Consider the following 71,512-nt stretch of genomic DNA (forward strand, 5'->3'; position numbering starts at 1 on the left):
GCGGTGATGTGCGTTTTGTTGCCCTCCTTAGTCTTTTCTTGATTCCGCGGTATTGTTGGATTGAAGCGGCTTGGACCGACATTACTCGTACGCTTACGAGAGACTGGTTTCATAGTTACGAGTAAACCCCTTTGCTCAAAGATGACTGGCAAGTGACGGTTTCTCCAACTTTAGTTGAATCGGATTTGACCGAGGAGGTCCTTGGATGAGGTTAAATAGCAACTCATATATCTCCGTTGTGGTGTTTGCGTAAGTAAGATGCGATCCTACTAGATACCCTTGGTCACCACGTAAAACATGCAACAACAAAATTAGAGGACGTCTAACTTGTTTTTGCAGGGTATGATTGTGATGTGATATGGCCAACAATGTGATGTGATATATTGGATGTATGAGATGATCATGTTGTAATAGAAATATCGACTTGCACGTCGATGGTACGACAACCGGCAGGAGCCATAGGGTTGTCTTTATACTAACATATGTGCTTGCAGATGCGTTTACTATTTTGCTAGGATGTAGCTTTAGTAGTGATAGCATGAGTAGCACGACAACCCCGATGGCAACACGTTGATGGATGATCATGGTGTGGCGCCGGTGACAAGAAGATCGTGCCGGTGCTTTGGTGATGGAGATCAAGAAGCACGTGATGATGGCCATATCATGTCACTTATGAATTGCATGTGATGTTAATCCTTTTATGCACCTTATTTTGCTTAGAACGACGGTAGCATTATGAGGTGATCTCTCACTCAAATTTCAAGACGAAATTGTGTTCTCCCCGACTGTGCACCGTTGCTACAGTTCGTCGTTTCGAGACACCACGTGATGATCGGGTGTGATAAACTCAACGTTCACATACAACGGGTGCAAAACAGTTGCGCACGCGGAACACTCGGGTTAAGCTTGACGAGCCTAGCATGTGCAGACATGGCCTCGGAACACATGAGACCGAAAGGTCGATCATGAATCATATAGTTGATATGATTAGCATAGGGATGCTTACCACTGAAACTACTCTCGACTCACGTGATGATCGGACTTGGGATAGTGTAAGTGGATCATGAACCACTCAAATGACTAGAGAGATGTACTTTTTGAGTGGGAGTTTAGCATATAATTTGATTAAGTTGAACTCTAATTATCTTGAACATAGTCTAAGTCCACTTTGAATATATTTGTGTTGTAGATCATGGCTCACGCGACAGTCATCCTGAATTTTAATACGTTCCTAGAGAAAGCTAAGTTGAAAGATGATGGAAGCAACTTTGTAGACTGGGCTCGTAATCTTAAGCTAATCTTACAAGCTGGGAAGAAGGATTATGTCCTTAATGCTGCGCTAGGAGATGAACCACCCGCTACGGCTGATCAGGATGTTAAGAACGCTTGGTTAGCACGTAAGGAGGACTACTCAATAGTTCAATGTGCAGTCTTGTATGGCTTAGAACCGGGACTTCAATGTCGCTTTGAGCGTCATGGAGCATTTGAGATGTTCCAGGAGTTGAAGTTCATCTTTCAGAAGAACGCCCGGATCGAGAGGTATGAGACCTCCGATAAATTCTATGCTTGCAAGATGGAGGAAAACTCGTCTGTCAGTGAACATGTGCTCAAAATGTCTGGGTACTCAAACCGTCTAGCTGAATTGGGGATTGAACTCCCGCAAGAAGCTATCACTGACAGAATCCTTCAATCACTGCCGCCAAGCTATAAAGGTTTTGTGTTGAACTACAACATGCAAGGGATGAACAAGTCTCCCGGCGAGTTGTTTGCGATGCTGAAAGTCGCAGAGTCTGAACTCCGTAAAGAGCATCAAGTGTTGATGGTGAGCAAGACCACTAGTTTCAAGAGAAACGGCAAAGGCAAGAAGGGCAATTCGAAGAAGAGCGGCAAGCCTGTTGCCAATCCGCCGAAGAAACCCAAGGCTGGACCTAAGCCTGAAACAGAGTGCTTCTATTGCAAGGGTATGGGTCACTGGAAGCGCAATTGCCCCAAGTATCTGGCAGATAAGAAGGCGGGCAAAGAAAAATCAGGTATATTTGATATACATGTTATTGATGTGTACTTAACCGGCTCTCGTAGTAGTGCCTGGGTATTCGATACCGGTTCTGTTGCTCATATTTGCAACTCGAAGCAGGAACTGCGGAATAGACGGAGGCTGGCGAAAGACGAAGTGACGATACGCGTAGGAAATGGTTCCAAGGTTGATGCAATCGCCGTCGGCACAGTGTCACTTCAGCTACCATCGGGATTAGTGATGAACTTAAATCATTGTTATTTAGTGCCTGCGTTGAGCATGAACATTATATCTGGATCTTGTTTATTGCGAGACGGTTACTCTTTTAAGTCTGAGAATAATGGTTGTTCTATTTCTATGAGTAACATCTTTTATGGTCATGCACCGAATGTGAGAGGATTGTTCATATTGAATCTTGATAGCGATACGCATATACATAACATTGAGACCAAAAGAGTTAGAGTAAACAATGATAGCGCCATATTTTTGTGGCACTGCCGTTTAGGTCATATTGGTGTAAAGCGCATGAAGAAACTCCATGCTGATGGACTTTTGGAGTCACTTGACTTTGATTCACTTGACACGTGCGAACCATGTCTCATGGGCAAGATGACTAAAACTCCGTTCTCCGGAACAATGGAGCGTGCAAGTGACTTGTTGGAAATCATACATACCGATGTGTGTGGACCAATGAGCGTAGAGGCACGCGGTGGATATCGTTATTTTCTCACCTTCACTGACGATTTAAGTAGATATGGTTATGTCTACTTGATGAAGCACAAGTCTGAAACATTTGAAAAGTTCAAGCAATTTCAGAGTGAAGTGGAAAATCATCGTAACAAGAAGATCAAGTTCCTACGGTCTGATCGTGGGGGTGAATATCTGAGTTTCGAGTTTGGTGCTCACTTAAGACAATGTGGAATTGTTTCGCAGTTAACACCGCCAGGAACACCACAGCGTAATGGTGTGTCCGAACGTCGTAATCGTACTTTGTTAGAGATGGTGCGATCTATGATGTCTCTTACTGATTTGCCGTTATCATTTTGGGGTTATGCATTAGAAACAGCTGCATTCACTTTAAATAGGGCACCATCAAAATCCGTTGAGACGACACCATACGAACTGTGGTATGGCAAAAGGCCAAAGTTGTCGTTTCTTAAAGTTTGGGGATGTGATGCTTATGTCAAAAAGCTTCAGCCTGAAAAGCTGGAACCCAAAGCGGAAAGGTGCGTCTTCATAGGTTACCCAAAAGAGATAGTTGGGTACACCTTCTATCTCAAATCCGAGGGCAAAGTGTTTGTTGCTAAAAACGGAGCTTTTCTCGAGAAGGAGTTTCTCTCGAGAGAATTGAGTGGGAGGAAGATAGAACTTGACGAGGTTGTCGAACCTCTCATCCCTCTGGATGGTGGCGCAGGGCAAGGGGAAACCTCTGTCGTTGCGATGCCGGTTGAGGAGGAAGTTAATGATGATGATCATGAAACTCCAGTTCAAGTTTCTGTTGAACCACGCAGGTCAACGAGATCACACGCTGCTCCAGAGTGGTACAGTAATCCCGTCTTATCAATCATGTTGTTAGACAACAATGAACCTGCAAATTATGAAGAAGCAATGGTGGGCCCAGATTCCAAAAAATGGCTAGAAGCCATGAAATCCGAGATAGGATCCATGTATGAGAACAAAGTGTGGACTTTGGAGATACTACCTGAGGGCCGCAAGGCTATTCAGAACAAATGGATCTTTAAGAAGAAGACGGACGTTGACGGTAATGTGACCGTTTATAAAGCTCGACTTGTGGCAAAGGGTTTTTCACAAGTTCAAGGAATTGACTACAATGAGACATTCTCACCCGTAGCGATGCTTAAGTCCGTCAGAATCATGTTAGCAATAGCTGCATTTTTTGATTATGAAATCTGGCAGATGGATGTCAAAACGGCGTTCCTTAACTGTTTCCTTAAGGAAGAGTTGTATATGATGCAACCCGAAGGTTTTGTCGATCCTAAAAATGCTGACAAGGTGTGCAAGCTCCAGCGATCCATTTATGGACTGGTGCAAGCATCTCGGAGTTGGAACAAACGCTTTGATGAGGTGATCAAAGCATTTGGGTTTATACAAGTAGTTGGAGAATCTTGTATTTACAAGAAAATGAGTGGGAGCTCTGTGGCGTTTCTAATATTATATGTGGATGACATATTACTGATTGAAAACAACGTAGAGCTTTTGGAGAGCATAAAAGGTTACTTGAATAAAAGTTTCTCTATGAAGGACCTAGGAGAAGCTGCTTACATTCTAGGCATTAAGATCTATAGAGATAGATCAAAACGCCTGATAGGACTTTCACAAAGCACATACCTTGATAAAGTTTTGAAGAGGTTCAAAATGGAACAGTCCAAGAAAGGGTTCTTGCCAGTGTTACAAGGTACGAGATTGAGTAAGACTCAGTGCCCAGCAACTGATGAAGGTAGAGAGCATATGCGCTCCGTCCCCTATGCTTCAGCCATAGGTTCTATCATGTATGCGATGCTGTGCACTAGACCGGATGTTAGCCTGGCCATAAGTATGGCAGGTAGGTTCCAGAGTAATCCAGGAGTGGATCACTGGACAGCGGTCAAGAATATCCTAAAGTACCTGAAAAGGACTAAGGAGATGTTTTCTTGTGTATGGAGGTGACAAAGAGCTCGCCGTAAAAGGTTACGTCGATGCAAGCTTTGACACAGATCCGGACGACTCTAAGTCGCAAACCGGATACGTATTTATTCTTAATGGGGGTGCAGTAAGCTGGTGCAGTTCCAAGCAGAGCGTCGTAGCAGATTCTACATGTGAAGCAGAGTACATGGCTGCCTCGGAGGCGGCTAAGGAGGGTGTCTGGATGAAGTAGTTCATGACGGATCTTGGAGTGGTGCCAAGTGCACTGGATCCAATAACCTTGTTCTGTGACAACACTGGTGCCATTGCCCTAGAAAAGGAACCAAGGTTTCACAAGAAGACCAGACACATCAAACGACGCTTCAACCTCATCCGCGACTACGTAGAGGAGGAGGACATAAATATATGCAAAGTGGACACGGATCTAAATGTAGCAGACCCGCTGACTAAACCTCTTCCACGGCAAAAACATGATCAACACCAGAACTATATGGGTGTTAGATTTATTACAATGTAATTCACATGGTGATGTGAGGGCTAGATTATTGACTCTAGTGCAAGTGGGAGACTGTTGGAATTATGCCCTAGAGGCAATAATAAATGTATAGTTATTATTATAATTCCTGTATCAAGATAATAGTTTATTATCCATGCTATAATTGTATTGAATGAAGACTCATTTACATGTGTGGATACATAGACAAAACACCATCCCTAGCATGCCTCTAGTTGGCTAGCCAGTTGATCAATGATAGTCAGTGTCTTCTGATTATGAACAAGGTGTTGTTGCTTGATAACTGGATCACGTCATTGGGAGAATCACGTGATGGACTAGACCCAAACTAATAGACGTAGCATGTTGATCGTGTCATTTTGTTGCTACTGTTTTTCTGCGTGTCAAGTATTTATTCCTATGACCATGAGATCATATAACTCACTGACACCGGAGGAATGCTTTGTGTGTATCAAACGTCGCAACGTAACTGGGTGACTATAAAGATGCTCTACAGGTATCTCCGAAGGTGTTAGTTGAGTTAGTATGGATCAAGACTGGGATTTGTCACTCCGTGTGACGGAGAGGTATCTCGGGGCCCACTCGGTAATACAACATCACACACAAGCCTTGCAAGCAATGTAACTTAGTGTAAGTTGCGGGATCTTGTATTACGGAACGAGTAAAGAGACTTGCCGGTAAACGAGATTGAAATAGGTATGCGGATACTGACGATCGAATCTTGGGCAAGTAACATACCGAAGGACAAAGGGAATGACATACGGGATTATACGAATCCTTGGCACTGAGGTTCAAACGATAAGATCTTCGTAGAATATGTAGGATCCAATATGGGCATCCAGGTCCCGCTATTGGATATTGATCGAGGAGTCTCTCGGGTCATGTCTACATAGTTCTCGAACCCGCAGGGTCTGCACACTTAAGGTTCGACGTTGTTTTATGCGTATTTGAGTTATATGGTTGGTTACCGAATGTTGTTCGGAGTCCCGGATGAGATCACGGACGTCACGAGGGTTTCCGGAATGGTCCGGAAACGAAGATTGATATATAGGATGACCTCATTTGATTACCGGAAGGTTTTCGGAGTTACCGGGAATGTACCGGGAATGACGAATGGGTTCCGGGAGTTCACCGGGGGGGCAACCCACCCCGGGGAAGCCCATAGGCATTGGGGGAGCCACACCAGCCCTTAGTGGGCTGGTGGGACAGCCCACAAGTGCCCAGTGCGCCAAGAGAAGAAAAATCAAGAGGAAATAAAAAAAAAGGAAGGAGGTGGGAAGGAAGGGGGACTCCTCCCACCAAACCAAGTCCAACTCGGTTTGGGGGGGGGAGTCCTCCCCCCCTTTGGCTCGGCCGACTCCTTGGGGGTCCTTGGACCCCAAGGCAAGGCCCCCCCTCCCTCCTCCTATATATATGGAGCAATTAGGGCTGATTTGAGACGATTTTCTCACGGCTGCCCGACCACATACCTCCATAGTTTTTCCTCTAGATCGCGTTTCTGCGGAGCTCGGGCGGAGCCCTGCTGAGACAAGATCATCACCAACCTCCGGAGCGCCGTCACGCTGCCGGAGAACTCTTCTACCTCTCCGTCTCTCTTGCTGGATCAAGAAGGCCGAGATCATCGTCGAGCTGTACGTGTGCTGAACGCGGAGGTGCCGTCCGTTCGGTACTAGATCGTGGGATTGATCGCGGGATTGTTCGCGGGGCGGATCGAGGGACGTGAGGACGTTCCACTACATCAACCGCGTTCTCTAACGCTTCTGCTGTACGGTCTACAAGGGTACGTAGATCACTCATCCCTTCTCGTAGATGGACATCACCATGATAGGTCTTCGTGCGCGTAGGAAATTTTTTGTTTCCCATGCGACGTTCCCCAACATGAAACCCCGCCATGATTTCATCCACCCCGACTTTAGCAAAGCTAGCTGGAATCTCATGGTCATGCCAGCGTGCATCAGGGCCAGAAGGTAAAGCTTGTCCGACGGCCACCTTCATGGATATGTTCTTGAATTTCTGATGGAGTTCACATGATGTTGACTCCTTGATTCCATCCACGGGGTAGCCGGGACCGCCCTCTATCATTCTTCATGCATCGTCGGGCGGGGCCTCAGATTCAGCCATGCTGCTTTTCCGCTTAGATGGGGCGCTTGTAATATCGAGTGCAGGATCTTCCTGGCGCGCTACTCCTCTAAGCTCATCAATCTGCTTCTGTTGCTCGTTAATCCTGGAAAGCAACTAGTTGAACTTGTCATTCTCCTCATCCTTCTGTCGCTTCTTTGCTCTCGCTCGGCTTCTGTAAGTGTCTTGGTCTCTGGCAAACCCAAGCCACCACGGGTAAGAAGGACCGAAGCCTCGCGTTCGTCCTCCACGTTCGTCATTGCCGAGGACCAGTGTGAGCAAATCTTTCTCTCTATCTGCAGTGAACTGTCTTTTTCCCTCCTTAATTTCTTTCACTAACTTTTTCCAATTCTCCCTGGGTATCCTAAGACCGTCACTGCAGATGAGGTCCCCTGTTTCTTCGTCGTACGAACCACCATGCGCAAGGAACCAATTTCTTGCTCTCAATTCCCACTCATCACGGAGTGGTTCAGGTATGATGCCTTTAGCTAGCAGATCTTGCTCTTTCTTATCCCACATTGGGATGGCAGTCTCATAGCCCCCTGGCCCCAGCTTGTGGTGATATTTCTTCTTGTCGGCATTATTCTTGTTCTTTTATAATAATGCATGTGCATCTTCTGACTCCTTGTACTCTTGAAATGCCTTCCAGTGATTCGCCTGCTTGGCTAGATACCCCTCGAATACTAGCACTTTCTTTGTCTTCAGATAGTTTTTCCATAGCTTCTTCTTCCAGCTACGGAACAGTTCGGCCATCTTCTTTAGAGTCCACTGCTTGACTTTGGCCCTCAGTTTTTTTGCGGCGTCTTCATTCTCACATTATGGCAGGTTGAAATGTGACATGAGATCATTCCAAAGATTATCTCTGTACCTTTCGGCGACATAGTCACTATCGGCTGCCCCTTTGCGCTTGTTCCACTCCCGAACGATGATCGGGACGTGATCCCTAACGAGAACTCCGCATTGCTTCTTGAATGTATCAGCAGCATTCTTAGGAAGCTTGGGTTCGCCCGTAGGCAATATCACCTCAAAGGTGTAATGCGTCCGTGCATCCAACTTTCTAGTCGGGCCTCGTTTCGTAGCTTTGCTCGATGTGGAGGCCTAAGAGGGAGAAACATTCGTCAAATGAATGTATATGTATACAATATAGAGCTATCTCCAATATTTTTCACATATTACAAGTGATTGTCGAACTTCATATGCATACCTCGCCGGACTTTATTATTTGTCCACCGGCTTCTCCATCAGTGGAGCTATCACCTTCTCCGTCATTGGACCTATCTCCTGCCCCATCGGCTTCATCTTCGTGTCGGTCGACCTCCATTCCATATCCGGAGGGGTTTAGATATGACGACGGAGATTCAGCTGGTTCACCGTCGGGGCCGTCTTTGATTATATCTTCGAGAAGTTCTTCCTCTTCGAGGTTCCTGATATGTGGATCCATAGTTCTGCAAAAAACGGACATTTGATTAACTAATAAACTAACAAACTATACAAGAGGGGTTGGAAACTTCAAAGTGTCGTTTTATATAGGAGGACCTTTAGTTCCGGGTCTTGGCTAGAACCTAAACTCTAAAATATGTCTAACGGATTCTCTTAACCTTTAAGGATTTAACAAAATGGAGACATTCTAGATGTGTAGAAAATGATCCTATTTTTCCTGATCTCATCTACCCTTCTATATGTCACATTATTCTATCAAGAACTCCGTTCCAAAACAACTTTAGTCCCAGGTCGTGGCTCCACCCGGGACTCCTAGATTTCTGCATAGTATTCAAAGTAGGAGTACTTTTCCAATTTGAGCATTCAATAAGCAAAACCAAATCGTAAAATAAAGTAGTATTCGAATTAGCATGCATTCAATTATAAGCAAATACATCATCTCTTTTGTCCGTACATCGTCAAATATTATCACTAATACTCCTCGAATACTATCATACATATAGCATCACTGATACATCTAGAACCGTAGCGCCCGACGGGTATCGTCGCGGGCGGTGGACACCCAAAGAGAAGGAACCATCACAGGATCATAGCTCCAGTGAGATCCCCGAAGAACCTGTCAGGTATGCTCGAACCTGCCCTCCAACGCAACCATGTAGCGACGGACGTGCTCATCCTCCTCGCTGACACGGTGACGTACCACCTCCGCGGTGTCCGAAAGCCTCGGCACCGTCACTGGCCCACGCGACCGCCACCAAACAAGGATCGGGTCAACAACGGGTTGGCTCCTCACCAACCTACGCCCCCCGGAAGGTAGCACCTCCCAATACCAGCCGGGCGGAGCCCAGTCCCGGACAGGGCCCCTCTGATCAAGCAGGTGTCCTCCGCCGAGTCGACGACGAGGATGCGGGATAGGCATCGTAAAATGAACTAAAAAAATAAACTAGTTCTATTAATTTTCTTGCTAAAAATAAACTATTAACACTTAAGCATATACAATAGCAAAATTAAACTATTAACACTTAAGCATATACAATAGCCAAATTAAGCAATAATCTAAGAAACACTATTAACACTTAAGCATATACACTATACAATAGCAAAATTAAGTGACAAAAAAATATATTTCTTCTTCTTGTAACCCTAACCTAATTTTTCCTCTTCTTCTATTTCTCCTCTTCTTCTACTTCTTTTTCTATTTCTACTTCTCCTCTTCTTCTACTACTTCTCCTCTTCTCTTCTTCTACTTCTCCTCTTCTCCTCTTCTAATTTTTTCTCTTCTTCTACTTCTCCTCTTCTTCTATTTTTCCTCTTCTTCTCTTATCCTCCTCTTATTATTCTCCTTTTTCTTCTTTTCTTCTCCTCCTCTTCTTATTTTCCTTTTTCCTAATCTTATTTTCTTATTTTTGTTCATCTTTCTTCTTCTTGTAACCCTAACCTAATTCTAAATATTACTAACCCTAATAATCTAGCACAAACCTAATAACAATAGGAATTAAATGACAAAAAAATCTTTTCTTCTCCTTTTTCTTCTTTTCTTCTCCTTTTTCTTCTTTTCTTCTCCTTTTTCTTCTTTTCTTCTACCGGCCGGAGTGTTGGGGAGGAGGGGGCGGGGGGCTTACCAGCCGGAGTGGGAGGGGAGGGCGTCGACGACGGCGAGGAGGACGGCGGCGGCGAGGACGACGACGGCGACGGCGAGGAGGACGGCAGGCGGCGGCGAGGAGGACGGCGGGCAGCCTGGCGGCGTCGAGTTCGTCAGTGCCGCGCCGGGCAGGAGAGTCCGAGGAAGAAGAACGAAATGGCGATTTGGGTTGGAAATTTCCAACTCCCGCTTACATAGTAGGATCTTTGGTCCCGGTTCGGGGCTCGAACCGGAACTAAAGACACCCTTTAGTCCCGGGTGGAGCCACGACCCGGGACTAAAGGCCCTTTTTCGGCAGACCAAAAGGCGGGAAGCAGGGGCCTTTAGTCCCGGGCCGGGGCTCGAGCCGGGACTAAAGACACCCTTTAGTCCCGGGTGGAGCCACGACCCGGGACTAAAGGCCCGTGCTCGGCAGGCTGCACGCAAGGGGCTTTAGTCCCGGGTCGTGGCTCCACCCGGGACTAAAGCCCCTCCGCTGGCTGCACTATAAGTTTAGTCTCACCTCGCCCAGCGAGGGGGACTAACACTAGTTTATAAGTCCCGTCGCAGCATCTCCGTCGAGCTCTTCTCTAAAGCAGGCTTACGGGCCTAAACTGACTGTAAATTTAAAAATTGAAACTATATTTGAAATTACGGAGAAAATTAAACCTGAATTCAAAGTGAGGTCACTTTGAATTTAGGTTTAATTTTCTCTATAAATTCTCATATATTTTCAATTTTTTTTTTTTCAAAATTAACTATTTTGTTATTTTCAATTAAAAACTATGTTTATTAAAATTCTTTTTGCATATTTGAGAATTTGACAAAACTATGATAATGAAAAGTGTTTGAAATTGAATAAATAATTCAAAACTATTTTCTATTTTCAAAATTAATTATTTTGACTATCCAAACTATTAACTATTTTGTTATTTTCAATTAAAAACTATGTTTATTAAAATTCTTTTTGCATATTCGAGAATTTGACAAAACTATGATAATGAAAAGTGTTTGAAATTGAATAAATAATTCAAAACTATTTTCTATTTTCAAAATTAATTATTTTGACTATCCAAACTATTAACTATTTTGTTATTTTCAATTAAAAACTATGTTTATTAAAATTCTTTTTCCATATTTGAGAATTTGACAAAACTATGATAATGAAAAGTGTTTGAAATTGAATAAATAATTCAAAACTATTTTCTATTTTCAAAATTAATTATTTTGACTATCCAAACTATTAGCTATTTTGTTATTTTCAATTAAAAACTATGTTTATTAAAATTCTATTTGCATATTTGAGAATTTGACAAAACTATGATAATGAAAAGTGTTTGAAATTGAATAAATAATTCAAAACTATTTTCAATTGTCAAAATTAATTATTTTGACTATCCAAACTATTAACTATTTTGTTATTTTCAATTAAAAACTATGTTTATTAAAATTCTTTTTGCATATTTGAGAATTTGACAAAACTATGATAATGAACTCCATACTTTTTGTGTGTTCAAAATGCACCATTCAAAGGCACATGACAAAATTTCAACAATTTCTGACTTCATTTGGTATTCTTCGTGCATTTACTTATTTGTTTTTGAGCTAGTTGACCCTGAAATTGAAAAACACTACAAATGAACTCTGAAAATGTTGAAAGTTGGCATGATCATCATTTCACCCACATAGCATGTGTTAAAAAGTTGAGAGGGCTACGACAAAAACTGGATGCACTTCGTGTACAAAACGGACAATCTCTCTCGAAGTATCAGGGTTTCGAACGAGAACTCATCTCTTACAAAGGGATTTCATTTTTTGAACTTATTTGAACTCCATACTTTTTGTGTGTTCAAAATGCACCATTCAAAGGCAGATCACAAAATTTCAACAATTTCAGACTTCATTTGGTATTCTTCGTGCATTTACTTATTTTTTGAGCTAGTTGACCCTGAAATTGAAAAGCACTACAAATGAACTCTGAAAATGTTGAAAGTTGGCATGCTATCATCATTTCACCCACATAGCATGTGTTAAAAAGTTGAGAGGGCTACGACAAAAACTGGATGCACTTCGTGTACAAAACGGACAATCTCTCTCGAAGTATCAGGGTTTCGAACGAGAACTCATCTCTTACAAAGGGATTTCATTTTTTTGAACTTATTTGAACTCCATACTTTTTGTGTGTTCAAAATGCACCATTCAAAGGCACATCACAAAATTTCAACAATTTCTGACTTCATTTGGTATTCTTCGTGCATTTACTTATTTTTTTTGAGCTAGTTGACCCTGAAATTGAAAAGCACTACAAATGAACTCTGAAAATGTTGAAAGTTGGCATGCTATCATCATTTCACCCACATAGCATGTGTTAAAAAGTTGAGAGGGCTACGACAAAAACGGGATGCACTTCGTGTACAAAACGGACAATCTCTCTCGAAGTATCAGGGTTTCGAACGAGAACTCATCTCTTACAAAGGGATTTCATTTTTTTGAACTTATTTGAACTCCATTCTTTTTGTGTGTTCAAAATGCACCATTCAAAGGCACATCACAAAATTTCAACAATTTCTGACTTCATTTGGTATTCTTCGTGCATTTACTTTTTTTTTAGCTAGTTGACCCTGAAATTGAAAAGCACTACAAATGAACTCTAAAAATGTTGAAAGTTGGCATGCTATCATCATTTCACCCACATAGCATGTGTTAAAAAGTTGAGAGGGCTACGACAAAAACGGGATGCACTTCGTGTACAAAACGGACAATCTCTCTCGAAGTATCAGGGTTTCGAACGAGAACTCATCTCTTACAAAGGGATTTCATTTTTTTGAACTTATTTGAACTCCATACTTTTTGTGTGTTCAAAATGCACCATTTAAAGGCACATGACAAAATTTCAACAATTTCTGACTTCATTTGGTATTCTTCGTGCATTTACTTTTTTTTGAGCTAGTTGACCCTGAAATTGAAAAGCACTACAAATGAACTCTGAAAATGTTGAAAGTTGGCGTGCTATCATAATTTCACCCACACAGCATGTGTTAAAAAGTTGAGAGGGCTACGACAAAAACTGGATGCACTTCGTGTACAAAACGGACAATCTCTCTCGAAGTATCAGGGTTTCGAACGAGCACTCATCTCTTACAAAGGGATTTCATTTTTTTGAACTTATTTGAACTCCATACTTTGTGTGTGTTCAAAATGCACCATTTAAAGGCAGATCACAAAATTTCAACAATTTCAGACTTCATTTGGTATTCTTCGTGCATTTACTTATTTTTTTGAGCTAGTTGACCCTGAAATTGAAAAGCACTACAAGTGAACTCTGAAAATGTTGAAAGTTGGCATGCTATCATCATTTCACCCACATAGCATGTGTTAAAAAGTTGAGAGGGCTACGACAAAAACTGGATGCACTTCGTGTACAAAACGGACAATCTCTCTCGAAGTATCAGGGTTTCGAACGAGAACTCATCTCTTACAAAGGGATTTCATTTTTTTGAACTTATTTGAACTCCATACTTTTTGTGTGTTCAAAATGCACCATTCAAAGGCACATCACAAAATTTCAACAATTTCTGACTTCATTTGGTATTCTTCGTGCATTTACTTATTTTTTTTGAGCTAGTTGACCCTGAAATTGAAAAGCACTACAAATGAACTCTGAAAATGTTGAAAGTTGGCATGCTATCATCATTTCACCCACATAGCATGTGTTAAAAAGTTGAGAGGGCTACGACAAAAACGGGATGCACTTCGTGTACAAAACGGACAATCTCTCTCGAAGTATCAGGGTTTCGAACGAGAACTCATCTCTTACAAAGGGATTTCATTTTTTTTGAACTTATTTGAACTCCATTCTTTTTGTGTGTTCAAAATGCACCATTCAAAGGCACATCACAAAATTTCAACAATTTCTGACTTCATTTGGTATTCTTCGTGCATTTACTTGTTTTTTAGCTAGTTGACCCTGAAATTGAAAAGCACTACAAATGAACTCTAAAAATGTTGAAAGTTGGCATGCTATCATCATTTCACCCACATAGCATGTGTTAAAAAGTTGAGAGGGCTACGACAAAAACGGGATGCACTTCGTGTACAAAACGGACAATCTCTCTCGAAGTATCAGGGTTTCGAACGAGAACTCATCTCTTACAAAGGGATTTCATTTTTTTGAACTTATTTGAACTCCATACTTTTTGTGTGTTCAAAATGCACCATTTAAAGGCACATGACAAAATTTCAACAATTTCTGACTTCATTTGGTATTCTTCGTGCATTTACTTTTTTTTGAGCTAGTTGACCCTGAAATTGAAAAGCACTACAAATGAACTCTGAAAATGTTGAAAGTTGGCGTGCTATCATAATTTCACCCACACAGCATGTGTTAAAAAGTTGAGAGGGCTACGACAAAAACTGGATGCACTTCGTGTACAAAACGGACAATCTCTCTCGAAGTATCAGGGTTTCGAACGAGCACTCATCTCTTACAAAGGGATTTCATTTTTTTGAACTTATTTGAACTCCATACTTTGTGTGTGTTCAAAATGCACCATTTAAAGGCACATCACAAAATTTCAACAATTTCTGACTTCATTTGGTATTCTTCGTGCATTTACTTATTTTTTTTGAGCTAGTTGACCCTGAAATTGAAAAGCACTACAAATGAACTCTGAAAATGTTGAAAGTTGGCATGCTATCATAATTTCACCCACATAGCATGTGTTAAAAAGTTGAGAGGGCTACGACATTATTACATTATTGCACCAATATTCCTATCTATTATTTCTGTTTTCTTCTGGGTCGTAGCCATGGAGAATCTTCATCATTCAGTAGGATGCTTGGGTCAGTTTTCACTTTGAAGGGCGGAATTTCATGAAACTTATTATAATCTACTGACATGTCTGTCTTGTCATCTACTCCCACGATGTTTCTTTTCCCTGAAAGAACTATGTGGCGTTTTGGCTCATCGGACGATATCTTCTTTTGCTGATTTCTTTTTCTCGTTTTTGTAGACATGTCCTTCACATAGAAAACCTGAGCGACATCATTGGCTAGGACAAATGGTTCGTCCATGTATGCAAGATTGTTGAGATCCACTATTGTCATGCCGTACTTTTGGTCTACAACTACCCCACCTCCTGTCAGCTTCACCCATTTGCACCGAAACAAAGGGATCTTAAAAGTAGGTCCATATTCAAGTTCCCATATCTCCTCTATGTACCCGTAATATGTTTCCAAACAGTGCCCATTCTCGTCTGTTGCATCAAAGCGGACACCACTATTTTGGTTGGTGCTCTTTTTATATTGGGCAACCGTGTAAAATGTATTCCCATTTATCTCATACCCTTGGAAAGTACATATAGTCGAAGATGGTGGCCTGGCCAAACAGTACAGCTGATCTCCAACGGTGTCGTCATTCATGAGATGTGTCTGCAACCAACTGCCGAAAGTCTTCTCGTGTTCCCCTTTAATCCAAGAGTCAGCCTTCCCCGGGTTTTCGGAGCGTAGAATATTCTTGTGTCTCACGATATACGGAGCCACCATGGTGGAATTGTGTAGAACTGTGTAGTGTGCTTGAGAGAAAGAATGCCCGTCCATACATACTTTTGCTTTCCTTCCTAGTGTGCCTTTTCCTGTCAGCCTACCCTCATACCGAGATTCAGGAACACCAATCGGCTTAAGGTCAGGAAGAAAGTCCACACAAAACTCAATGACCTCCTCTGTTCCATAGCCCTTGGAGATGCTTCCTTCTGGCCTAGCACGGTTACGAACATATTTCTTTAAGACTCCCATGAACCTCTCGAAGGGGAACATATTGTGTAGAAACACAGGACCAAGAATTCTAATCTCTTCGACTAGGTGAACTAGGAGGTGTGTCATTATATTGAAGAAGGATGGCGGGAACAACAACTCAAAGCTGACCAGACATTGGACCACATCAATCTGTAACCCTGATTGACTTTCTCGATCGATTACCTTCTGAGAAATTGCATTGAGGAATGCACATACCTTCACAATTGCCAGGCGAACATTTTCCGGTAGAATTCCCCTCAATGCAACCGGAAGCAATTGCGTCATAAGCACGTGGCAGTCATGAGACTTTAGGTTTTGAAATTTTTTGTCTTTCATATTTACGATTCCCTTTATATTCGACGAGAAGCCAGTCGGGACCTTGATACTGAAAAGGACTTCAAAGAAGATTTCCTTCTCTTCCTTAGTAAGAGCGTAGCTGGCACGCCCTTGAAACTGCCCTCGATGCATGCCATCTCTTCCTTTATGGCGTTCCTGGTCCTCCCGTGCTTCCGGTGTATCTTTTGACTTCCCATACAAGCCCAGGAAGCCTAGAATATTCACGCAGAGATTCTTCGTCAGGTGCATCACGTCGATTACCGAGCGGACCTCATGGACTTCCCAGTAGGGTAGCTCCCAAAATATAGATTTCTTCTTCCACATGGGTACGCGCTTATCAGGGCCGTTAGGAACAGGTTGGCTGCCAGGACCCTTTCCAAAGATTACTTTTAAATCTTTGACCATATCAAATACTTCAGCACCAGTACGGATGACAGGCTTCCCCCGGGGTTCTGTCTTGCCATTGAAATGCTTGCCTTTTTTCTTTAAGGGATGCTTGGGCGGAAGAAAACGACGATTGTACGGGTACACATTCTTCCTACATTTGTCCAGATATATACTTTCTGTCTGATCCAAACAGTGCGTGCATGCATTGTATCCCTTGTTTGACTGTCCTGAAATGTTACTAAGAGCAGGCCAATCATTGATGGTTACGAAAAGCAACGCTCGAAGGTCAAATTTCTCTTGTTTGTGCTCGTCCCACACACGTATACCTGGTTCGGCCCACAGCTGTAAAAGTTCATCAACTAATGGCCTTAGGTACACATCAATATCGTTGTCGGGTTGCTTTGGACCTTGGATAAGCACTGGCATCATAATGAACTTCCGCTTCATGCACAACCAAGGAGGAAGGTTGTAGATACATAGAGTAACGGGCCAGGTGCTGTGACTGCAACTCTGCTCCCCAAAAGGATTCATGCCATCTGTACTCAGACCTAACCATAAGTTCCTTGCGTCAGCTGCAAATCTCGGGAACTCTCTCTCGATTTTTCTCCACTGCCGACCATCAGCGGTGTGCCTCAACTTATCGTCTTTCATACGATCTTCCATGTGTCATCGCAACAACTTCGCATGATCTTTATTTTTGAACAGACGTTTCAACCGTGGTATTATAGGAGCATACCACATCACCTTGGCAGGAACCCTCTTCCTGGGTGGCTCGCCCTCAATATCACCAGGGTCATCTTTTCTGATCTTATACCGCAATGCAGTGCATACCGGGCATTTATCCATATTCTCGTACTTCTCACCGCGGTAGAGGATGCAGTCATTAGGGCATGCATGTATCTTCTGCACGTCTAATCCTAGAGGGCAGACAAGCTTCTTTGCTTCGTACGTGCTCGCGGGCAATTCGTTCTTTCTTGAAAGCATCTTCTTCATCAGTACCAGCAACTTTTCGAATGACGAGTCAGTCACACTGGTCTCTGCCTTCCACTTCAGCAATTCCAGTGTGCTACCCAGCTTCTTCTGGCCATCTTCACAAGTTGGGTACAACAATTTGTTGTGGTCCTGTAACATCTGCTTGAACTGCAACCTCTCCTTTTCTGTGTCGCAACCTCGCCGTGCATCAGAAATGACCCGACCAAGATCATCAGCGGGCTCATCTGGTTCCCGTTCTTCATCCTGATCTTTTTCTTCATTGTCTTCCATTACGGTATCAGCATACTCAGGGAACATAGATCGGTAGTTGTCATCATCGTTCTCTTCTTCTTCATCGTCGTCTTCCATCATAACCCCTCTTTCTCCGTGCTTGGTCCAAACATTATAGCCCGACATAAAACCGGACCAAAGCAGGTGGCTCTGAATGACTCTTGAGGAAGTGTAATCCTTCTCATTCCGACATTCAACACATGGACAAAACATATAGCCACCACCATGCTTGTTCGCATCGGCTGCATCTCGAAAAGAATGCACGCCTTCTCTGTAAGCGGCTGTGCGTCGATCACCGTACATCCATGGATGGCTCATCTGCGTTATACGACAGTATATCAAATACAATCACGATCCTAAAAATTAGTACCGCACGGTCTAAACGAGGAAATATAGTTGCTAACCTTTTAGAATAAGTAGAAATAAAGAGGAAGAGGTTTAAGCGTGACTCGGTCATCTCATATCGTAGTTGTGTTCGGTGAACTGAAGCGGCATCGCTCTAACACACATTTCAACAAACACCTCTAGTGCATAAAAAAATGGAGAGCTAGCACACACTCACACTCTTCCATCCAAAAAAATGCAAGGAAGAGGGGAGAGGGGGGTTGTGCTATATATATGCAGAGGACTTTAGTCCCGGTTTGAGACACAAACCGGTACTTAAGGTGGCACACATGCAGGCTGCACACCGCGTAGCCCTTTAGTCTCGGTTTGAGACAAAAACCGGGACTAAAGGCTCCTTACGGGTCGGGACCAAAGCCTCGTGGACGGTATTGCGATTTGGGACGACGTGGCCGGGACTAAAGGGTCCAGGCCAAAGGCCCGTTTTCCACTAGTGACATCCAAACACTCTGCGTGCGACACTGCAAAACGGTACAGTTAGAGCGTTGCTAACTATACTAGTTAATATCTATGTCAACTAAAGCATACATTTATTGCAAGGCAAGATGAATACTCACAGTGACATAGAGCTTTCACAAACAGGGGAACCACCTGAGGACGTCAAGAACTGCATTTCAACCGATAACTATAACACCCGACAGCCAAAGCCTTCACGGTGGATATCGAGTTTGCGGGGCTGACCGTGCCCATTCCCTGAAGAAAAAACAACAACCAGCATCAAAATAACTAATCTGTTTGTAAGAATGCTGGATGATGGTTGTTGCTGGCTTGCTGCTACCTGAAAGACGGGGAGTTCGCACAAGTCCGGCGAGAAAGGCCCGAATATCTCCAGTTTGGGCGCCCTAATAACCCGGATAGTCGCACAATCATTCAGGTGACTATACGGCAACAACAACCTTTCAAGGCGAGGAGCGTCGTCAATGAGCAGCTCTGCTTTTTCACCGGAGCCATCACGGAAGCCAATGCTCCTGAGAGTCGGCGAGCTAACACGGAGGTAACCTGCAGCAGCGTGAACCTCGAGCATGGCCAAGCTCTCCAAGGCACGGCTGCCGGAGATCAAGCCGTGGAACACTTCCCCCGAGATCGAAACGCATGCAGTCCAGGGATACCTGCTTGAGGAGGAGGAAGTTCATGGACCGTGAGATTTTCACCCTAGAGTTAACGCCCCTAAAGATCTAGCGCCCCCGCGTCGCCCCCTGCTAGGCGGCTCGGATGGAAACCCTAAACCGCGCCGCCGGGCACCTCCATCCCCTTCCTCCCCTCCGTCGCCGCTGGAGGAAGCCGTCGGGCAAAGCCCTGGACGGCTGACGGCGGCGGAGGAGGATCTTTTCTCTCCCACGTCGGATCGGGTGAGGCGGGTCACCCCATGGCGTCGGGGCGCTTCTTCCCGATCTGCGTCGCGGCGGCGCGACGGATCGCCTTCGACGAGGCGCAAGGTTGCGGCGTGGGGCTCGGCGGAGGCGGTGGAGTTGCAGAGCTTCGGGAAAGATCGGGTGGTGCTCGCTGCTCGGCGAGTTCGCGTGGCCGCGGCGGCCTTGGTCGTGGTGGTCGGCGACTCAACGGGTCGGCGGCGGCGGAACATGGCCGGTGGCAGCGGCGATGTTCGGCTTGGATCCCGGGGCGGCGGCCCTGGAAGGTGGCGGCATGTGAAGCTCGGGCTTGCCACGGCGACATGGCGTGGTGCAGTCCCTGTCCAAGGCGGATCTGCACCGGCGATCTTGTGGTTTTTTCTACGGATTGATTCGGGTCAGAGACGGTGACGAGCGCGCGGGATCCATCTTGGCACCTTTCGCGGTTTGGCAACGAGGAGTGGAAGCCCTTCCCCCAGGCTCGAGTGGAGGCACACTCAGGCAGTGGTCGGTGCGCCAGGGCTCCTACGATGGCAGTGTTGTCGTGGACGGTCACCGGATCTAGGCGGCTAGATCTGGGCTTTGAAGGCGGTTGGGACGGTGCACAGGTTGTCGGGTGAATTTCTTTGGGATGGATCCGGGTGAAAACCTGGTCTTCGGCCGGTGGCCGGAGCCGATGATGACGGCGTCCATATCGTCATTTCCTTCATGAAGGCATCATCGAGGTGAAGCTCCCAACTCCATCCAATACCTCCGGGGGAAACCCTAGATCAGCAGATCGGATGACGGCGACACTCTTGTGTCGTTTCCTCCTTGGGGCGTCATTCTTGGAGGTGTACGCGGGCTCGAGAGACAAGTGGATGGCATCTTTGATGGAGCGGTGCTTCATCCTGCATATCCATGGCAGTGGATCTCGACAGCGTGGAGCAGTGGAGGCTCGGCGTCCGATATGTGGCGATGGACTCACGCAGGAGGACGGCGTTGTCTGGCGTCGTGGTGGCGTCGATGGCAGAGAGGCCTGGCAAGGCCAATGCGTTAGTAGCTGCTTTGAGGATTGATCGATGGAAGACGGTGATGGCGGCCCTTGCAGCGTGTACGTTGGTGCCCACTCAGAGTGCGCTGGACCGGTGTGTCACCCAGTCCCGGCGTTGTGGCTTGGATGGGGCATCAGGCTTTAAATGTTAGGTTTTGGTGCGATGTCTGTTTGGTATTTGATCCGGACATTCGGCATCCCTTCATCAAGGGGATAGGATTAACGGCATGTGTTGCCAAGATGGTGGCCTCAGACATGTATTACTTTGTAAGGTCTTGTTGAATAATTAATAAAATGGTTGCATGCATCGTCCAGATGCAGAGGCCGGGGGTACATACTCCTTTTCTAAAAAAAATGGACTGTGAGATCTCGTCCAGGAAATTGCAATCTTTGATCTTGGCAGCGAGGAGGGTGGACGCGGAGCGGAACGCGGACTGCGGTAACGGGTGGCTGGTGCTTGCAGAGGGGCACTCGTAGCCGATGTCGAGCTCCTGGAGGTTGCTCAGGGCTCGGGAGTCGAACCAGCGCTCCGTTCGGGCGTAGAGCGCGAGGTCGCCGACGCGGCGGCAAGGAGAAGCGACGGGCGGGGCCAGGGTGCTATGAGATTATGGTGGGGACGGCGGAGGGCGGGACCGAGGAGGGGTGATGGGGGTGGATGGGGAGCGGACCTCGAGGTTGAGGTGGCGCCATCGCTGGGAGAGCGCTTGAGTGTGGCCGCCGTCCTTGGTGGGGAGGAGCGAGACAACGGTGCCCAGGACGTCGTCGGGGAGCCAGCTGATGAGATCGTCGTCGTTCCTTCCATGGGATTCTCACAACCAGGGGCGGAGCTGGAGCCAAAGTCACCCTGATGCACCATTTCAAAAATTTCAGCACTAAATATAAGTGTGCTTCATAACATCTGCCATAAACTATCTTATATTTTATATTTACTAATTGAAGGCATCATACGAGACACCATGTTAATCTTTAGAATTACAGAATTTTGACCGTTGGATTAATATATAATGTATGTAGAGCCATCAGATAAAACATAAGATATGTTGTCTCATACTACCACGTACGGGGAGTCTTGCTATCTTGGGACTCTCTCTCCATTTCCTAGAAAAAGGAATTTGACCGTTTGATTAATATATATTGTATTTGTAGCCGTCAGATAAAAATAAGACATGTTATCTCATTCTACCACGTACAGGGAGTCTTGATCCCATGGGACTCTCTCCGTTTCCTAGAAAAAGGAACTCTTTCTTTAAAAAAAAAAATCTGAACGTCCATATCCATCAGATGAAACGTAATATATCAGTCCTTCGCTACCATGTATGGGAGCCTTCTAAGTAAAAAAGAAATCTTACTTAAAAATTCCATAAACCAAAAATATTATTGCATGAAATCACTTAAAGGTAATATAAGTGTTGCTTAAAAATACTTAAGGACAGTATAAGTTAAAAATATAAATTAATTTTCATGCACCAAAACATCACAATTAATCATAAACCTATTATATTTAAATTTCATTGATCAATATTAGTTAGGCGGCCATGTCATATAAAATTTTAATGCAAAAACAACATGTACGGAAAGTTCAAATAATGATTAAACCCACATCGACATAAAATAGTCATGGACGCCCAAGTTCAAGTCCGAAATAAAAAAAAGTCCATTTGCCTTCTCCATTCAGAAAAAAAGATATGTTATTAAAAAAAACATACACACAAATGAAACATCCATATACCCCATGCTAGAAAAAGAGTCCATGTCCCAAATATCGCCAAAATAAAAACTACGTGTATGTTCGCTTGAGAAAACAATTAAAGTCACGCACAAATAAGTGCTCTACAAAGCCTATGCTTATAAAAAAAATTATGGCTGAATGATTTTCAGCCACTTGCATGTTCACATGAGAAAAGTGACATGAAAAAGACATGTACAAATAAATTGCTCCTAAAAGCATTACATTTAGAAAAAATAGTATATTCATGAATGTTTTTTCTCATTCCTTTTGTAAGAAAAGAAATATTACCAAGATAAAATAAATTTAAAATGAAAAAAATTCTCACCCTAACAACTTCTAAATTTTAGTTGAGTTATAATTTTTGTATGCTTTGACCAGGCATATTTACCAATTACAGGAAAACTCCATGGTAGCTCATCAACTTAAGAAATCATATAATTTTTTTGGAGGTATGATGACAATTATATAAAGATGTTAAACCTTCATACTTATACAGTCTAGGTTAAAATAAGACAATGATTTAAAACTACAATATTAATGTTAGTTACTGTCTCATGAAAACTATGTTTTATCTTTACACTAAAAAGAATAAAAGGACCAGCAAAATTGTAGAAGAATTTTTTATGTTCTCAATCTAATTATGTGAATAAGGAAATTGGCTTAGCTTAATAGTATACATCCTACGTGTACATGATGATGATTGTCATGGTTAATATTCTTTAATTATCTCATTACAATTGGTTATTATAAATTTCAATTTACATTTAGTCTAATATTAGAAATATTGCCCATTGGCAATTGGCATTTTACTTATCATGACATGAACACTTTTCTGTGGTGACCTTTCAGCAAAAAGTGTTGGAACCAATCTTGAACCTATTTGCTTCAATTTCGTTTTACCACATTTTATCTTCATATTTCTAGAAAATAATCACTCATACGGTGAGTATTGAAAGGTCATCTTACAAAAATGTCTTGCCCTTGATGTTGATCCAAGAGTGGTCATTACTTTATTATTTTGACACAAGAAAGGTTCAACCAATATAAACATATCAGGATATCTCTACACTTCTATTCATCTATTATAGGACACATGATATGGTTTGTCACAACTCAAGGGCAGAGGAATTTGCGCATCTGTTGAAGCTCTTATTCAAAAAAAAATGTGAGAAATGAATTTACACAAAAATGTTAAGACAGAGGAATTCCTAGCCCGTGCAGCCGCACGGGTTGATGACTAGTTAAATATAATAGTAGAAGATAATATGAAAAATACAAAAAAGGATGGCAATTAAAAATGGACACCGAGTTTTGGCTCCGAGGTACGCGTGCACTTGATGAATGTAAGATCGGAAAAAAAAATAAGAAGTTCAAAACTTTCTGAATTTCTTTTATGACAAACATTACTAGTGTTTCACCAGTTTGCAAAGTTTTGTGGTGTTATAGGGGGAAAAAGCAGTAATTTTGAAAAAAACTATCTTTGAAAGCATTTTGGAGCATTAAAATTTCTTTTCCCCATGCCTTCATGAATGGCATCCCATCACGAAACTGTGCAAGTGGTTAAAAAAACTAAGGAATGTTTGCTATGAAAAAATACGAAATTTGAAAAAAAATGGCTTCATTAATTTTTGGATGTTACTCTTCATCCTTGGTTGATGTATACCCAGGATCGGAATGACACATTCACAATTAAAATGCGTACTATAGCGATCAAACAAAACACAAAATTACATGGTAAATATGCCTCACATTTTCAAATCTGAACTGACTTTTTAACAAAATCAGAGAACTTCGAAGAATAGTTTTAACACTAATAATAGAATTAAGAATTATATATGTTACTTTGTAGTGTTCCATCGTAGCTTCTATGGCGTGCTGCCAACAGGGTCCATGGGCACTCTGCCCTAAAAACCTACACGCTACAGCTTGTCCTAGACGACGAAATAGCCTTTCACCTCGCTTTATAAATAAAGCAACAAATCTACACCAAAGGTACCAACATAAAATTCACTGGCTGTCGGGGCCACAGCACAAGCAGCTTGTCCTAGACCCCTAGAAAAAAAATCTTCCGAATCAAAATTGTTGTTCGCGCGCTGCTTCATTTTATTTGGACCCTGATGCACATCAATCATCGAACCTGGTGTATATGCATGTTGTACAAACTAAGCGCTACTGAAAGAAAGAATCGACCCTGATGCATGTGCATCACGGTGCCTCCATTCAGCTTCACCCCTGCTCACAACCGGGATCGGGTCCGGCCGCCGCCGCCCCGGCCTCTTTCCTCTCCATGGCCGCCGCCGCAGGAGAGAGGGTTTGGTGGGCCGAAGTCTTGGGCTTGGGCTTGGGCTTTGGGATTGAAATTTCAGCTAAATAAAATCGAATGTGAGAAAGAAAAAAAAAGATATCGCCTTCGAAAATGCTGGCGCTCACTTCCTTATCCCCGCGGCCTTCCCCGTCTCCGGCCACGCCTCCTCACCGCCGGCCGCCGCCGCCCCGCGGCCGTATCCGGCCCACATCCGCCGTCGCAACGGCCGCATCCGACGGCGGCGGCGCGGGCGACGACTACCACTCGACCATCCGCTCACTCAACTCGCACGGCCGCCGCCACGTCCCCCGCAAATCCCTCGGTCAGGTCCGTCCGTCCAGCCACCCTCTCCTTCCCCGGTCGCGGAACCCCCAGCCCGCTAGTTCCTTACCGTTGGGCTGCGCTCACTGTGCTGCAGAACTACATGCTGAACGCGAGGGTGAACGAGGAGCTGGTGGCGGCGGCGGGGGTAGAGGTAGGGGACGTCGTGCTCGAGATAGGACCCGGGACGGGCTCGCTCACCGCCGCTCTGCTCGCCGCCGGCGCCACCGTCGTCGCCGTCGAGAAGGTTCGCCTATTTCAGTTTGCTAGTCTAGTACCATTGCTCGACCAGTGAGTGACCCTGTAGTTGATCTCTGCTAACTGATGAATTCATCCATAATCTGCAATACCACATTTTTATTATGTGTTTGTTTGGTGACAGGATAAGCATATGGCTACACTTGTGAGAGATAGGTTTGGATCCACAGAGCAATTGAAGGTACCGTCTTGTTCTCAAATGAACACATTGGATTGTTTCATCCCTGTGTTTGGCTATTGATTCATGTTGCTTGAATGGTAGTAAAAGGCAACCCCATGGCTTGTACCTTCATTCCTTTAAATTTGTAATAAGCTCGGTCCGGCAGCAGGGTTATTCTTTTACATGAAAGCATTTTTTACATTGTGTAGCTACTAAAACAAATGCTACATTACGGACGGTAGTAAATACCTCCAATTGAATGATGTATCTCGGTATCGGTTCTCTGTTCTTATTCATACTGGTTCGGTAGTGAACTGCATTCTAACTTAACCTGCTTTATGTTGAAAAAAAATGGCAGCTTTTTACATGAAAAGTAAGATTCAGATATCATGAATTCTTCTTAACTTTGGACAGAGTAAACTTATATGGATATGTTAGTCCATGAACACTTTTGTTGGCTGTAAACTTTTTGCAGGTACTCCCTCCGTCCGTAATTAGTTGACGCTCAAATGGATGTATCTAGCACTGAAATAGGACTAGATACAACCGTTTGAGCGTGTCAACTAATTCCGGATGGAGGGAGTATATGTTGTGACAGATGGTTGTTAACACGAAATGCCTAAGTGCTAGGCTCAAAAGTTATCACTTAGCTACAGTGTGTGATGGCCACTGTGATAACTTTTAATACTTTGCTCTTTGTAGTGTATGCTAACCATCCCTGTGTTTTTTAACAAAGACTATTGCACTGACCATTCTCTTGTTGCCCTTCTGGATATCTAAGATAACAAATCTTACTGTCCAATAGGTTGCCCTTCTGGATATTTTGTTACATATTTAACAAATCTAGAAATTCTAATTGGATGTTAAGATCAAACATACTCCCATTTTATTACAAAACTAAGGTGTAATGTTTAACTGGAGTAGTTCACCTGGAATAGTTCTAACTGGAGTAGTTCTAAATCAAAGATGGATAACAATTCTAACTGGAGTAGTTCTCATCCGATGTGTAATGAGTTTGAAATTTAATGCAGGTCATTGAAGAAGATATTACAAAATTTCACGTTCACTCCCATTTTCTCCCTATCCTGGACGAGAAATCCCGTGGCACGAAAAAATATGCCAAGGTTAGCATTGATGTTTGGCATTATTTGTATTTCATTGAACTTCTTGCAGAATTAGTTAACTATTGGTCATGATGAAGGCGGTCTTGTGTCCACCTCAAACTTTGTATTTTGCAGGTTGTAGCAAACTTACCATTCAATGTCAGCACTGAAGTTGTCAAACAAATTCTCCCAATGGGAGATGTTTTCTCTGTCATGGTGCTCATGCTTCAGGTTTGCATCACATCTTTTTTTGCATAAAGTGGGTACATTTTTTCTTGCACGTTCCAGTTAATTATAACCCAGTGTTAGTTCATAAGATGACTGAACTTTGTTTGTTTGCTGCAGTATAAACTGCTTGTACAATTTGTATGTTCAAAGTACTGCTCATTTCTGTGTATCTATTAATGTCAAACATAATGGTGTTTGTATGTGTCTTCTATTTTCCTCTACTATCACTTCTGCCAAATTTTATGTTAGATTTTCGGATTTTTTTCCAGTGATTTTTTGTCGTTGTTATGTTGGAGGTTCTTCTAGTCTTCATTATTTATTGTGATTCATTTCACCTTTAGTAAGAAAAGGTACATCTTATTAATTCTTCTGTTCTTCATTTCAGGATGAAGCAGCGCTACGCCTTGCAAATGCTTCAATACAAACACCAGAGTACCGACCTATCAATGTGTTTGTGAATTTCTACTCTGGTAAGAGGTCTTCCTTTAGTTTTACCCGTTTGATACCTTCGTGACACTGGAATACTCTGTATCTGCATTCCATCGTCCAGGCTTGAAAATAGGTTTACTCTTTTGTTCTTTTCGTTTTTGCAAGTAATCATGCTTTTATCCGAGGAAAACGGTAAGTTGACTCTCATAATGGGTATATTGTTTTGGGCTTTATACAAGGGATTGTTTTTCTCCATCGTTTCGATTTCGACATGCAGATGCTCTGATGTACATTAGCTAGTATTCTTGAGTAGTTAAATGATCAAAAGTATCGTCATTGCCCGCATCTGATGGGAGCGCAGTGGCGTCTCCTTGCCTACCTGGGTTCAATCCCTGTGTGGGCAGATTATATCTCTTTTGTACTCTAGTAACTGCTACTGTCTACTGTGTAGCTATGCAATTCATGCCTTGATAGTCACCAAATCATCTGAACTGTTTTTCAGTGTCTTAACAATTCGCTTAGTATGCCTAGGTACATATATCACAGTTAATGAAATGCATACGTTATCTTTGTTTTTTTAGAACCCGAATACAAGTTCAAGGTAGAGAGGGCCAACTTTTTCCCTCAACCGACGGTAAGCAAGTTCTTATTTCAGATGTCCTTGTGCGTAGAATGCTATAACAATGCTTGGGGTTTCATAAATGTGGCATGTAAGGACTTATCATAGATACCATGCAGGTTGACGGTGGTGTTATAAGGTTTAAAATAAAGGATGCTGGGGAGTATCCGCCTGTTAGTTCTAACAAAAGTTTTTTTTCAATGGTGAGTCAGACTGCATGCATGAGTTTCCTCCTTGTTTTTCCATTAACCGTCAGTTGTTGGTGCTAGCCATTAAGACTTCCCCGTGCCCTTTCATTCCAGGTGAACTCCGCGTTCAATGGGAAGCGCAAGATGCTTCGGAAATCACTTCAACACCTATATTCTTCTGTTGAAATCGAGGCCGCTCTTACCAATATCGGTCTTCCGCCTACAGTAAGCTCTCCCTCCATCCATCCATCCTTGCTCGTGCACTAAATTCATTATTGCTGCAGGCTAGACCGTCGGAACTGATGATGGATGATTTCGTGAGGTTGCACAATCACCTGGGAAAAGTATGACCACCCCTGCATTCAAAATGCGTATGGAATCATCTTATTGGTTTGCTCGCTGGACTATGCATGCCTCTGAAGTGATTTTGTTCCCAGCTAGAGGGCACTGCAACTTGCAGGTAAATCACATACATAAAAGATGGCAAGTGGATTGGCTCAAGATATTGTTCTTTAACCTGATACAACAGATAATTCTCCAAATCATTTCAGATCATCCTTGCTGACAGTGACCGCCTAGTATTCTTCAGCAGTCCCACAGCCTTCACCGCAACATAATTGGTGGCACAGCTTCAGCCCACGGTGTCCTTGCATGGATGATCATAGTGATTGTGCTATAAGTTCAAAACCAATGATAATGCGCAGGGCATGATTTGCTCGCACAAGAATTGCAGTTCTTTTCCTTATCGCAGATAGCATCCCTGCAAGAGGGAAGATACGCGGGCGTTGCATGTGTATAATTTACTGCAACTATCTATCCTCTTGTACTAATCTTCGCAGGTTGGAGGCAGAAATGTAGGGATCAAATGTCTGTCAGAACAATCTGAAGACCAGGCAAAGATGCTAGCTGCTCATAGTAAATTGCCAATAGCGTTTTTATGTGTGGACATAGATGGTAGATAGAGGTACAGCCATTGCATTTTGAGCTTAAGTTTTGGCTATAAACTGCAACAAAAAGGTGCAAATGCTCAGTGTTTGAGTGAGCGATATTCTGCTGTTTTTTTACCTGGCAGCGTGTCGCTACGATGCAACATATAGTTAGTGGCAGTTCTTTTCCTGGCAAATACTTCCTCCGTCTAGAATTACTTGTCGCATAAATGAATAAAAATGAATGTACCTAGAACTAAAATACATCTAGCTACATCCATTATTATGACAAGTATTTTCATACGAAGGGAATATCTGTTAACAAGCTGTGTTGTTATTTTATTGGTAAACACTACTATTCATCTAATCGATTTTATTTGCTATGTCCGCCACCTCCTGGTTGCGCCACATCCCCCCCCCCTCTCCCCCACACCGCTTGCCTCTTGTGACGCCAGGCAACGGCGACCACATGTGTGGGGCGACGATGTTGCAGAAACAAAAATCAATCGCTCAATCCCAACTCCTCGTTGCAGAAACAAAAATCAATCGCTCAATCCCAACTCCTCATTTTCTCGCCTTCGATCCACTCGGTCTGTCTCTCTCCCCCATGATGCTCAAGCACTTCCTTCAATCTTCTTGCGAAATCATCCACGGGCAAGCTCCAGCCATGGCGGACAGCAGTGTCAATCTACTTTCCAAATCTCCGCAGTGTCAATCTACTTTGCAAATCTCCGCAGTGTCAATCTACTTTCCAAATCTCCGCAGTGTCAATCTACTTTCCAAATCATATCCGGCCCAAGCTCCAACCATGATGAACAGTGGTGTCGATCTGCTTCCCAAAAGACGCCACACAAAAGGGTCAGCCGAGTGAATTTTTTCGAACGCGGTTCAGTTTGTGAAATACTTTCGTCCACGGGTCAAATTCGTCAAATTTGACGAGAGGATGCTCCATGCATGCAGCAATTGGTAATTCAACCGTCGAGGCCACCGCCATCATGTCCGAAGAGAAGCCAAGGAGACCAAATGATGAGAGGGCGCTCAAGGTGGCCACATTCGCTTCCGCAACCTAGGTCGTCATTTGTGAGGAGCTAGATTCCCATAGGAAGGGTGTCGCTGCGAAGCCACATATGGGTGGAGTAGGAGGCCTACAAGAGGGGTGTCGTCGAGGCCATTGTCTAGGTTGAGCCGGAGTCCAAAAGGAAAGGTGCAAAGGAGACCGCGACCGCCTTGTTGGAGATATCTTCATACTCCTCTAACGACGACAATCAGGAGCCATGCATTATCGCTAGATTATGTAGACGTCGTAGTTGCATTTGGACCTTCATTATCTAATGTTTGTTTTTGTTAAATTTGGAACTTATTTATCTCTTAGAACGAGAACATAGTGGTCTGAAAAAGCGAGCATCACGCGTTCAACACGGATCGATGGGCCCCACTTGCAAGTAAAAATAATACTCCCGCCGTTCCTTTATGTAAGGCGTATAATTTTCAGCACGGTGATGAAGGCACATAATTATAGAGGTGTTAGGACAAAATTACCCTTAACAAATGTATTGGTTAGTGGCAAGTAAATCAATGAATCTAGAAAAGTAAGAGATACAAGCAATCAAGAAAGAGAGATTGTATCTTTCTTTTGATACAATTAGAAGTACCTGCAATCATGAGATAGATACTTTCCTCTTTGTGGATGGCTAAGTAAGGAAACTACAAGGAATTACAAGAAAAGCACCTTACATTATGAAATTTTATCAAAAAACAAATACACTTTATATAATGAATGTAGGGACCATGTAAAAGCATAATGAAGATTGAAGAATCGTAGTTGCGGGGACCTTGACCAAGAGCTTGTTTGAAATTGCTCTACTTCAAAAAATTCAGTTCCGCTCTAAAAAACGTATACCAAACAGAATACCTCCACGATACGTCGCTCTGCAAAAAAAATAGAATCCAGGGTCTAACTCCATTTTTTTTGTGAAGCTCTCTAGGAGGTGCTCCATAAAGTTGTAGAAGCTGGAGTTCGAAGAAAGTTACCCATCACCGTTACTAGTAAGTGAATACCCCTTTGTTTTTTCCCCTCTCATCCAATCAAATGGATTCTTTCCGCTAAAATTTCCATTCGTGAAGCTGGAGCTAGATGAAAGCCAGACATCCTCTTTAAAATATTTGTAAGTTTTGTATGAAACTGCTCTAAAGTAGATTTGATAAAGCGGAACTGATTTTGATGCGGTCTCAAACAGGGACTAAGCTGACTTTACACACCAACTTTGGAATATTTTTGAAAAAAAACGCCACGCCGACAGGTGGGCCCCACCCCCGCAGCCCCTCGTTTCCCCCTCGCGTATAAACCCCTCCCTCCCCCCCTGCTCACGGGCCACGGACCTGCCCCTGTCTGTCTCCGTCCTCCCCCCGCTCCCCTCGCCGCCGGGTCCGAACCAGCCGCGCCCCCCGTCGAAAACCTAGGGTTCCGCCCTCCCCCGCCCCCTCCGAAGGTAACGCCGCGCACCCCCACCACGCCTCTCGCATGGCTGCCACGATCTCCTCCCCGCAGCACGGCGCCCGTCCTGCGCCCCGCCCCCTGGATCTGGCGCTCGCTCGGCCGCCTCGGCTGCAGGGAGCTCAGATCTGGCGATTTTTTCATATTTTTTTCTTCAATAGGACTCTAGCTCGCCTTTTGCTCTGCGTCGCTCCGTCTGAGCGGGCGCGCTGGCGGGTTCTGGGCATGCACGGGAGAGTTAGGTTCAGCTGCGCCGGACGTGGAAATCTGGCAACGGGGCCTGCCACCGAGAGAATCCGTGTGCTGTTTAAGCTGTGATGAAAATTCGCTCGTGGTTGTCAGGTGCCTGCTACCGCGGCGTTGCGGTCCACCGGGATGTTCTGTTACGGTTTATCATGTAGTATGCGCTTGTTAGGTATTGCGGGATTCAGCCGTTTTGGGTTGTTGGCATATGGGCACTGTATCCGTTCCAAAATATAGTGTGCGCGTGTGTAGATTTAATTCCGAAGTCGAAAAACTTTGTAGAGTTTGACAAAGTTCATAGGAGAAAAGCATCAACATCTGGATGCACTATAGTTTGGATTAGAGGGAGTATCATGGATGCTGCTCCACTCCCCTGTGCTCCCGTTTGAACTAATATTGTATTGTCATCCTAGAGATTTTCATTCGCATGCTGGCTGATAAATAAACTGGAAGGACACCATTTATTTTGCTGGTCAGCTGATCAGTTGTGCTGGACACCAAGGTGTTTGAGCTATAGATACGCAGTTTGCATGCCGTTTGGGTAAATGAATCTAGCTAGCATATGTGAAGCTCCTCATAAGTACCTCAAATGTGCTGAGCTTTTGCAAATCTGCTACTGATGTTTATGTCTGTAGTTTCTGTGTAAAATGTCTGGAATAATGACTGCATGAATCTGCTATCATCTATTGAGCATGTGTATCATAACCGCCCACGATTAACAGTTTCTCTGACTTGTATCTTCGAATAGGTTTGGGGAAGATCTGTTTATACAGCAACACCAACATGAGGCCAATTTTCTGCGGGAACCTTGACTATGATGCCCGCCAATCTGAAGTCGAGCGTCTTTTTGGCAAATATGGAAGAGTGGAGCGAGTTGACATGAAGACAGGTATGAACTCTTTGTGTCCATTCTCTAGATTTAAGTTGTCCTTTTTACCATCTGATTTTATGTTGCACCTATTTGGTGGTGTCGGTCATTAAGGCAACAAACTCTTCTAAGAAATAAACTTACAAGTGTAATGCTTGAGTAAACTGCTATTTACTCAAAAGGGATATTAATGTGCACAAATACATTAGCTCCATACAAGTCTTCCAAGGGAATGGAGTGAATGGTGTGCTCAGTTAGCTTTAACAAGATTGGGTGGGTGCCAAGTGGAAACAGCCGTCCTCGTTGCTGCAAAGACTGCCATCGCTTCTTCAACCATCCCTGGTGCAGTATGATGCGGTCTGTTATAAGATATGATTGGACAAAGTGTATCAGGCCAGAGACTGTTCAGCAGAATCAGATTATGTTTATTGTTATTTTGTCAAAGTCATTGGACAAGTCCAAACCAGGATATAAATTTAGAAAAAGAAGTTATTTCTTAAAGTTTAGGTCCAGTACTCAATTGTTTCTTTGCCGCAGGAATATCATGAAGCATCTGTGCTCTTCCTGGTTGATGGACTGGGCTCTACCTTTCCTGCCTGAGCCCCTGCCTCATGCCCTGTCCATTTCCAGGAGTTCACAGTCCACCATGACATCTGTCACTTGGAAACGACCACCTTGTGACTGATGTCTTACTTTTACATCAATGTTGCACCCTCCTCCCCCGCCCGGTTACACTCTCCCACGTCGACCAAACCATGCCAATCTCATGGCCGGCTGGAGAAGAGTAGAGGTTCCACCGGCAGCACCACCACCTCTTTTGGTGTACCACGAACGTTTGGATTATCGTACTCTGACATCATTTAGTGCAACATGCAAAAGGTCTGTTCTTATTTGTGCTGACATATCAATTTGTAGCTTCCTGAGGTGATCTTGAAGTTTTTTTTCTCTTGCAAAGATTTTGATCGCCATACAAGCCATTATCTGTTTACCCTAAGGGTTAGTAAAATGTGCGAGCTACTTTAAATAACTAGTCATCTTTCCATGTTCAACATTGAAGGATTTGCGTTCGTCTACATGGAAGATGAACGTGATGCTGAAGATGCTATCCGTAGACTTGATAGAACTGACTTTGGTAGAACAGGGAGGAGACTGAGAGTCGAATGGACAAAGGTGCGCAGTTGTAAACTAATAATAAAAGTCATCTCTCAGTAGCCTTATTTTTCTTAATATCCGTCGTCTATTATTTGTGTAGGAGGATCGCAGTGGTGGTCGGAAAGGAAATGGAAAGAGATCTCCAAGCAGCGTGAAACCAACCAAAACCTTGTTTGTGATCAACTTTGATCCAATCAACACAAGGACAAGAGATCTGGAGAAGCACTTTGATCTGTATGGCAAGATTGCAAATATCAGAATCAGAAGGAACTTTGCATTTGTCCAGTATGAAACACAGGAGGATGCTACTAAAGCTCTGGACGGTACTAATGGAAGGTACTAACACTTGTTTCTTGATGACAGTACTTACACTGTCATGAATAGTTCTTTTGCTATATGGCTTACAGTAATAGCTTGATTATAACTGAATTCATTCTTTTGGCAGCACTGTGATGGACAGGGTGATTTCTGTTGAGTATGCGCTTCGTGACGATGATGAAAAAAGGAACGGGTACAGTCCAGACAGGAGAGGAGGCCGTGATAGGTCTCCTGACAGAAGGGACAATCGTGGTAGGTCGGCAAGTCCTTATGGCAGAGGGCGGGAAAGGGGCAGCCCAGACTATGGCAGGGGCAGGGAGAGGGGCAGCCCGGACTATGGCAAGGGCGGTGCCAGAGATAGTCCTGACTATGTCCGTGGTGGAAGCCCGTACGGCGGCAAAGGGGATGACAGGGCTAGCCCCAAGTATGACCGTGAACGCCGTGAAGCCAGTCCTGCCTATGACAGGCGCCGCAGGTTCGTATGCTGAAAACGCTTCATTATGCTTGCTAAATCGTGTTGAAGCACCACACTGAACATGTTCTCCGCTGTTGTGCAGCCGCTCGCCTGCAAGGGAAGATAGGGACTGAAGCTGTACCATGGATGGCTGCGCTCAATCCTGGGTGCTTCGGACCAAATGGATGCACCGTCCTAGTGCGATGTTCGCTCAAGTTGGTTATGTTAGGCAGCCAGGAACTTCTGTAATATCTCTCTATTAGCTAGCTCTAGCTGAATGCTTTGTCGATTTAGTTTGAACTGTGATTGTTAGCTTGAACTTTGTGCAAAGGGATTCTTCCGGTGAGACCATTTGCGGAGCGATGAGATGTACCGTGTATCGACCGACAGCAGTATTCTAGCTTTGCACTTTGGTTATTCTTCCATATGTTCCTATTCTTCACTATTGTTTCTGCTTGTGTGCTGGTCGACATGGTTGAGGATGGTGACCTTTGAGGAAGATAGAGGCTAATGTTGTGGTGGTGACGTCCATGGCTTCGGCAACATACTTCTTCTGTACCTAAATAACTATAGTTCTTTTGTACCTAAATAGTTATAGTTGGGGAGAACTAGGTACTTCTGAAGTAGGAGAGAGGAGGGGTGGATGATGTGGTGGGAGCTTGGTTTTTATTTATTTATTTTTTGTCAAAGAAATGATAGAAAAAATATATTTGATTTAGTTATGTTGATTGATTTTGGTAAATGACAAGTTATGATTTGATATTTTTGGCCCTATGATTTGATTCCTTTAGGCGGGTTTTCAGAGTATTAACCCTGCGCGGCCCAGAAACCTCCCTAAGCCTCGACGACCCATTTGTTTCGTGTGTTTTGCACAGTCCAATCCATTTCATCCCCCTTGGATCCCCTCCTATCCACACGTCTTTCAAGCCTCGAGGGCACACACACAGGGAACACAGGGAAAGAAGGAAAAAAGACAGGAAAAGCAACGCCCTCGCCGCCCCCGGGGTGTAAATGTTCTCCTCCGCCGGTTCTCCCCGAGATGATTCCTCCCCTCTCCTTCACTTCTCCATCCCCTCCCCTAACCCTAGGGCCGGCTCTTCTTGCTCCTCATCCGATACCCAATGGACATGGCTCTGTTGTGGAGTTTGTCTGTATGTCTCTTCTAATTGCAGAACACGACATATAGGTTCGGTAGCCTTTAAATATTGGTTGAAATTTAGGTGGCTATTTAGTTGTTTTTTATCAACATGTAGTGGATTGTATGGATACTCATCTTGGTTTTTTTTCACCCATACACACTCCAGGATAGTACTGGGATCTTTGCTCGAGGTATAGTATTCTCTGAAAGCTTGTGAAACGAATCTTAGTTGCAATTTTGTGTAGCGAGGTAACTGCAAGGTTCAACCACTGCACTTTTGTGTGAAAGCATGATTTTACGCAATACAGATTTTTTTTTCCATGATCAAAGAGGATACAGAGTGTTAGTGTAAAGCAAAACATATCTGCACTTTATTCAGTATTCAGGGAGAGCACTGAAGAAGCACTTGCTATTTGTACCAAAAGTAATGCAAACCAATATTAGAAATGTGAATTCGCACATCTCTGGGAACACTGTGAACTGAATGTTCAGTTTAGTGTTAGTGCTTCGGTTCAGTGTACTGAATTTTCAGTGTTAGTGCTTCAGTTCAATGTACTAAATTTTCAGTGTTAGTGCTTCAGTTCAGTGTTCAAACCATTGTACTGGTGTTGCGTGTTAACTGAATTTTCAGCTGAGATATGTGTGCTCACTTGTATTCTTGACTTCATTGTTGGCAGAGGGTAGTTATATCTGATATCTAGCGTATATGTCTCTAGTTGAATTGGTTCTAGTTTAATTTATGGCAGCATTGGTTCTCCATTCTCACATTATATGTGTCATCTATTCTATTCTGCTAGTACTATCTTCCATACTCAAAAGCATTATCCCGTGTTGCATTATCTTTGTTGGACATTCAAAAGTTGGAAAACTGATCGTGAGCAATTGCACAAGTACTTTGTGTTGCTGGATACAAATATTTTGTGGCTGTGTAAAATGTTGTTGTTGTGAAAGATCACACATGGCATGTTGATTCCGAGTAATGATGTTACAAGAATTTATATTGTTGTTGCGATATACTCCATGCATGTGATGAGATACCGATTCAAATTCATGCAAATTTATGTTGTTGCTACAAAATTATTCCCCTGTAGCAGATCATATTTTTATTTGGACACCTTTACAATTTTGTAGCAAGCTCTTCTTGATAAAAAGATTGCATTTTTGAACGCTTGCACAATATTTGCATTCCCTGCCTACCAAACATTTGTTTCATATGAAGAGGATTGTGATTAGAGGGGTTTGAGGGGTTTCAAGTGGATTTGAGGGGATTGGGTGGAAGAGGGGAATTCACCAAATCCCCTGAAATCCCCTCGTTCCCAAACCTCTCAATTCCAGTTCTGTCAAACAAGGCCTTATGTGGAAGCGACCGAATCTCTGTGATATTGATTCATCTGGAAATTGGATAAACCAGGAGTAAAAACCGATGGGAGGAGACGTCTGTGGAGGAAAGGGATTAACTGAAGTGGAGGCGACAGAACCAATTCCCCTTAACAGTAGAGATACGTAGAATCAACTCCACTTCAATAGTAGAGATACTAAATATCAATATTTGTGCTTATCACGCAATTGATATCCTCCTTAATATAAACATGCAATTGATGTGTAATTGATATCCTCCTAAATATAAACATGCAATTAATACCTAATATAGATTTGTAAATTTTTTTAAAACATGATACAAACGTAGATACTCACATACAATCAATCATATGAACGTGCACACACCGTATTCCTATGAGCACCTCAAAAATATTAAGCCGGCACAACGTTTTGAGGTCGACGAAGTCGTCACAAACTCCTTCATAGTCGCCGAGAATGTCTCCTTCCACGGAACGGACATCATCGGAAGGCCTGAAATGAAAATCTGGGACTTGAATCCTGGTGTGTTGGATTCACCACAAGGAACCTAACCATCCGCTCAGTTCGCACATGCATTTAATTTTCTTTCTAATATTACTCCCTCCGTTCCTAAATATAAGTCTTTCTAAGAGTTTCATTAATGGACTACATACGGATGTATATAGACATATTTTAGGGTATAGATTCACTCATTTTGTTCCGTATGTAGACACCTAGTGAAATATCTTAAAAGACTTATATTTAGGTACGGAGGGAGTAACATGTTTTAAACGTGTGCATTTATCAGTACTAGTGTACACATTTACTAGTACAAAGTAAACGTGTATCTACAACACACATGGATATTGGAAAGAAAATTAATGGTAAGTTGATATTAGATAGAATATCAATTATGCATTAATTATGTGATTATCACATATGTTGGTATTTGCCATGATATTAATTACGAGTTAAATATGTTGAGCACTCACCATTGGTATAGATATAAACAGGGATAGGTAAGTAGGAGTTGGACTATTGTAAGGAGATCCATCGTTACCTAGACACTCCACACTCAACCAACCACACACACAATGGCAATAGCACTTCCGACGATGCTATTCGTGGCCATCGCGCTGACCACCACTATGTCGACGGCCAACGCCATCGACATCATGGATAAGGACTTGGCATCGGAGGAATCCTTGTGGGCGTTGTATGAGCGTTGGTGCGAGAATCACGTGGTGGAACGTGAAATCGACGACAAGGCTCGACGCTTCAATGTGTTCAAGGAGAATGCACGCATGATCCATGAGTTCAACCAACATGACATGCCCTACAAGCTAAGCCTCAACCTCTTCGGCGACATGACTGATGAAGAGGTCAACCACACTTACGGTCGCTGCTCCAACATCATGTCCAGCGGCCGGAAGCGCCAAAGCCAGGATCGTGTCATGCAGGGCGCCATCGCTGCCCGTGAAGGCCTTCCAACTGATGTGGACTGGCGCATGATGGGATACAACACCCGTCCATCGGCGGTGACGAACGTGAAGCGTCAGGGAACTTGCGGGGGCTGCTGGGCCTTTGCGGCCATAGCGGCAGTGGAGGGCATCAACTCCATCAGGACTCGGAACCTGACATCATTATCCGTGCAACAACTTCTAGACTGCGACAAGGGGAATGAAGGTTGTCGTGGCGGCAACGCAGAAGGGGCCTTCAAGTACATGATCCACAACGGCGGCATCGAAACGGAGGCTGAGTACCCATATGTTGGCCATGAGCAAGGCCACTGCTCGGTGCCCAAGAAGAACCGGAACCCCGTCGTCACCATCAATGGCTACAAACAGGTGCCGCCGAATGAGGTGGCGTTGATGCAGGCAGTGGCGGCCCAACCGGTCGTCGTGGCACTCGACGCTAACTCCATGGCTTTCCGGCGCTATGGGGGAGGCGTATTCGTGGGACCTTGTGGGACAGACCTGAGCCATGAAATGACAGTGGTGGGCTATGGCACTACTGGTGAGCAGGGTTCGGAAAAACATATAGATTACTGGATCGTGAAGAACTCGCTGGGGCCAGAATGGGGTGAAAATGGCTACATACGCATAGCACGCAACGTCAGCGGCCATGATGAGGAGGGGTTGTGTGGCATCCTCATAGATGCGTCATATCCGGTGAAGTTCACAAGGGAAGGTGTGAATGATATCATGAAGACAAAATAGCAGTTGCATTTAAAGTTTGACAGTCCTTTCAACATGCATGTTTCGGACATACATATGGACCGTTCGTTTCTATTGTACAACTAATGTTACCTATATCTTTGGGATGTAAAATGATGCATGTCTATGATAGTATAAAGCGATTGTACCGACTAAAATGATGCATGTTTCTATTGTACAACTATTGTAAAAACATTTCACGTTCTACAAAAAGATTGCCATCCGTTCGATTGTGACCACACGGCTTTGAGGGCATTCGCCAGGAGGCCCTAATATTCCGACGTTTACTAGTTACCATTCATGTATACTTAACAAGGAAAATAATATCCTTATTAAGACACAACACCAACTAAAGAAATACTAGTACATAGCAATGTGCAATTAATGCTATCTCTATCTTCCAAATTTGGTTGTGTATAATAACTTTTACTATTAAAACATACAATATAAGGCCCAGGGTGAAGAATAAAGTAATTCCTCACCTGAGTCGAACGACCGAGCTAGAACCACCAAATTATCTTTGCTTTTTAAGAGGAAGGCTTGAGCCTTCTTTCAAAAAGGTTATTGAAACTTTACCCTATATGGTTACTATGTTTGTATTCTTGCTTTTACCAATCTGTAACTGCATTTTCTTAGGAACACTCCCAATCCATAACTTCAGATAACTATATGGAGATTGAATTTGCTATATTCCACTCTGGAGCATACTTCTTTCCATGTGCGTATAGGCTTTATGGGAAATCACTCTATCACAAGTTCTTATAGTATTTGGATGAATCTTCTAAGATAACCCGAGTTAAGGAAATATCAACAATCCACCTAATCGGAGCAGATTTATATTTAATTCTATCAAATGTTAAATCTAGTTGCCTTAATCTACTATCTTTTTATAGTAACATTCTGACCTATATCTGAGATTTTTTTTAGCTCCTTCAACGGCAACGATTCAGTAATCCCCTATATATCTTACCACATGGCCCATTTTATTCAACACATTTAGATATAATAACACCCCTATTCACCAAGCTCCTAGCACCCTTAGTGTTTGTAGATCAAACTATTCTTCTGCAAAAAAATGAACAGTTGTTCTGAACCCGAAATTGTTTTGAAAGAAACTGAATTGTACTACCTGCTCATTGTCTACTACACTACTACAGTAGGTGGGACATGCCAGATAACATATTGTATATAACAAATTTCAGCGTGGGGCATTATCCTGCTGTTCTTTCGAATCACGTGTTGTTATTTTTGTCCATAGCATTCATGATTTGAGTTTATGTGAAGGCATCTAAAAGAGAACATATTTTTGATAAATGAATGTGCGATACACCCTTTTGCGCACCTAACATATAGATGCCAGAAGAGTTGCACGCTTGCTTCCTACTAATCAGTTTTTACACTGTAGGAAGCTCATCTATAAGTACCCTGATAACAGTGGGCTGATATAATACTTTTGAAAATCTGGAAAAACATAAGGACCTTTGACAACACAGAGTTATGCTAAGAGGATGTTTGAGTCTATCCATTATGAGTTTCAATCCAGGAGAGCTGCAAGCGGGTTATCTTGTTTCTGGATCCTGTTTTAGTTGCTTTCTCCCTGGTCGAAGTGTATTAGAGTTCTCTCTGGAGGGTTGTGTAATCAGCATGTCTGAGATCATGAGTAGAGTTCCAGTTCTGTTTTCTGAAGAGCTGACCCTGTAAATACTAGCTCCATGTTTCTTAGAGATAATCTATAAATTATTCCCTCTATTTCAATAAAGTTTGGGGTTAGGCCCTTCGAACACTACTCCATGTATTGAAGAAGTCAATGTGACATTATAGTTGGAAATTTTAGTTACCATTCGAGGAATAAACTTTTGAATAATTGAGATGCAATTCCATAAATGGTACCCCCTCCGTAAATAAATGTAAGTGATCTTTTATTTTTTTATAGAGGAAGTACCTCCGTATAAAGTTCCAAATGAGATTTTACTACATCAAATCCATGGCGCCTAATGAACAAGTCAAGATAAAAATATAGGCGAGAAGGAGAGGTAGTATGCATCACTACCTCATTGTTTTTCTCGGGGCAGAAAATAAGATCTTCTAAAAGAAAAAAAACGATCAGATGCAGATAGGAATGGTCTTGCGATGCATGCAGCTTGTGCAGACGGAAGTACTTAGGCCCTGTTTGGAACCATAATAGATTATGATAATCTGGATTATGAAGATAAATCATATAATCTGGTTTATAAAAATAATCTAGGTGAACATGTTTGGAGGCCAGATTATATAAACTGTAATCCAGGTTTTACATTGCATAATGACCTATCTACCCTCTGTTTTTTTTTTAAGATGAGGGTAGCGGTGGTAGAAATGTTATTATCTCCAACTTTACAAGGGTAATGGGTCATTAGCAATCCATAATCTGATTTTAGCTGGTATAGAGTAGATTATGAGTTTTTAATAATCTATCCATCTAGTTTTTATAATCTACACTATAAGTTGTCTTGTTTGGAAACATAATAGATTATAAAAACTGGATTATATAATCTGGGTGGTTCCAAACAGGGCCTTAGTCCGTGATGTAAGGCCCTGTTTGGAACCACCCAGATTATATAATCTGGTTTTTATAATCTATTATGTTTCCAAACAGGACAATTTATATTGTAGATTTTAAAAACTAGATGACCAGATTATTAAAAACTCATAATCTACTCTACCCCAGCTAAAATCAGATTATGGATTACTAATGACCTATTACCCTTGTAAACTTGAAGATAATTACCTACTGCCACCGCCACCGTCTTATTTTGATACAGGACAGACATGTCATTGTACAATGTAAAACCTGAATTACAGTTTATATAATCTGGCCTTCAAACATACCCACCTGGATTATTTTTATAAACCAGATTATATAATCTATCTTCATAATCCAGATTATTATAATCTATTGTAGTTCTAAACAGGGCCTAAATTTACCTTGCAAACCTATTGTTTCTTTCGTTCTAGTGTCCGAATATTGCATGCGCCGTAACTTTGCATGCGTGAGAAAAATTTACCTGACTAGCCGTGTTTCTTACGGCAGCTCCATAGTATACATTTCCTTCCTTCCTATTGTAATCTTACCTCGGGTGTTTTTGAGGGTGTTTGGTTGAGATTTTTAACAGCTTCCCCAGCTTTGAAGCCAGCAGCCCAACCAAACAGCCAGCTTCTGGGAGAAGTTTGACTGCAGCTGCAGCTTTTTTACATGCAAAAGGAGAAGCTGGTCCCGAGCAGCTTCCACAGCTTCCTCCCCCGGTGAATCACTCCCACGCCCATCCTACCCCTGCCACTTCGTTAGAATTACAGCAAAAATGCCCTTCCCATATAAACGTGCAAATCCCCCATTCAGTTTTTTTCCTTAGCCATTTTTTCCCCGCAGCACACAGCCACACGGGATGGAGCAAGGGCGGCGCTAGGTTTTCCCGTGGCCAGCCTCGTCCGCCGGCCGGGACTGCGCCGCCGGCGCCGGCCGGCGCCCGCCCTCGCCTCGCTGTACACCAGAGCCCGCCCTCCGGCGCCCGCCCTCGGTCGCCCGCCCTCGCCCGCCCTTCGGCGCCCGCCCTCGTCGGGGACTGCGCCGCCGGCGCCGGCCGGCGCCCGCCCTCCGGCGCCCTCGCCCGTGTTCGTCTGCGCCGGAGACCGCCTCCCAGCGCCTCGCCGACCTCCTCCCAACGCACCTCCCCCTCGTTCTCAAGATCTGCAGGATTTTTCAAGGTAGCTCTCTGTTCTTCTTTTTTATTTCCCTGTGTACATATATGTTTGTGTATGATTCTATTGGCAGAAAATTACATGCCTTCGTTTTTGATTCTATTAGCAAAAAATACATGTATATATGTTTGAATATATGAGCAGAATAAAATAGATGCTTTCATATGTATGGATGCCAATAGGCCATATATATACATGTTTTGAGGAGAATGTTTAACTTTGAATGCAATAGATGGACAAAGCAAATTGGGATGCATATCATACTAAAATATTTTGTGAGATATGCAAAGAAGAGACGGAGAAGCACAATAGGCCGGGTGGTTATTTGAGTCCCAAAGGTTACAACAATCTCGAGGAGAAATTTTTTGAACTAACTAAGAAAAGACGCACAAGAAGGCAATTCAAAAACAAATGGGACCAATTGAAGAAAGAATATGCTCGGTTTATGGAGTTAAAGAATTCTGCAACTGGACTTGGTTGGAATGATAAGATGGGAACAATTGAAGCTGATGATAGTTGGTGGGACATTCATCTTAAGGTGAGGATGGTCATATATTTATGATTAAGATTTCCAATTGTTTATGTCATTGTGTTAATGTGTATGCTATTTTCAGAAATACCTAGGACATGCAAAGTGGCGGTACATGGGCCCTCCCAACTTGAAGGAGATGGATGTTATGTTTGAGAATGCTCATGTCACCGGGGAAACAGCCTCCATTCCAGGAGAGATATCCAGTAGCTCGGATGATGATGCCATTGCGGAGGTAAAAGAGAGTGAAGATTTGGGAACTCCTTTGAAATCTTTCAAGAAGAAAGGAGGGCAAGGTAAAACATTAGGTAAACGCAAATCTAAGTCTCATGTAGAAGATGAAGAGGACAAGAACCCATTTCTTCGTGCGTATAAGCAAACCTTGGGAAAAATAAACTCAAGAGTGAGTGAAGGATCAGCTAACCATGTTCCCAAAGTTACTGCTCCAACCATGGGAGAAGTACTTAATTTGATGGTGGAGTGTGGGGCCGAGGAAGGGACTTCTTTGTTCCACACCGCGACCAAGATTGTGATGAAGCCAGAGTATCGTGAGTTGTTTATGTTGATTAAAACCAAGGAGGGCAGGTTTGACTGGCTTACGAGGGAGCACGAAGCAATGAGCAAGTAGCAAGTTGTATTAAAACCATGTTCCCAAATGTTGTTTATGGGACCTGTTTCAGTTTGAATGTGTGTTGATGTAGTGAACTATTTATGAGATCTGTTGCTATCGTGTAATGAAAAATGTTGACTCATTTGTTTGCTGCCATTTTTGGGCTGATGTGCATCTCATATGTGATCTTTGCTGCCATTTTTTGGGCTGATGTGCATCTCATATGTTTTATATATCATATGTGATGTTTGCTGCCATTTTTTGGGCTGCAATGTACGTATACATTTGCTGCCATTTTTTGGGCTGCCATTTACTTATATGTTTGCTGCTCTATTTTGTAGATGGATGAAAGTGTTGAGATGGTTGATGACGAGGCTGAGAGGACTTTTCTTCTTCAAATGACACACATTTCATATGAAGTTGCTATGCTGGGTGAAATAGGTAACAAGTATAGTCAGACTTATTTGAACAAAGCACCATATCGAATTCCTCAACAAACTGGTTATGAATGGGTCATGGAGAATCTTGATAATAGAAAGATGTGCTACAAAATGTTTAGGATGTACCCAGATGTTTTTATTTCATTGCATGATCTTCTAGTTGATGATTATGGATTGCAATCAAGTAGAGGCATGACATCGTTGGAATCATTAGCTATGTTCTTATGGATGGTTGGAGCCCCACAATCTTTCTCTCAAGTTGAAAATCGTTTTGCAAGATCAACTGAAACAATTCATCGAAAGTTCAAAGAAGTGTTGGATTGTCTGTGCAAGTTATCATCCAACAACATAAAACCCACTGATTATTCTTTCTCAACTCCTCATGAAAGAATTAAAGATGATCGATTTTGGCCACATTTTGAGGGTGCTATTGGAGCAATAGATGGATGTCACATACCAGTTTCAGTTCCAGCATTAGATGTCATTACCCACACCGGGCGACATGGATTTACTTCTCAAAATGTGATGGCTGTTTGTGACTTTGACATGAGGTTTACTTTCGTCGTTGTTGGGTGGCCGGGCTCGGCACATGACACAAGGATTTTGAATCATACCGTGGAGAAGTATGCACATAAGTTCCCTCTTCCTCCACATGGTACTACAAAACAATACTCATATTCAAAGCAATTTAGTTTCAAGTTTTCTTTTTGTAATGCTAACTTTGTTGTAATTTTTAGGCAAATACTACCTTGTCGATTCAGGCTATCCAAACCGAAGTGGATACCTTGCTCCATACAAAGGCCAAACCTATCATATACCGGAGTTTCGCAATAGGCGAAGAGAACCGACGGGGAAGTATGAGGTATACAATCATGCTCACTCTTCACTTCGCAATGTGGTAGAACGCACATTTGGTGTGCTTAAGGAAAAGTGGCGCATCTTGAAAAAGGTGCCAAAATTCAAGCCTAGAAGACAAAAGAAGATTATTGTTGCTTGTATGGCACTTCACAATTATATTCGGGACACCAAGTTACGTGACAAAGAGTTCGATAAGTGTGACGCGGATGAGGACTACATGCCACATGTTTTGCGACAAACTGTACCACTACAAGGCGATAGTACCTCATCTTTACTTGATGCGGTAAACATGAATGATCTTCGTGAGAACATTGCTGACTCTTTGTTTGCCGCGAGAGGAGGATAACTATCTTATGGGAGAGCCAAATGATGTCTTTTGGTATAGATATTTGACCGATGATGTATGAACAAGTAATGTCTTTTGGTGTAGATGTAGGAAATAGGAAGTATATTTTGGTATAAATATGTGGACAGTGGTATATGAACAATGTTCATGATGATGTATGAACAACTAATGTTATATATGAACAATGTTAGCAATTATCAAATTTTAATTACCTCCAAAATACATGCATCAACTAAAAATTAGTGAAACATGTCAAAAAATAGATTATTATCATAATATCAGTACATATACACCGTCTCAGCATCTCAGGGATATTCCAGACATTTACTCGAAACCCACAGTTCAGACAGCCAGTTTACCAAACGACAACACTGCTCACAGCAGCTATCCTGACACAGCAGCTTTTCCACAGCCCACAGCTCACAGCTGCTTCTCCACAGCCCATAGCCTAACCAAACACAGCCTTTATCTCTTACGTTTTGAAGTTCTGGTCGTGGGGTGGCTGGGGTGAGGAATAAATTTCCTTCCTTCGTGTTGTAATCTTACCTCGGGTGTTTTTATCATTCTGGCCGTGGGGTGGCTGGGGTAAGGAATAAGAATTCCTCACCCAGGGTAACGAATAGTCGATCCCTATATATATATATATATATGCTAGTAATACAATGAAGATTCTTAGTTATACAAAATCACACGAAATTTATGTTATGAAAGCACTTAAAGTAACTTAGACCCTAAAAGACATGACACTAAAATTTATGTTATGAAAGCACTTAAAGTAACTTAGACCCTAAAAGACATGACACTAATACACAAATAAGATTTCACATGTCGCTATTGGAATGGATGTGTACGCCGAGTGTATTGTCACTATTAGAATGAAGATCATTTTTTTCCTGGATTTTGATTTTCGAAAGAGCCCACGGGAACGCGTCTTCGGAGTTCAGACCCTTCTCATCCCAAAGGCCCAAGCCCAAGCCCAAACCCAAACCCGCGTTCTCTCCTCCTCCATCTCGCGCCATCCCTCAAAGATTCAAGATTTCCAGCACTAAAAAAGGTGGCAGAGAGCGCGCGCGTCTTCGATCCTCCCACCCATCCCAGGCGCCTCCAAGATCCTCCCAAACCCTAGCCGCCATCTCTCCGCCAGCTTCGATGACCCATGGCCTCCTCATCCTCCCCCCTTCCCATGGGCTGCAGGTTCAGCCCGTCCGACGCCGACCTCATCTGCGCCTACCTCCGCCCCATGATCACTTGCGAGCCCCTCCCTGAGCCCGCTGCCAGGTTCCTGCACACCGCCGACGCATACGCCGCCGACCCGGCCGCGCTCGTCCCGGGCTTCCTGCCCGCGGTCCTGCTGGCGCCCAGGACCAGCGAGGAGAGGCGATGCTGGTACTTCTTTGGCTCCGCCAAGGCCCTGTCCCGGCACGACAGGCGCAGGTCCCGGGCCGTCGGCGGCGGCGAGGGCACCTGGCACGCCAAGAAGGGAAGGGAGGCCGTGCTCGACGGCGGCGGAGTCGTCGGGTACAAGCCCAGCCATGCCGACGGATCCGTGGAGGCCGTGTGGCTCATGGTCGAGTTCCGTCTGGCTCATGATCATGGAAATGTTGAGACCGGCGAATCAGTTCCGGTTCTTTGCAAGGTCTACTAGAGCCCGCGTAAACCCCGGTCTGCGTCCGTCTCGGCGCGAATATGTTTATGCCTAACCGGTTATGCGCGTAACCCCAATCCATGCCGTTGCTGCTTCATGGGGATGCGTGTTTCTTGCATGTGCTTCTCTCTCTTCATGTGCACTCTGACGCATGCATGCTTATTTTATCTACCCTGCCTCCTCTAAATCCATCACTTTTCATTTTCTTGAAACAATTTAGATGGCTCATATGTTTAAGACCAAAATTCCGTTTTTGAAACTTTTTACATATTTGAACTACTCACGCCGAGCTCTTTAGAACAAAATTAATCTTGGATACATTTGAAACACATTTATTTTTGAAACAGTAAAGAACTTTCTGAATATTAGGTGTATATTTTGTTAGAAATATGAAAGAACTTTGCCATAATTTTTTTCTGGAACCGAAGAACTTTGTTAATATGGTGTTCGAACTTTGTCATAAGAATTATAAGAACTTTGTATACACAGTCGTGATGAATGTGACAACTCCTGACAAACAATATAAAATACTGTACCATAGGTTGCATGGCTGACAGAATGGTGGGCCATATGGATTGGACATCATGTATGATGAGCGGCACGGATTCGCGTTGCGCGCGCAAAGCGTTAGGAAAAATCCATGTCCGTCTCGGCGTCGCCTGCGTACAGGAGGGAGAGGAAGAGGAAGGCCAGAGACAACGACTCAACTCCTGTAACGGCTGTCAAGCGGCGGCTGTTTGTGCCTCCGATTCTGCCGCCGGCCGTCGAGCCGCAGCCAGACTTGAACAGCTGCTCGGATGGCGTCTCACTGGACCAGCTTCTTGACGATCTCTTGATGTCCGGCCTCACGCCTGATCAAGTCCTGGGTGACTTCGTGATGCCTGTCCCTGAATCAGATGATCTCAATTCCAGCTTCTCAATGGCCAACCACGCCGATGCCGGTTCCGAGGTGAGCAACTACTGTGACATGGTACTCCGGGACGAAGGTGGTGCTGGAGCACGCATGCCTTTTCATCAGAATTTTGATCAAATCCTCCTGGGTGACTTGTTGAGGCATGTCGCTGAATCAGAGGTCAGTTACAGCGTCTCCATGTCCGACCATGCCGGTTCCATGGCGAGAAACTACCACAACATCGTCCATGGTGGTTCAGTCACGCCCCTTTTCCCTTTTGATAATTCTGATCAATTTGACTTGTCGATGACTGTCATCGAACCACTGCCCACTGACTTGCAGAGCCAGACAGCAATGCTAAATTTCAGCTTCCTGCCGTGTGCCCCGTATGCTGGAATTTGTGATTCTTGGACAGGAGGCGACACCACGGACGATGAAGCGGCGTCGGTCAGCTGGTATGGCTCTGCTCCAAGCTCACCGGCGGTTCCAACCGAGTGGATGATTTAGTCACCATTTGCCACCCCATATCAATATCAATTCTGAAGCTGACCGGCTTCTTATTGTGTTTTTTTTTCTGCTACCCCGTCTTAGGATACATGTTTTCGTTGCTTGTACCAACAACGTTCAAGACCTTGATGAGTTGGCTGATGATCGATACAGTTTCGTCTTATAATGATCTGGTTATGTATGTTAGCATACATTAATAAGTAATGTCTATTAGATCATGATGTCTATGCGATCTTTAACTGAATTTAGATGTTTATTCAATCTGAATTTAGGTGTTTTATTCAGCATGTGCCTGATTATGATTTCCTGTGTTGGAAACTGTAATTCACCTTTAGCTGCTGTCTTTGATCCTACAGCTGCCTCATGCACTTGGGGTCCGTTGCTGTATGATAACTAATGAGTGTACTAGACTTGAGAGCGGGATTCCTTGTTCTATCATTCTCGAACAAATTATCGGTGTTAGAAATAGTTTATCTCTGTATTGCTCACACATCATTGCCATCTCATTTCGGTGAATTTTGTGGCAGGCCTATGTGGCGGAGCACTCGTACAGTTTCTGCATCTGGTAGGATCTTTATCAGCAATCAGCGTGCTTCTTGTTCTGCTTCTAACTATTAAAATAGTTTTCAATTTTTCCTTGCTCCTTGAACAGGCAAAGGTCCTTATGGGCAAAAGGTTCATGTCAGCCCGACAGAAAAGGTAGCCTATTTTTCTAGTACACAACCGTACAAGAACGATATGTGCACACCTGCCATGAAAATCTTCCAGTGACCATTGACCCAATGTATTGGTTCATTTAAGTATTTCAGGATGCAGTCATAATTCATGTAATTCAGATAGTTCATTCAGCAGATATGAGCAAATATAAATATGTTCAAGGAATTCGCTGACCCTAGCATGGTAAGTGAATCTTCCCCTGATTAAAATGATATCACCATGGGTTCAGTAACAAGGAAAACACCATGCACCCACTTTCATCCTTTATGTTGTTTCATTTATCCTTCTTCTTTGAAAAGTACTACTCCCTCTGTTCATTAATATAAGACGTCTTTTCAGACTTGTGGTAAGTCTAAAAAACGTCTTACATTAATGGACAGAGTCAGTATCTTTTAGGGAGTATGAAGGCTAGGCTCTGTTGCTGCTGATATGTCCCACAGAAGCATATTCGGAATAACGGCTTAAGCAATGGAACAATCTCTTCTGGTAACTGGGTTTGGATATGTCCCATGATCCTTTTTACCCCATGGAATTAGATTTGTTAAATAGACTGGCTTATTTGCTTATTTTCAAACCTTACCTCATTTTTATCCAAGTAATATTTTTTCATGTTTATGACAGTTCTTATATTTCTGTTTTCTCATAATTTGGTTCGAATGAGAAGATATGCAATTGTGTGTATTCACGAAAAAAATTGGTTTGAAAATTATATAGCGGTAGTCGTAAAGGTATCATTGAGCAGTTTTGAACTAATTTCTGAAAGCACTCGGTTTCATTTTCTGTAATCAAACGTAGAATTTGCATAGTAAAAGGTATCAAAGTGATGCAAATATTCTGAATAGAATTTGCATCGTTTTAGCTTAAGTTAAATATTCTGAACAGAATAGATTATGAGTAAGATGGCTATTTTCTATGGGGTTCATGCTCTAGGGTTACCTTGTGGCTATTGGGGTTTGTCAGTATAATTACTTGATGAACTTGGTTATTTTTCAAAATATAACTGAAGAAGCTGGCGGGGTTTTGTCATGCATGGATGGTGGATAGTATAGTCTTCAGTCGTTCTGTTCCTGTTTCCAATGGTGCTGTTCATGAGTAGTTTGTTCTCTTATTTGGTAGAAATCACCACCGCCAATGGTATTTTTGCAATACTAATAATATCTCAAGCATTGTAAGGCAAGTCTAACCGTGAACGCCGCGAAGGCAATCCTGCCTATGACAGGCGTCGCAGATAGGCAAGTATGCTGAAAATTACTCCCTTGTGTTTGCTAAAGCTTTGCTGATGTCGCACACCGGGCTTGTTTTCAATTGTGCAGCCGATTCGCCTGCGACGGAAGACCATGCTTGAACTGGACCTCGCCTGCTTCGACCAAATGGCTGCACCGTTGTAGCCATGCTCACCAAGTAGGTTGTGTTAGGCAGCCTGAAGCTTCTGTACTATTTCTTTTAGCTAGCTCCAGCTGAATGTATTGTCGATTTGGTTTGAACTGCAGTTGTTTGCTTAAACTTTATGCAACATTGGGGAACGATTAGATGTACCATGTATTGACCGACAGTATCCTAGCTTGCGTTATTAGTGAACTTTGCTTGTTCTGCTATACTTTCCTATTCTCTCTTATTGTTCATGTTTAGTGCTGATCAACACTGTCAAGATTGCTTCGCGACCAGCTCTAGGTCATGTTTTGTGGTATTCCTCCTGGTGTTGCAAGGAAGTGTTGCCGTGCTGGATTTCTGCACACTTTTCAAACTGCCGGCGATCAATTCTTGTCGATGGAATTTTGCATGAATCTGTTCGATTCTTGCACTCCGAAGATGAACTGGCGTCACATCATCTGCCTAAATGCGTAGCTTTGCGATCTTTGTCTCAAGATGAGATGGTGTATGTTTTTTTTGTGTGTGGAGAGATGGTGTATCATTATGTGCATATCATGCTTCTGGAATGCGAATGGTCTTTATTTTGCACGTAAGCAAACTTGAATGCTTGCACGGCATTTAGATTGCAAGAATATTTGTAAAATTGTGGATGGCTAATCTGCTGAATTTTACTTAGCTGGAGGTAAACATTCACTTTGCTCTTGTCCCTAGTGTGAATGTAGTGCTAATTTTCACTGTAATCACGGTCGAACCATTTGACCCATCTACTAAATGTAAAAGAAACGAGTCCAGAGCTATTTTACACTTTGCACTATTCACAATTGAGAAAAAAATTGCTTTCCATAAACTGTTCCAAAAATGCCATTACAAACCCAGCTACAATTTTATAAATATTCTTGCCATCATCATTTCAATCACACCTAAGATTCATCAGACTAAAAAGACCCCTTACACACACACCCTGGCCCCTGGCCGCATCACAAAGTGACGTTTTGGGTATGGCATTCGTTGCACTTTTACAACTTTTGATTATTAATCATTTAATTATTCCTTTTGGCCAAAGTTACTTGTGATATGCAAGGAGTAGCACAATTTCAACTGAAACTGAATGTTCCAATCCAAATTTGTCAAAATAACCAAATATTACCTGTACCTTAAAACAAGAACATTGACAAGAGCAACCACACCAGGCACAGACATGAACAGAACAATCCCTTTTGACATTTGTATTCCTTGAATAGCATTCCACTGGATATACAATTCTTTAAGGAATGGATACACAGTTTTGAACAAAACAATTTCCCCATTCACCGTTCAAGGTTTAAAATCCAAATCTACCAACTAATTAGTTGACTCTACTGTGTTGATTTTTTGGGGAATACATCAGCACAATCATTTTCCTATGATTACAGATAAAATGGATATGCAGGCTAAACATCAGCTCATGTGTCATACAAAATGGTGAGTTGGGTACTCGTGCTCGTCGCCGTTGTAATCGTAGTACAGCCTCTCCCCCTTGGAGATGTCCCTGTCGGCCACCAGGAGACAATGGCACTCGCCGTCGATGGAGAACCGCACACACTTGAGGTTCTGCTTCTTCCTGCCTTCCCTGCAATGATCATCATTACGGAAATTTTTCAGGCATGGTTCTGATCAAAATGCATAAAATGCACGGTGATCGGAGGAAGAGGATGCTTACGGCGTGTGGTTGTTGATCCCGTTGATGAACCGCGCGATGTTGCTCCGCTTGTCTGGGCAGATGACGAGGCTCTTGGACGGCGGCGCGGCGGAGAGCAGGGTCATGATGCTGTCGCCGTCGTCGTGCTCGCGGTTTCGAAGGTAGTCCACGTCACCGACGTACTCGGTGATGATGGTCAGGTCCTTGATGTGCCTGTCTGCCTCCACCGTGAATCTGTCCAAGAAATTGCACACAATCATCATCAGTGCCCAAAGGATTCTGAAGAACAAGTTCAGAAATGAGGAGTGAGTTGTGTCGATAACACTAACCCTTCCACCGGATCGAAGACGACGAGGAGAGGTGGCCATTCCCCTTGCTCCATCATCCTCTTGCACTGGCTCAATGTCTCGGCATCCTCCCTCGGCAGCACCTGACATGAGATGGCATCCAAGATTCAGCAACGCAGAAATGGGGCAGTCGAGATCGGGTGGTGGAATTGGAGGCCGCGTCTGACCTGCATCCCTCCGGCCTCGAGGGCGGATCGGTTGGCGGAGCGGGGCGCCATGCCGGGCACGTAGGTGAGGTCGTTGCTGAAGACGGCGCCGGTGGCCGTGAGCGCGGTGGCGAGCGAGGCCATCTGCGTGAGGCGACGGACGGGGTCCTCGCTGGGGGTGAAGGGCAGCAGCTTCCTCCTCTTCTTCTTGGACACCACCAGCGCGCCGGCGGCCTTCCGCTTCCTCCTCTTCCCCTCCGGCGGCTCGATCGCCGGGCGCCGCTGGATCTTGAAGAAATCGACGATCTTGGTCTGGATCAGCGGGAACTCTGCGGACGGAACACGAGATCCGAATCAGCGAACGAGCAGATCCAATCCAGAAATGGTCAACGGGAGAGGATTATCTTTTCTAATCCACTTACGCTTGGGCATCTTGGTCTGGACGGCGGCGGCGGATTTGGCCGGACGGGCGGTGGCGGCGGAGGAGCAGGAGGGGCAGAACCAGTCGCCGGCGGGCACGCGGGGGAGGATGGGGCGGAGGCAGAAGATGTGGAGGCCGCGGTCGCAGCCGTCGCAGAGCAGCAGCTCGTCCGCGTGGCGGCCGGACCCGCACGCCTCGCACCGGACGCCGCCGTCCTCGTCGCCGTCGTTGGCCCTGGGCCGCCCCGCGCGGGTCCGGTGGCGCTGCTGCGTGGCGGGGGCCATCTGCGGCGCGCGTCGGATGGGAGCCGGAGCGCGGGGAGAGACGGAAGGGGGGGGGGGGGGGGGGGGAGGAGAGGGCGGCTCCGATGGGTGGCCGTCACGTCTGTGGATGGGGGAGAAGTAGTCGGGGGAACGGCGGGAGAAAGGGGCGGGTTTTGGCGCCAACGGGGCTCCTCGGCTTCGGCTTCGCGGGAAGCCGCGTTTCGCCACGCGGGTTCGGGTTTTGGCGCGAATCGGCGGGCCTGGCTGGGGAGTGGCTGGGTCTTTATGGGCCGTCAGGGCCTGGGAGCTGTTACCGACCAACTCTACTCGTTCTCGTAAAAGCATATATTCACGAGAGCAACTAGTTAGGCCAAGTATAATGGTGCCATTTATTTCTCATTCGCTTGTAAACGATATGTCCATTATGTGAGGAATAAAGTCTGTTGTTTTAAAAAAAAGGTATAATGATGCTGTTTTAAGAGAGCCACGTAAAATAAATAATGAGATAAAAGGGAGAAAAATTATAAAGAAAGGTTGTCGTCTCTTATATAAGAGAAGACAAGAAATGATCTTTTTAGATCCGTACGTCTCACAATATTTTTAAGAATAATTAGATATTGAGGATAAAACTAAGAAATGATTTATTGTAAGAAAAAAAAATTATGAACATTAAATTACATGCAAAACTTAAGGTAAGACTATCTTATCGACCATTGTACATGTCTTTAGCGAGCGCTTCGTCGGAAGCCTCCCAGCGAGCAATCCCACGCACCGTCATTTGACGTGTTCTCAGCCGCCGTCACGTGTCGCGTTCTGAACGCTTCCTTTGAATTTTACTTTTTTTCCCGCAAGCATTTTTTTGCCTTTTAGATTGATTTTTTTATGTTTTGGTTTTTCATCGGTCTTTCTTAGTTTCTTGATAAAAAAAATTCCTTCAAAATATTCTTTTTACACGAAAAAACATGTTTTCTGGTTTTTTATAGTCATGGTTTTTTTCTTCCGCGAGAGGCACAGTTTTGCCTCCGCGTGAGGCCCTCTCAAAAAACGAAACAAACATGTTTTCTGTTTTTTTTGCTAGAAGCACGATTTTGACTTCGCGAGAGGCACGATTTGGCCTTCGTAAGAGACAAGACCGTGCCTCTGGGAAAGGGGGAAAGCAATTTTTTCCCATGATAAGCATGATTTTACTTTCGCGAGAGGCACGGTTTGCCTTCGTGAGGGGCACACCCGTGCCTCTAATAAACAAAAATATGCATATTTTCCCGTGATAGACACATTTTTGCCTTCGTGAGAGGCACGGTTGTGCCTCTCATAAAGGAAAAAAACACGAAAAACATGTTTTCTGTGTTTTCTATCATAAGAGGCATGGTTTTTTTTGTCTTTTCTTCGTGAAAAAAGTTTGTTAAAACCTATCAATACGGGATGTAGTTTTGAAGATCTCAACGCGAGAAACCTAACGGTGAGAACGATTCGAGATTTGGACGCACGATTTAGGAGATAAAACGTTTTAAATATAAGGATCTACGAAAAAATAAAACTCTCAAGTTGCGACAAATGCTACGCATGCAATGCGCCACTTACCACAATTGGGAAGGTGTGAGTGATATTTGAAAGTGTACTCCTTAATTAATGATTTCATATATTGGCTTCTCGTAAAAACATATATTTGATCTTCATAGTTTTTTCCCTGTTAAAAATAAAAAATAAGGAACTGCTAAATCTCAGTCGATTGAGATTTAGCGAGGTCTTAGTCAACTTGTTGTCCACTAGCGCCGAATAGGCGCGGCGCACGCCGCGCCCGTGGAAGGTTGTGTGTTCCGTGCCCGTGTTGGCTTTGTTAATTGGAAACATGGAGAGTTTGATTGATGCGACTTATATGTTTTGGTGCGGTGCATGTGCCGGATTTTTTATTTTATGTCAAAGGTTAAATATGTGTTTGTGAAGATAATATTTTTTTTCAGTTGTTATTCCTCTATATCGTGTTGGAATCGGGGAATTAAATAGACAAAGGTTAGTTAAGTAGAACAGAAGGAACATACTGGTAGACTATCAGCACAGGAGATACAGTGGGATGTCCTGAGTTTTTATTTTTATATTACAAGTGAGGAAACTTTAGCAAAATGTAGAACAGAGACACAAGTTTGGCGGAGCGGCGGACGTTCACGATGCTTCGGCTTTAGATGTGTCCTTGTTGTCATGTGTAGCATCAGTGTTTCCGGTAGGGAATAGCTCTTTCATCTACTGTTGAGATAAAAGGAAAAACAGTGTCATGTTAGTGAGTGTGAAGATTTTATTTTGTAATTGTTTTGAGGGTAAATTGTGCTTACCTTTTTTTGCTTTTGTTTGTGGATGAGTGTTCATCGTTGCGGAATCTTTTTTTGTTCTCTGGGTTCTCGACGGTAGGTGAGACCTGGGGGTATTTAACAAAACGTAAATTTAGAAGTTAGAGTTAGTAACCATAAGATGTATTAGAATGCGAGTGTTTGTACCTCATGTTCTTCTAATAAGGCCTTCTTGTATCCTTTCTGGGCAAGTTGTGAAGATGGTAGTGTCGCAAGTATCTGATAAGTTTCAATCAAGAAGTAAAATAGGAAAGTTAACATTTTATAGATTATTTTATGTAATAAGTTGCAAGAATACACCGTGGTTGTTTGTACCTCATGTTCTCTTGATTGTAGCTTTTGTTGTTCTTCTGGAGTTGTCTCTGTTGGTGGTTTGCTGATGTTGGATCGATGTACTGAGTATTGTTTACTGGTAAGGGAGCCAGTAGTTTTGGATCACTCATGTACTCAGTTTGTTTCACTTGGAAACAATAATGGTTTTTGTTCATTGTGTTGTCGTCCAAGATCACTGTAACGATGAATTTCTTGTCCGCGAGATTTAGTAATTCTGTTGGTGTGTCTTCGTTGCGTAGTCTTGTTTCTTCTAAGAGATAATCTGCTTCCTTTCCAATAAGGATGTTACCTTGCTGTCCAAATAAGATAAATTCTGCATATGTAGTATTTTCTTCTTCGGGTGCATTTACATCTATGCCAAACAGACAAATCTTGTACCTGTTGCACTTGATGTTAGTTTTTTGGTTGTTCAATTGTTGATGCAATAACTAATAATTTTTGGCTGAATTATATAATACCTTGGAGCAGGCTTTGGCTGAGTACAATTGCATCTGTCGTCTTTTAGCCCCTTCCAGCATTGCTTGCATGCCATGTACCACCAATTATCGTTTTTTATGACTACTTCAATTATCTTTATTTCTAGTCTATAGTACTGTCCCTTCAAGTTACATAAGGTGGTATTTTCAGAAAGGAGTTAAATATTGATGTTTGGGGAATAAAAGTAGTGGGTGCACTGTTAAAATACTGTAATTTTATCAGGGTGAATGGCTGATAATTTGGTGTTTGTTGCGGGCGTTGCTTGACCATGATTCTGTGAGTTTGTGCGTATCTCAATCTGATGGCATCTTGAAGTTCTGAAACATTATGAAATTTCTTAGCAGTTATAATACATGCAGGATTATTAATAATTAGTTGTCAATATAGGTTGTTTCTATTGTTTCTATTGTGGTTACCTTGTAGAATATCTTCTGCTTCAGGAATAGTTGGATTTAGGTACCATCGCATTGCCTGAGTTGACTTAAAGGCCACATTTCCTGTAGAAAAAATATGACAGGTAATTTTACTTTCCTATTTAAATCATATACAATTGATATAGGTGGAAGATAAATATTTAGCATTAAATTCATCTACTGACATGCAACAAAGAGTATTATAATAGGTTCTTGCGCAGACCACCGTTGTAGCTTGTTTTCATCAAGGTCGTCTGCTAGTTTTCCCCAAAGTGTTACAACTGCAGGTGTTCTGGAAAAAAGAACCAATGTTTCAGTAGAGGAATGGTAATACAGAATTGAGGATTAATGGAAGTTAGCACATACTGTCCGTCCGTGATATAGATTTGTCGTCTATGGTCTGTTGATCTACCACTTGGCATAAGTATTCCTGTCATGCTAGTGACTAATCCAACTACATCTGTATGCATAAGTCGGGATGAATTTTAAATGGGTTGTAAGAAGTTTGACAATGATGGATTAAAAACAAAACTTAAAATTGGCTGACCTGATAGCAAATCGATTTGTTTAGTACGGCTTTGATATTGTGATATGGGGAAGGAGGTGTTAGAGCATATATCTCCATATGTGGTTTTGGTAATTGATGACAATTCCTATGGACTAATGGTTGCCTTAAGTTATATCTATAGGATTTGTCCATAGGCACTTCTTGAAGTCCATCTGTTGGGTTCAAGGAGTTTATATGATGACCAAGGTGGTATTCAAGGTATTATCCAAAGAATGATCATAGAGACACATGGTTGATCAAGATCTCAGACAAAGAGCAAATCAAGATGATCAACACACAAAGCGTACAAGATGTACCGAGAGGGATCAAGTGATCCCATGGTATGGTAAACATTGTCCATTACGTGTTTGTGTACTAACCCATGGTCTTCGTGAGAGTTCTATGTGGGGGTTAGGTGTGTTTCCATGGGCTTGTGTCAAAGGGAAGATCTCATACAACCCATGAAGTATGACGTCAAGTTGTGATCGTCATCAAGATTGCGATGTGCAAGTTCAAGTGGATCAGCACGAAGATATCATGCTTGAAGCTTGCCGTCCATTGTGGTGGCAATGGACTTGTGAAGATATGCTGAAGAGTGGCTCACCCATAGTGAGTATGGGGGAGCAATCAACTAGTCTTCATCAAGCCAACGCAATCAAGAAAGGTAGTCCATCTTGAGGAAGCCAAGATCATCATCATCTAGCTCAAGAGGACGAGGTGCAAGGTATAGGTTTGCCCTTCATAGGTTTTCTGTTTAGGATAGATTGCTGTACTATCAAGGGGGGCTCTCAAGTGAGTAGCTTGATCGTATCGTTCGTTGAGAGCTCAAACCATTTGCATCCTTGCGTCATACTTCTTGGTTCTTGTTTGGTGTTTCTCTTTGTGAGTTTTAGAGCTTATGGTCATCTTTGTGACAAGCTCGAGTTCATCGAAAACGGAGTCCATATGCATCTACTATGATGTTTTCGATGTTGGAGTTTTTGCCGGTTCTTCATTCATAGATGACTCACATCTCTATATCATTGGCATCTTCATATCTGCATGGTCTTAGCTGTTTGGATAGCTCTTGTCGTCCTGAATCCAACAAGCTTGGGTTTGCTCGATTCGGAGCTCGTATGCGAAAGTTATGGATGTTTCAGTGGCGAGCGGTAGTACCGCTGGACCTAGCGGTAGTACCACTAGAGCTGGCGGTAGTACCGCTGTCCAGCGGTAGTACCGCCCCTGGCCAGTGGTGGTACCGCTCCAAGTTTTTAGTACCATCATCTTTGCGGTTGTACTGCGTCGGACCTTTTTGCGAAGACTTTCTTGGCGGTGGTAGTGCCTTTGCACTACCAGGGGCCCAACAGTAGTACCGCTGCAGCCAGCGGTAGTACCGCTAGCTGGCGGTAGTACCGCCCCTGGTGAGCGGTAGTACCGCTGGGCTCGGGCTGTAAGTGGGGGTAACTCTGATTCCTTCCCCCACTATATAAAGGGGGTCTTCTTCCCCCTTGGCCTTATCCATTCGTTGAGCTCTTGTTCTACCTCCATTGTTGACATTCTTAGAGCTTGCTTACTCTCAATCCCTCCAATGATTCTTGCTTGTTCTTGAGGGAAAAGAGAGAGGAGATTTGAGTGAGGGGAACCCCTTGGATCTTGATCTTGGAGTTCTTTGTGAGCTCCTTGTTCTTCCTCTCATATTTCTCCATAGCTTTCGTTGTTGTGGAGGGATTTGAGTGTGAGGGACTTGACCACTTCGTGTGTTCTTGCCATTGCATTGGTTGCATCTGTTTGAGTTCTCCACGGTGATACGTGGAAGTGAAGTTTGAGAAGCTTATTACCTTTGGTACTTAGTACCCTAGATATTGTTCTTCGTGGATGCTTTGGCGTCCTAGAAGCTTGGTGGTGTCTCGGAGCTCAATCATTGTGGTGTGAGGCTCCGGGAAAGTGTCGGGGTCTCCAATTAGGTTGTGAAGATTGCTCCGAGCAATTTGTACGGGTACCGGTAACCGCCCTCAAGGGTTGCCACGTGTACGGGTTCGGTAACCGCCCCCAAGGTTTGCCATTTGTACGGGTTCGGTGACCGCCCTCAAGGGTCCCTTAGTGGAATCACGGCATCTTGCATTGTGCAAGGGCGTGAGGAGATTACGGTGGCCTTAGTGGCATCTTGGGGAGCATTGTGCCTCCACACCGCTCCAACGGAGATTAGCATCCGCAAGGGTGTGAACTTCGGGATACATCATCGTCTCCACGTACCTCGGTTATCTCTTACCCGAACCCTTTACTTATGCACTTTACTTTGTGATAGCCATATTGTCTCTTGTCATATGTCTTGCTATCACTTAGTTGTTTATCTTGCTTAGCATAAGTTGTTGGTGCACATAGGTGAGCCTAGTTGTTTGAGGTTTTGTGCTTGACATATTAAACGTTAGTTTTATTCCGCATTTGTTCAAGCCTAAACCTTAAATTATTTTAAAGCGCCTATTCACCCCCCCTCTAGGCGACATCCACGTCCTTTCAGGAGGTGTATCCATACTTGGGAAAATTCATCGGTTGAGGCACAATTGGCTCAACAATTGTTCTGTGTGCAAATTGTACTCTTCATGGATGCTCTACTGTTTTGTATTTCTGCCTAGGATATATGACTTGATAGCCGCTAAGCTTATAAACGGTTCCTTCAGAGATTTTATTTTCAAACATTTGTATTTTGTCTTTTGGAATTGTACCTTCCATCGTTCCACCCTGAAAAGGAAGTAAATATGTTAAATCTTGTTATGTGTGACAAATGAATGATGAAAGGAGTTAATGGTAGATCAAGTACAACCTCAGAATCTAGCATGACAAAGTTTTTTCCGAAGAATTCACTCTGGTCAGGCTTCCAATGTTCCCATATTCTTATAATGCGGACAGTAAGGATGCCTCTACGGGAATACTTTGAAAGGTCTTTGAGCAACAGTTCTTCCATCTAAGGAATTTAAAAATAATGATGTGCATTAGAAAATTTGGTCAGAACATCAATAATGTTACAGTATTTGAGATAGTACGAAAGTAGTTGCAAAGATTGTGTATGTGTAAATGAATATATCTTCAATGTATGTTTTTTTAGAACAAAGTGTTAAAACTGTATATATTTCTGGCAGGTATCATAAGTTTTAATTAAGCAAGACTGATATAGATTGAAGTGGGAATAAAAAATTACAACTACGTGAATTACTTGTGCAAAGGCAGATGGATTTTTTCATTCTCATGGACATGGGTGTTGCATATGATGAATGTAAGGAGGCTAGCGGCAGCGACAGAGCAAGAAGAGGTTGGTGGTAGTATAGCAAAAAGAAGGAAATATGTGCGAAAATCTTCATACAGGAGCAGCGATGCGAAAAGTTTAGAGAGTTGGTTTACCTCCATGGATGAATGTGTGAGTGTTTGATGAGCAGATCAATCTTAGCTCTGGAGTAAACTGTCTAGCTGTGGTAAATAGGAAAGGGGATTTAAGTAGCGCAAGAGGAACAAGTGAGGAGGGAGTACAAAGGAAATAATCAGGCGGTGGTACAGGTAAACTTTAGCATGCAAGCCGGCGCGTGTACTTATTCTGGAAGACGCGTATGTATGTGTAAAAAAGTTCAAAAAAACAGAGAAAACCACGACCGACTGTATACATACATGTGTGAGAGCAGACTCATGTTTGTGAACAGGACCACGGTAAAAAAAAGTTAAGAAAAACAGAGAAACCAAATGCTAGTCGGTTTAGTATTGTTACTTACTTATTGAATTGTTTGTCTGCTTAAAGATTAGCGCGCTGCCTGCTTTTCCTTGAAATCGGCCTGTGTAGGGAGGAACATGGATTGGGTGTCTCTATCTTCGTACGTCCCTGTCGGGCTGGGATTTGCTTGCGTGATGGGTTGTCCAAGAGTTCGAGCCCTTTTTGTTGCCAGTTAGTTGTTATTCGTTTTTACCTAGGCTGCCATATTTATTTTTGATATTTTTACTTTTTTATTTATTTATTTGTATAGCTTTGATTTTCTTTCATATTTTTGTTTACTGTCATGTATTTTGTGATTTTCTCATTTTTTTTGTTATATATCTTTTCCTCTTTTTGATATTTTTTAATTCTAGATATATATATTCTATTTGCACGTGTCACAACACGTCTGTAACTGCAAGGGGGTACATCGCCATTGCAACTAGAGGGGAAGGATGTTGGCAAGTTGTATGTCCACTATTTGAGTTTGCATGTGTTGCATCCCGTCCGTGACTGCGAGGCGTACAACTTGGCTGCAACTGGAGGATGAAGGATGTTGCCCAGTTGCATGTCCACCACTAGAATTGCAACGGCACGTGTCGCAACTCTTCTACAACTGCAGTGGGTTCAACGCGCCTGCAACTGCAAGGGGGGGGGGGATGTAGTTGCATATCTACCACTAAAGTTGTAACTGCATGTGTCGCAACCCGCCTGCAACTGCAAGGGTACACCGCGATTGCAACTGGTGAGGAGGGATGTTTGCGAGTTGCATGTCCACCACTAGAGTTGCAACTGGACGTGTGGCAACCCGCTGGCAACTGCAAGGGGTGCAACACGACTGCAGCTGGAGTTGGAGTGGGGCGAGCTGCATGTCCACCACTAGAGTTGCAACTGCATGTGTCGCAACCCGTCCGTAACCGCAAGGGGTACATCACGATGACAAATGAAGGGGGGGTGACGTTGACCAGTTACATGTCCATTACTAGAATTGCAATTGCATTTGTCACATTCCGCCTGCAACTGCAAGGGGTACACCACAACCTCAACCGGAGAAGGATGTTGATCAGTTGCATGTTCATCATTTGTGTTACAACTGGACGTATCTTATTACCATCAACTGCAAAGGGGTGCAATGCAGATGCAACTATGCGGTTTATTTTTATTTTTAAAAATATATCAAAACATGTGGAAAAGATATGAAAATTGGCAGGAAGTTTTTCTTAAAAAATATGGACCGGAAACGAAGATATAGAACTTGCTATGCTGATGGAGTAAAGAAAGACAAACAGTCCGATTCCTAGCCTATGAGTGAGTGCACGTGAGGGCCTAGCACGAAAAAGAAAACTCCGATTCCTAGCCCATGAGAGCATGGTTAATAGTACAGCCAACTGCTGGTTATATGATGTTGCCACGTCATCTATAATTAAGCTTATAGCCCGCAAGTATAATAGGTAGATGTAAATAAATACTACTTTATTGATACAATGCCCATCATCCTCTCTCACAAAGTGTCTAGGAGCACGTGTTACAGTCAGTTGTTAGTTTGTAGTCCGCTTCTCTTCTCTCTCTTCCAACTCATCACAAATATATTATTTTAAGACTTACAGCCCGCCTACATCATCCTATTATACTTGTTGTGAGTGACCGGACCTAGCATCAAAAGAAAACTACCGATTCCTAGCCCATGACAAGTCAGGAACCAGCGAAGGGAGAGCATACAGCGCCCGCTCGTACGCACACATGCATGACGTCTGTCGACTCAGACTGCGAAGTCTCAGTCGACTGAGATATAGTCAGACCATAAATAATAAGCGCACCGTGTATCTGAAACTCCAAACCTGTTACTGTTGATCGACGCAACTAACCACAGGGGACACAACATGCGTTGTGTTCGCTAGCTACCTTTTCCTTCTTTACTCCTATTTTTAGGTTCCTTTTTATATTTTCCTTTTTACTTAAGTTCGTGATTTTATTTCAAATCAATGAACATTTTTACAAATTTTCCTATTGTTTTCAAATCCTGTAAAAAAATTGAATGCTCGAATTATTTTAAACTATATAAAGCTGGTGGACATCTTAGTAGGAAATAGCAAACTAAAAAAAGAACCATGTGAACTAGATTTTGAAAAGGAAAAAATCTAGAATTTTGGAAAAAGGGTTCATGAAAATAGAAAATTCAACTATTTTGAAAATAATTTCATGGATTTTCAAAAGATAAGTCTGCGGATTTGGGAAAATAATAATTGGAAAAAGAGTTTCTAGATTTTAAAAAGTTCACAGATTCAAAAACATCCACGAGTTTGAAAAAAGGATCACGATTTTTTTTTTTAAACAAGATGAAAAATGTTTCACCCATTAGACAAAAAAATTGTATAAGAAGATTTCATGCACAAAATAAAGAAGAAAAAGGAATATAGAAATCACAATAGGTGGGGTGATCTGTTTGGTTAGTTCAGTTTGCACCAAAAGAGGAGGTCATGAGTGCGAAACATCTTGTATGCCCCTTTTTTCTTAGTAGACAAAAAATTGAGCAGACAAAAAAAGCCAAATGGGCTGGCGCGTCCATCATTTTTTAGCAATGTAACAGAAATAAAATTGAGCTGAGAAAAAAAAATAATGGGCTTCCTGTAAAAATGAGTGATATTGAGATTCGGCCAGGCGACCTATAAGAGAAATTTTAGTGTTGCAAACAGTCCGCCACCCCAAAGCTATATGTTTGAAACGAATTTTTTATTTCCTTTATTCGTTGCTTTCCCTTTTTATGTCTTAGTCATTTTTCTCTTTTCCTTTTCATCCAGATTCGTTGATTTCTTTTTGGAAATATGTGTATTTTATTTTAAATCGATTATTTTGGAAATTCGATGGAATCTTTTTTAAAATTTGTGAACTTGTTTTCAAATTGATGAACTATTTTTCGAAATTGGTGAACATTTTTGAAAATCCTTGAACATAGTTTAAAATTCGTGAACTTTTTCCTAAATCGATGATTTAAAAAAAAATGAGTGAACTTTTTTTCAAAATCAGTGAACATATTTTAAAATTCGTGAACTTTTTCAAAATCAATGAACTAATTTTTAAAAATTCTTGAACTTTTTTTGAAATCTGTGAACTTTTTATGAAAATCGGTGAACATATTTTTAAATTCGTGAACTTTTTTAAAAATCAATAAAATATTCTTAAAAATTGATGAACTTTTGTTTTCAAAATCGATGATTTTTTTTCAATTTGTTTTTAAAAAATCCATGAACATATTCTAAAAATCAGTGATTTGTTTTTGCATAATGATTAACCTTTTGAAAAATCTGATTAGTTACTTTTTAGTTCGAAGAAATTTTAATGTACATTTTCGAATTCACGTTTTAAAAAATTAAGGAAATTTTTTCAGGGCCTGCAGGGAGCGTCAGGAGATGTTTCGTGGACCGGCCCAGCAGCGGCGTTGCAGGCGTGAGAAGCGTGAACCGGCGCCTGCAGCGCCGTATAGGAGCTCCGGCATTTTTATGCCTCAAACGATGCCAGTGTTCTATTTTCACTACCCTCCACATACACTCAAGATTCTCACTCTACAAACGCGGATATTTGTTACTCTCACCCATTTAGAGTCCTTTATTTAAGAGATCTAAAAATAGACACACATATAAGAATACAAATTGCATGTGTGCTCAAATTATTCATTAGACAAACGTGATTTTCAGATATACTATAACACTAAACTTTCTAGTATTGAAGGCCTCACAATCAGTTAAGGTCCCCAATTGCAATTTGATCATCCAATTTGACCAGGTCAACAAATTTAAATAAGATCTCATGTTCAATTCTTCTAATTCACTATGCTCCTTAATTTTGAAACTTTTTATTTGATTGACATATTCAATTTGGGAATTGGTTCATGATTTTGACTAGGTCAATGATATTTAAAATCAATCAAGAGCAACCTACTTATAAAAATATATCAATCCTGTGCACCCACTCGTCACCTAGAAATATATTATTGTAGCATCAAAATAGTTCATGTAAACAGTGAAGTGGAAAATTTTCCAACGTAAATATCAATTGATTAGCACGTAATACGAAATCATACCATGAAAGACCCATCAAAACAACTCATTATAATAAATAAATAAAATAGTACATGATCTCCCACACTAGCCAAATCAAATTCTCCTTCGGTTCCAAGATATAAGGTGTATTTTTTTCTTGAAAAGTCAAATTTATTTAACTTTTACTAAGTTTGAAGTAGAAAAATATTAGCATCCATAACATTAATAAATAAAATATGAAAATTCACTTCATGACGAATTTAATGATCGCAACTTGATATAGTTCTCTATAAATTTGGTCAAATTTGAAGAGATTTGACTTTCAAAAAATCTAATACACATATATTTTAAAACAAAAAGACTAATTAATTTTATAAAAAACACAATGTCGGTGAATACTCACAACATAAGCCATGGGTAGGCTAAAGATGGTGGAAACCGAAGTGGCACCGGAGGACGTTGGAAACGAGGTTGGTACAAGCATGTAACGCACGATGTACCCAGGTTTAGGGCTCTCCGTAGAGATAACACCCTTAATCCTGTCGGAGTGTATGATGTATGAATGGGATGGGACTACAAAGTGCTCCTGGAGCTGTATGCGGAGGAGGAAGAAGGAGATGTCGGCTCGCGTCTGCCTCTCCTATGTGGTTGGTGTGTATGCTAAGTTGACCAACCCTATGCATGGAGGGGAGCCGGGGGGTTTTATAGACGAACCCACCGATCTACGATATGGATAAAAGTACAAGAGTGGGACCCGACTGGCAGCCTCGCCGGCTGGCCAGACGGCCCACGGGGGTCTTGTCTTGTCGCTGGAGGGGCTCACCGGCTGCGAGGGGTCTCATCTGGCTGTGGGACCCGTCGGCTAGCCAATAAGGCTGTCACGTAAGGTTGACGCAGGACACGCGTGGTACGTCCGACGTCGTCTAGCGAGATTCGTCATGGGCAAACAGTACGGCCGTCTCCACTGTTCCCATATCGAGTGCAGTAATGGAGTGGGAGTTTGACGGACCGACAGTGTGCAGGGTGATGCATCAGAGCTGGAGGAGGTCAGCGGCGTGGCCGCTGACGCTAGTACCCGTCGTGCAGTCCGATCCGGTACCTTTGCTGACGCGTAGCCACCTTTAACCGTATGGTCTTGTCATGACCTACGATCTGATGTGACTTGAGATCCCCGGCCGGCTAGCCTGCTTGACTAGCCGGCCTGGGCACGACCGCCTCGTCCTTAGCCGGCTGGCGTGGTCTAGGCGGCCAGGGGAGGTAGCCGTCTCGTCTCTAGCCGACAGGTGATTCCTGGCCGACCAGAGAGTTGGCCGCCTTTGCCCCCCAGGCCGCAGGTGCTTCCTAGCCGGCCAGGGGACTTGGGCCTTGTAGAATTGTTTTAGTCATTTCTTGTGGGCTGAAGGTGAAGGAGCAAGCTCGCTGAGCCTACCCCGGGGTTATCCCCCGACACACAACAACACCAACAACGTAGCAACGCGCGTTTAATCCTTCTAGTAACATTAATCCCTCTAGAATTAGAGACACCACATTCAATTGAGGTCTCCAATTGTCATTGGGTCATCCGATTTTGATCGGGTCAGCAGTTTCTTGAAGCTCTCTAATTCAGTTTTTATATACTATATTTATAAGTACACTATGCTCCTTAATTTGAAGGCTCCCAACCAATTGAAGTCTTCAATTTATAACTGGGTCATGCGATTTTGACCGGATCAACAATTTCTCAAAGAGCCTTCTTAATTTTTAATTCACCTCTCTTAATAATTTTTTTAATTAATCCATGTTACTATATTCCTTCATTCCGTGTGCTCTTTAATTTTGAAGCTCTCTTATTCCATCGAGGTATTTTATTTTAGATTTGCTTTACGATTTTGACTAGTTCAACGATTTTTCAAATGAACTGACAACAATTGACCTATAAAAACATATCAAAAACCTACATCACTTGCACCCCCTAAAAAATAAGTGCCAATATGTGATATTATAGCACAAATATAGAACATGCAGCCACCAATGAGATTTTCACACAAAAGTATGGATTGATTAGCAAATAACTCAGAATCAAACCGCTAAAGACCCATCGAAAGCACTGCATTATAAATAAAAAACACACTCCATCACCCCCTCGCCAAACGAAATACTTGCTCAGTTTTAAGATATAAGGTGTATTAAGTTTTTAAAAAGTATAATATCTTTAACTTTGACCATGCTCAGAGCCAAAAATATTGATATCCACAATACTAAATCAATAAATATAAAAAATTATTTCATGATGAATCTAGTATAATTTGAAATTGTGTATATTAATATATTTCTCTACGAATTTCGTCAAACTTAAAAAAGAGTTGACTTCTTTTAAAACCCAACAACAACGATGGCACAACAAAGTGTGCCCAACCCTTCTAGTATTTTCTAGTTTTGCTACAATTAAATGGATTTTCATATCAACAAAATATCTTGAACTAATATCTTGGGAAACTGCATATTTTGCACAACAAAATAGAGTTCTATTTAATACTCGCTCCGTCTAAAAGCAAGTGTCTCAAGCTTAACACAATTTTATATTAAAATTAATACAAAGTTGAGACATTTATTTTAAGACGGAGGGAGTATAGTTGTATGTTTATTGTATAATATGGAACTTCGTTGTAATTTTACATGTTGATAATGCCTATAAATGCAACATTAAAATATTAAATTTGCACACCAAAGTTCCATATCAATAAAAAATAATTCAAATTTCATTATATGATAACATGTAAAAAATAAAAACGTTTAGTATAAACATAATTGACCAATTTAAGTTCCATATCGACTATGTTGACACCACATTCATGTCTACTATCATCGAGTTATCATGTATTTTATTTCTTAGTGGGTTGTTCGTTTTTTAAGGTCATGCGTATAGTAAAAACATACATCACACACATGCACCCCGACTAGCCACATTATTAATTTAAGAAGTTCGTACGGGTGCTCCTGGTGTATGGCGAGAGGGGCGACAGTTTGCCAAAAACGCTGATGTGCGATCGGCACCGTTTGAGGGCAAATCTGATGCACAGGGCCCGCTGTCAGGTTCCACGTGGCCCGTGCCCGTCACCCGCCATTTGCAAAAAACCACCACATTTAGGGATCCTAAATAAAAAACTACCACCTTTTATTTTTGTTGCAAAAAACCGTTATTTTGCTTAACCAACAGACTTACAATTAGCACTATTAGAAAACCGAGAGAACCGTGGTGTCACATTGGGAAAGAAATTTAGCGCAAATGTCAAATAGGAAAGAAAAAGTTCTCGAGGGCCAAATAAGGAACCACATTTTAAGATAGTGTCAAATAAGTAATTTTCTCATAACGAGATTTTGTGCGAGGGTCATGTTCCGATTCAAGGGTTCAACACTAATGACTGCGTCTCTGGATACCAATTCTTATAGGCACATGCACAAAGACATCATAACTATCATCAACAAGGTCACGCGGGATCCGACATGTGCGTGTCCATAACGGTGCGTTAACGCCTCATTCTAGGTGACGTAGTGATCGTTCGATGGTCCGGAGTTCTTGATGTAATTTTTATTATCTTTGGGATGCTTTGTACTTTCGTCGAACCTTTATAGTAGGTCTTCCCCTCCTCGCAAAAAGATTGCATAAGTGCTATATCTAATTCTTCATCGTACTCCCTTCGTTCCTAAATATACATATTTTTTAAGATTTTACTAAAGGACTACATACGATACAAAATAAACGAATTTATATTTTAAAATATGTTTATATACACTCATATGTAGCCTAAAAAAATTATGTTTAGTAACGGAGGGAGTAAGTGATAGCTGCGTGAATAGACGGAGAGGCACAACATTTCCTTTTTTTTTTTTTTGCCATAAACCACCCCAGATCTCTGACATGGACCAAGCAGGCTGCCCTCATAACTGAAAGGCATAATAAAAGGGACCACCCTGCATTAATCCACCGGGCCGGCCGGACGGCCGGCTCCTCCGAGGAAGCTTCCTGCTCAGGCTAGCTAAACCACCACCACGGTCCCGGTGCTGATCGACCGGCCGTCCAAATATCTCCTCCTCCGCAGCTTCCCGGAAGCTTCTCCCCCGAGATGGGGTCGCCGTCATCATCCTCTCGATCGTACCGTCCTATCCATCACCATCCGTCCCTCCCTCCCCGCTTTATACAAGACGCCAGCCACGGCTCGGCTTCCTGCGCCTCGTCGACGCAGAAACAACGACGTACGGCAGCAACAGTTGTTCTTGTTCATCAACAGGCCGATCGCTTGGTCGTGGGAGAGCATGGCGGCGGACGACGGCGCGGGGGCGTACGAGGACCTGCTGCCGGTGATGGCGGGGCGGCTGGGCACGGCGGGTCTGCTGTCGGAGCTGCGGGCGGGGTTCCGGCTGCTGGCCGACCCGGCGCGGGGCGCCATCACGGCCGAGAGCCTGCGGCGGAGCGCGGGGGCCGTGCTGGGCGTGCCGGGGATGACGGCCGAGGAGGCGCGGGCGATGGTGGGCGAGGGCGACCACGACGGCGACGGCGCGCTCAGCGAGCACGAGTTCTGCGTGCTCATGGTGCGCCTCAGCCCCGGCATCATGGCCGACGCCGAGGGATGGCTCGAGGAGGCCATCGCCGACGAGCTGCTCCCCCCGCCGCCGCCGCCCCCCGCGCCGGCCGCCTGATTGCTACGTACCACGTACTAGAGTACTTGCGTCGCTACTGACTTGTATGCTTGCTGTATCACCGCCGTATAGTCGCCGTTGCTTGAGTGTTGGTACGTACATGGTGATGCTCTTTGAGCTTTGCTTTATTTATTGATTAATTTAGCTCGTGCATGGACTTCTTTTTAGCTCAGCGGAGCTCCTGGCTCGATCGTGGTCACAATTTTCTCCCTTCAATCTTCGTTTCTGAATATTCCAATCTGGAGCAGAAGCACGCCAACTTTTTTGTTCCAGACGGTGGCTCGTATTATTTTTAAAAGAATATATATATTACTAGCAAAATGGCCCGTACGTTGCAACGAAAAAAAACATAATCTTCAATGATGATGATCACATTATGTTCACACATCATCGCTTGATTTTGAAATTTTGTGCACAAATTCAAGAAAACGTTTCTTTTTTTTAAATTTATTCACAAGTTGAAGCAATCATTACATTTAAAAAAAAATCATGGTTGTCAGAAATCTTGGTAACTCAAACAATTATTCTTAATTTCAGGAATTTTTATTAGAAAATATACAATAATAAACCGATCCATCCAACAGTTAATTCTTTGAAAATCACACGGGTATATTTTCACAAAGACTTAGAAGCGTTAATATTTAACTACATACATTAGATCTTTCATGAACAATTTTACAAATATGAGAACAATTTTCAAATCAAGAACATTTTTTATAATTTACAAACATTTACTAAAAATCGTGAATATTTTTATATTTCAAACGGGTTTAAATATTTTCTTTTGAATTGGCGACCAATTCTAGAAAAGACGAACATAATTTTTGATGTTGGAGGATTTTACTTTAAATTCACAAACATTTTTGAAATGCATGAAGTTTTTCTGAATAAACAAACATTTTTATAAGTCAGTAATATATTTAGTAAATTCACGGTCATTGTTTTGGAATTTGCAAAAAAATATATAAAAATCCGGCGCCTTTTTTAAATCCACAAACATTTTATGTTTTCATCAATATTTTAATTAAAAATTCCTATTTTTAATATCCAAATGCTTTTGTAATTC

General features: G+C 42.9%; 5 protein-coding genes and 1 pseudogene across 6 annotated transcripts; 5 read left to right on the plus strand and 1 right to left on the minus strand.

Moving 5' to 3' along the window:
- The first annotated feature begins 25,058 nt into the window (after nt 1-25,058).
- On the plus strand, nt 25,059-29,317 carry LOC123401918 (ribosomal RNA small subunit methyltransferase, chloroplastic). The gene is made up of 11 exons (XM_045095783.1): nt 25,059-25,274; nt 25,366-25,515; nt 25,651-25,707; nt 26,718-26,810; nt 26,925-27,020; nt 27,403-27,487; nt 28,028-28,080; nt 28,185-28,268; nt 28,368-28,478; nt 28,538-28,713; nt 28,805-29,317. The coding sequence occupies exons 1-10, from the start codon at nt 25,059-25,061 to the stop codon at nt 28,601-28,603; spliced, it is 1,011 nt and encodes a 336-aa protein (XP_044951718.1). The 3' UTR covers nt 28,604-28,713; nt 28,805-29,317.
- Nucleotides 29,318-31,556: 2,239 nt separating this feature from the next.
- LOC123401142 (serine/arginine-rich splicing factor RS41-like) lies at nt 31,557-35,125 on the plus strand. Of its 2 annotated transcripts, XM_045094870.1 has the most exons (6): nt 31,557-31,668; nt 32,665-32,805; nt 33,842-33,954; nt 34,037-34,272; nt 34,382-34,729; nt 34,812-35,125. In XM_045094870.1, the coding sequence occupies exons 2-6, from the start codon at nt 32,700-32,702 to the stop codon at nt 34,840-34,842; spliced, it is 834 nt and encodes a 277-aa protein (XP_044950805.1). In that variant the 5' UTR covers nt 31,557-31,668; nt 32,665-32,699; the 3' UTR covers nt 34,843-35,125. The 2 variants fall into 2 exon arrangements, with proteins under 2 accessions (XP_044950805.1, XP_044950806.1); XM_045094871.1 differs by lacking the exons at nt 31,557-31,668; nt 32,665-32,805 and adding an exon at nt 33,328-33,663.
- Nucleotides 35,126-38,202: 3,077 nt separating this feature from the next.
- Nucleotides 38,203-39,472, plus strand: LOC123403259 (ervatamin-C-like). The gene has a single exon (XM_045097203.1). It carries the CDS (start codon nt 38,279-38,281, stop codon nt 39,401-39,403), a length of 1,125 nt encoding a protein of 374 aa, XP_044953138.1. The 5' UTR covers nt 38,203-38,278; the 3' UTR covers nt 39,404-39,472.
- Nucleotides 39,473-47,074: 7,602 nt separating this feature from the next.
- On the plus strand, nt 47,075-50,383 carry LOC123404955 (annotated as a pseudogene).
- Nucleotides 50,384-52,249: 1,866 nt separating this feature from the next.
- Nucleotides 52,250-53,926, minus strand: LOC123404956 (histone-lysine N-methyltransferase ATXR6-like). The gene is made up of 5 exons (XM_045098853.1): nt 53,644-53,926; nt 53,243-53,550; nt 53,058-53,158; nt 52,750-52,962; nt 52,250-52,659 (listed from the first exon to the last, which is right to left on the minus strand). The coding sequence occupies exons 1-5, from the start codon at nt 53,924-53,926 to the stop codon at nt 52,500-52,502; spliced, it is 1,065 nt and encodes a 354-aa protein (XP_044954788.1). The 3' UTR covers nt 52,250-52,499.
- Nucleotides 53,927-69,789: 15,863 nt separating this feature from the next.
- LOC123404958 lies at nt 69,790-70,580 on the plus strand (the record flags this gene model as incomplete). The annotated part of the gene is made up of 1 exon (XM_045098854.1): nt 69,790-70,580. A coding segment is annotated over one exon (657 nt), but the record flags the coding sequence as incomplete, so codon positions are not given.
- Between the last annotated feature and the right edge of the window lie 932 nt (nt 70,581-71,512).

Source organism: Hordeum vulgare, chromosome 6H, assembly GCF_904849725.1.
Source record: "Hordeum vulgare subsp. vulgare chromosome 6H, MorexV3_pseudomolecules_assembly, whole genome shotgun sequence".
NCBI classification, from domain to species: domain Eukaryota; kingdom Viridiplantae; phylum Streptophyta; class Magnoliopsida; order Poales; family Poaceae; genus Hordeum; species Hordeum vulgare.

Bases quoted from the DNA above. Each gene is read 5' to 3' on its own strand.
- LOC123401918 (XM_045095783.1), top strand. From the start codon at position 25,059: ATGCTGGCGCTCACTTCCTTATCCCCGCGGCCTTCCCCGTCTCCGGCC. The intron at 25,275-25,365 runs GTCCGTCCGTCC...ACTGTGCTGCAG, and splicing joins CCCGCAAATCCCTCGGTCAG to AACTACATGCTGAACGCGAG. The intron at 28,269-28,367 runs GTGAGTCAGACT...CTTTCATTCCAG, and splicing joins ACAAAAGTTTTTTTTCAATG to GTGAACTCCGCGTTCAATGG.
- LOC123401142 (XM_045094870.1), top strand. From the start codon at position 32,700: ATGAGGCCAATTTTCTGCGGGAACCTTGACTATGATGCCCGCCAATCT. The intron at 32,806-33,841 runs GTATGAACTCTT...TCAACATTGAAG, and splicing joins GCGAGTTGACATGAAGACAG to GATTTGCGTTCGTCTACATG. The intron at 34,273-34,381 runs GTACTAACACTT...TTCTTTTGGCAG, and splicing joins CTGGACGGTACTAATGGAAG to CACTGTGATGGACAGGGTGA.
- LOC123403259 (XM_045097203.1), top strand. From the start codon at position 38,279: ATGGCAATAGCACTTCCGACGATGCTATTCGTGGCCATCGCGCTGACC.
- LOC123404956 (XM_045098853.1), bottom strand. From the start codon at position 53,926: ATGGCCCCCGCCACGCAGCAGCGCCACCGGACCCGCGCGGGGCGGCCC. The intron at 53,159-53,242 runs GTCAGACGCGGC...ATCTCATGTCAG, and splicing joins TCGAGGCCGGAGGGATGCAG to GTGCTGCCGAGGGAGGATGC. The intron at 52,963-53,057 runs GTTAGTGTTATC...TTTCTTGGACAG, and splicing joins GTCTTCGATCCGGTGGAAGG to ATTCACGGTGGAGGCAGACA.